Below are 72,089 nucleotides of genomic sequence, written 5' to 3'. Positions count from 1 at the left end.
ATAGAGCTATCATTAGATTCTCAGCTAGCCATGCTTAGGTGTTTGTGTGTGTATGGGGGGGTGTTCCTGTTTCTGTGCACAAGTATGAGGGTTCTGTGTCAGGTGATGGGGAACCTGTGGCCCTCCAGATGTTGTTGGACTCCAGCCCCCATCACCCCCAGCCAGTGGATAGGGCTCATAGGAGCTACAGTCAAACAACATCTGGAATTCACAGCTTTCCCATATCTGCTCTACCCAAATGGGCCATAACTGTCAGAGCACACACTTTGCATGCAGAAGGTCCCTGTTTCAAACCCTGGCGACTCCAGTTAAAAGGGTATTGGCAACAGAGGATGAGCAGTACTCTCTGCCTGAAACCCTGGACAGCCAGTGCTGCCAGTCAGAGTAGACAACACTGGGTTGGATGGACAAATAGTCTGACTTGGTGTGAGATAGCTTTCTGTTGCAGAAACAGAAGCAGTCATGTGTACATGAGTCTTCGCGCAAGCTCCCACTTTCTTCAAATGGTGCCTGTGCACAAGCGCTGCGCTGCTGTGATGCCTACAGTGGCCCCACATCATGTTCCTAAAGTGACCACCACTCCAGAGCTCCCATCTTTTCACCTCCCCCTTCTTTTTGTTACTGTACCACCACTTTGGGCTTCTGCTTTTCATGCAGAAGGTCCCAGGTTCAATCCCTGGCATCTCCAGCTAGGAAAACCCGGGAGAGCTGCTGCCAGTGATCAGTAGGAATGGAAAAATCTCTCTGTTTCAGTTCTCTCTGTTTCTCATTTGCCCAATGTTAAATTCAGTTCTCTACATTTCTACAGCAATCTGCATTTTTTTTTAATCCTCATGTGAAAATTCTCCACCATTTTAGTGCAAATTTCTCCAAATAAGCACATTTTTGTAGGCAGTTTTGACAAAGGTGCACATTTTTGCAAGCCATTCCTCATCATTTCATGCCTTTTTGCATGTTATTTTCACTCATGTATTCATTTTTATGCACACTTTCCCCTAATACGTGCATTTTTGTAAATGTCGTTTAGCTAGCAAACTGCATCCCAAAATTCTAATAAATGCGGATGACTGTGCTTCATTTCTCATATTGTTTCGGAAATTGCAAATCTGATAAATTCTGCTTGAAATGTGAACTGAATTGAAATTCTCACCCATGCCTTGTCATCAGTGTAGACAATACTAAGTTAGATGGACCAATGGTCTGATTCAGTACAAGGCAGCCTTCCTATATCTTTAAAACAAAAGCCAAAAACTACAGTAGAAAAACACTCACCCCAACAAAGTTGCCCAGGGTGACAGACAGTCCAATGGACAGAGAAGGAGAGCCCACATAGTCATTACGGCGTCTGTCAGTCGAGGCAAAAACACACATAACAAGCTGGAAGGTGAGGATAATCTCCACCACCACAGCCTGGCCTGCGGTTGTGTTGTTGCTGAGCTGTCAGGATGGAAGAGCAGAGACTTAGGTTACAATCCTGCAAATTCTTCTCTGGAAGGAACGCCTGCTGAAAACCAAGACAATTATTTCCACCTAAATAAACGCACATAACGATCGCTGTCAGTTAACAAACCACTTTTTGAAAAGGTGCAAAAGAGCTTCACAGTTGTTCTTCAATACCAGTCCTTTGCACCAATGATCTGCATTTCACACTGTACCTGGGCATTTCCTAGCCTGCTGGGGGTGTGGTCTGTTATATTAAATAAACAAATCAGTTCATGAAGCTGCAACAGAACAAAATTGGAATTGTGTATCCCTCCCCCCCCATGGGACAAGAAAGGAACTTTAAAAAGCAGCTACTGTACCGGGTTTGGGGGGGAACACGACACAATACAGTCCCTTACTTTTTAAAGGAGTCCATCTCTCTGTTCATCTTTGTATCCCTTTTCTTTCTCGCATTCACTGATTTCTCTTACTGCCTTGCTGACCTAGCCCTGAGATAATGTCTCTTGGCTAATGCTTTATCTCCTCCAAATTGCCTTTAAAGCAGTTAATGCCTGTTGAGGAACAATTCAAGGGGAAGCTAGGGGATTTGCAACAACTGAGGAGCAGGTGCCAGGATCCTCTGTAAGGCAGCCTTAAAAGGACGCTCCCTGACCATTAAATGAGTCTCTAGCTCAGCCTTTCCCAACCAGTGTGCCTCCAGATGTTGTTGGACCACAACTCCCATCAGCCTCAGCCAGTATTGCCAACAGCTGAAGCTGATGGGAGTTGTGGTCCAACAACATCTGGAGGCACACCGGTTGGGAAAGGCTGCTCTAGCTCATATTTAGTGCAAGAGGAGATTATATCGAACTGTAAGCATTTGGGATCTAGCTGTGCTGGGAGTCAATGAAATTAATAAAATAATTAGATTTTAAGCCCTCTGGGCAGGCACTTTGGATCTTTTCAGGCATGAGGCTTCTGGAGGTTCTTGCTTCAGTCAGCTTTGTAATTCAACTATCAAACCAACAGTGGGCCAGATGGCTCATCTGCATTACAAATGCTCCTCCTTCCAGCTTTCTCTTCTACAAGAATCCGATGTTGACATAAGTGCAAAAGCAGTTCAAAGGCAATTTTAGCCTCATTACAGAGTGGCCAAAAGATTTACGCTAAAAGTTTAACGAATAAGAAGGTGTTGGTGAAAATTTAGGAAATGAGGGGAAGTGAGCTATATCTTTAGCCATTGCATAGTACGGAAGTAATTTTTTTAAAAAATCTGATCCTTCACTGTAGAAAATTTGTGCCTTTACAGTTGATGCTTGCAACTTCCAGTTGCCCTTAACAGTGACCTGCCTTCCTAGAGATCTGAACCAGTTTTCCCCAGCCTAATGCCTTACAGATGATTTAGACCACAACTCTCACAAATAGCCATGTTGGCTGGAGTTAATAGGAGTTGTAGTCCAAAATGGCTGGAGAGCACCAGGTTGGCGAAGGCTAGAGCTTTCACTTGATCATGCTTCCATGATCATCCTCATACTGGCTGAAGCAGTGCCTGTACCTTTCCATGTCCAGGTCTAATGAGGCTTCTAAACCTTCCCAGATGGCTTATTTAATTCAGCCACAGTCCAGCACAGAGTTTCGTTTGCAGAAGCCTGTTGGATCAATGGGCTTGATGCTGGGTTATGACCTTTCACAAGGATCTAAACAGCAAATGGGAAGCTTGCTGCATTCAGAGAGGTTGTGCATTATTGTAGCTAATTTTCTCTTTCTTCCCATAGCATTGCATTGAATGTTGTCCCCTAAACTCCAGAAAGGGCTTTTGGGGTGGCACATAGGGAAATAGTGGGAAAGGAGCAACCTATTGATACGCAGCACACAGTCCTTTCAGTGCCTTTCCAGGAGAGTGCAAGGCAACACACAAATTGAGCCTTGATAGCTTGAATTGGTTCCAAATGATTTTTTTAAGAAACCACCCTAAAAGGAACCAATATTCACCCTATACCCCCTCTTCCTTCAAGTGGCAAAGCTGGAGTTAAAGCACATTTCTTGCTCTCTCCCTCTTTCTCTCTCTCTCTCTCTCTCTCTCTCTTTCTGGGTCTGACTGACTCATTCACTTAGGACATGAGATGCCTTTGGAAGAAATGCCGCATCATAAGTTACTTAGCACAGTTAACTTGTCATGCCAGCAAACTCCCATCAGAACAGGCTTTCATCTTACTCAACAGTGCGATGTGCTGTTAGGATCTCTTGTGTCACAAGCTATCCGGAGACAGAGTAGCTGCCCGTTAGCTTCAGAGTAGCTCCTGAGAAACCAGTTCCCCTTATGGGCGCATTTACTCGCTCAAGAATCCCTGGCACGAGTTGCCAAACCATCATCAGCAGGAATCACATCCCAACCAACAGTAAGTACTTACCGCATTGACTGCCAGGTTTCCACGGGCATTAATAGGAGTCACTCCATAAAGTATACCTGCGCCAGCGATGGCCCCCACCAGCTGAGCCGCAATGTAGAACAATGTCCGGAGGAAAGAGATCTGACTTCCTACAAAGAAGGCAATGGTCACTGCCGGGTTGATGTGGCTGCCACTGACATGACCAAATGTCTGTACCATAGTGCCAATGGCCAAGCCGAAAGCCAGGGAGATCTGGAGGACACTCGGCAAGGCTGAAGGCCACTTCAGAGCTGAGCCTAAGCCAAAGAAGACAAAAATCATAGTGGCTAAGAACTCGGCGAAGACAGCTCGGAGAAAAGAGATGGTGCAAACTTCTTTCTTCATGATGGGACTGGAGCAGGTGGAACGGCGGCGAAGATGAGACAGTTTCTTGTCTGCCTAAGATGCCAGGGCAGTGTATCCAAGTACTGGGCCATGCAGATAGATATATATATCTACAGGTGCAACAAAAAAGGATTATACCAAGATGTAGGTGGAGCCAAGAAGGGTGGCCAGTCCTCTTCTTCCTCCCTCCCCACCTGTTTCTGTGGAGTTTGGAAACTTTCCATCTTCAGACAAAAACTAAACCTTGTAGGCTCCAATATTGGTGCTGATTTTCTTTTCTTCTCCAGACAATGGGGACCCTATTGAATGGCCCTGCTGTCATTAGATAACCACAATATTGCGTAATGGCACAGAGATTAGCACCTTGTCTGTTTACTCTACCTTTTTTCCTTTTTCTTTCTTAAGTTCCTTTAGTTTGTAGTCAGGCATTTTGACCATAATTTTTTTTAAAAAAACAAAGATTTTATTGCACTCACATATTATATCTTTAATATACCACTATTCTGCCCATTAATCATTGTGGACAGCTCTGCAGAACTGGATTCTCCGGTACGCCTAGATTGATCTTGAATGTGTTGGGAGCTGTGTTTGGTTTGCTCCAGAGAACCTGAAACCAAACCTTTGCTTTGTACAACTATCATATTATTTCCTAATATATATGTATTTGGAGACAATGTGTGCAAATCTGTATGCAGCCGCTTTCTGCAGAGCTGTGAAATGCATCAATAGTGTAGAGTTTTAGCACCTCTCAGTTTTCAGCCTGCAAAGAGGCAATAGGAATGCAGAACCTGGGGCATTTCTTTATTTCATGATGTTTGGACGGCTGCCCAGTATCCCATGTTCTCTGGGTAGCTCACAAAAATCAAAGGAACAAAATACAATATTAAAAAAATACAATGCAACCCTCTACAAGTAGTATAAAAAGCAACATTTGTTATTTTCTGGTAGAGAATAGTAAAACTATTAACAGCATGTATGTACAATCAAACATGAATCATAAATTGTGATGCCCACCTTATAAAAGTGCAGGTTGTTTAAAAGCCTGGATTAATAAAAAGGTATTTCATTTACTCCTGAAAAGACCATAAGGATGGCACCAGGTGAGCCTCTCTGAGGAGACTGTTCCATAACTGCTACCACTAAGAAGGCCCTCCCCTTAGGAGGTACCCACCTAATTTCATTTGGCCAGGACACCCAGAGCTGGGTCTATGAAGAGGATCTTAAAGATCTTCGGATATATCCATATATCTATATCTGGGATGTTCATAGGTTACCATCAATGAGTGTCTTCAGTTACTCTGAAGGCAACAAATTGCTTCTCAGCCAATTGTTGAACAATAAAACATGGGGACTCTGGGTCAGGAAGTGAAAAGGGCATCAAGTTTACTAGGCCTAGAATACAGGCCCTTGCAAAGTAATTCAGCCAGTTAATGCTTCTACTGTCGCAGTACCATTGTGACTTGAGAACTCTCAAAGGCCAAAAAAATCCAAAAAGTTGTGATGGGTTGTATGCCGGATTGATTGGAACTAACCAGATGTTTGCTTGGCTTCTTGTCAAACTGTATAGCCACTTCACAGTCTTATCTGTTCCACTAACATCCCCATGGGGCAGGTTGTTGAAGCGCCCATTTTACAGAGAAAGAGCTGAGGTTGAGAGACAGCAACTTAGCTAAGGCCGTTCTGTAAGTCTAATGGCTGAGCAAGGCTTGTTATATGAGTTCAAGACGGACAGAACAAATCCAGCATGCCACAATGGCTCATAAGGAGATGTAAGACCAAACACAACAGAATGGAGATTCCACAGGCAGATGAGGACTGAAATAGTTGAGGATTTGCCATACATTTTTTAAAAGCACAGTTCCAATGCTAGTCAGTGATCATCCTTAAATTTGTGTTTTGAATGTATTATTAGGCACAGGTGATCAATTTCCATGCAACTCAGTACAGAACTGGCAGCAATATTGGGGTTTCTTATGGGTCAATTGAACTGTTGCTAGCATCCAGAGTGATAATAACAAAAGCATGTGGCAGGTGAGGGGAAGCTGGCAGCCTGCCAGGAAACATACACATACTTACACACAAACACATGTGCGTGCATGCTTGGTCCTCGATTCTTAAGCTTTCCTGAACCATAATGCTGAGCACACAAAGGTCAAACAAACAGTACTCTTTTTCCACACACTGGGTGCATGTGTCTATCTGTCTGCCTGCCTATGTGCACACAGGGTAGGGTGTGTACCTATGGCAGGGCACAGTAAGGATGGACTCAGCAGAATGCACGTGTTGCTGCTTTATGACTGATCTCTCTTTCTCTTTTTGGGGACCTGCTGCCTTCTGCTCCTGAACTGGCTCAGACAATACAAATGAACAGCCCTATGATTGTAAGCATGTGATGCCAGGACAAATGTGGTGTAGTGGTTGTAAGGTGTACTAAGAACTGGACCCTGGTTCCAATCCCCACAAAGCCATGAAGTTCACTGGGTAACCTTCAGCCAGGTGGTGTATCTCAGCCTAGCCAACCCACAGGGTTATTGTTAGAATGACAATCTAGATGTCCCCTTGCTGGATCGTCACCTTGCAGTGGTGAGTGGGCTTGCGTGTTCCAATGAACCCTGTGAGCGATGCCGTCGGGAGTCATGTACTCCCAGCAGGGTCACCCATGGTGGTAAGGTCAAGGGAGAGGAACCAGACAAAGAACAATCCAAGAAAGTCCTCAATGGCAGAACAGGCGGAGGATAACAATGTGTACGTTACAATGGCTGTGAAGGCGGATGAAGGCTGCAGCAGATAAAAGACTTTCAGTCATCGTGGTATCCATGCCATTGGATCAAAGCCTTTTTCTGTCAAGATTGTGTGTTGATCGTCGTGCACCGATCTCCCCACATAAAACAAATTCACGCACAAGCATCTTCCAACCAAACCAAACCTGGAAGACAATCTTACTTGGCCACGAGTGATCGCCAACGTATGAATGAATGTTAGAATGAAATGGACAAGGGGTGAAGAGAACCAGGTGCTTGAGCTCCTTGAGGCAGCCTTTCCCAACATGGTGCCCTCTAGCTCTCAACTTTATTCCCATAGGAGGCATTGATGGGTAGTTGGAAGGCTGTAAAAGAGGATTAGACAAATACATGGGTACTAGCCATGATAGCTATGCTGTACTTCTGCAGTTGAAGGCAGTGTGCTTCTGAATACCAGTTGCTGGGAACCGCAGGAGGGGAGAGTGCTCTTGCGCTCAGGTTCTGCTTGTGGATTTCTCAGAGGCATCTGGTTGGACATTGTGAGATCAGGATGTTGGACTAGATGTGCCCTTGGCCTGATCCAGCTGGGCTCGTCTTACATTAATGTGTTCCCATCAGCCCATCTAGCATGGACAATGCTCAGGGATGATGGGAGGTATAGTTCAGCAACATATCCACTAGGATATGTGTTCTGTATTGTTTGTCCAATTTTATGAAACTCCCTTTTTGCTGAGACCAGACAAATCTCCTCCTTCTCGAACTTCTGGTGCCTATTAAAGACTTTTTTTATTCTAGCAGGCATTTTAACTGAATTGTTTTTATAGTTTTAACTGATTTTCACATTTATTGTCCAGCATGTAGAGATATAAGCAGTATATACATTGTCGAAATAAACGAAATAATGTAAAACGTCAATATAGCAGCACCAAGTTGTGCAAGGTTACCTTAGGGGAAAGGAGGAATAAAATAAAATCAATATTTAGAAGGCTGTTCTAAAAAAAATAAACATTTTTATACTGTTTTGTCCATGAAACCTTACTGTTTGCAATCAAAACAATGCATGATAAACAAGAAGATAACAGCTATGGAAACCAATGCCTTTTTCTGGACAGGCCTGCCCTTAGCATGTGCGGGGCCCGGGGCAAATGCATAGTTGCCCCCCCCACATTCTTTCTCTCTCTATATATATATATTTAGAGAGAGAGAGATGTGACCCCTCCCCAGCTAGCAACAGTGTTGGACATTCAAGGGGTGGAGGGGAGGAAAACATACATAATACCTCCTATTCCCCCCTTTTTTTGCTAAATTTGTAGTCAGCTGCAGGGAACTCTTCCATTTCTCAAAACACCAAAGGCCTTAAACAAAAATCTGCTTCCACATCCCATCCCAGAGAAACAACACAACACAAACTGGGAAGAAGGGGGGAGGTCAGGGTTCTCCCCCCAAAGAAGACCCTTAAGTTAAAAAAAACCTTTATGCAACCACAATCTTTTTCATTTTTTTTTTAAAAAGATTTTTAAAAAAGGAAGAGAAAACAAAAGGGGGGGCTTATAGATTTGGGGAGAGGGGAGAAGACCTGGAAAGGGCCCCCCACCCTCTAGTATAGGATTTCTGAGAAACAGCATCAAAAAGGAGGGAAGGTAAAGATTATTACTCTAATTTTCCAAGAGAAGAAAATGAACGCCAGTGTTGTTTCTGCAGCAATGAATCAGATCCATGGGGAAGTGGGGGGGGCACTGTGAATTTACACTGCTCCCCCAAATCTCCTTATAAACATTAGTCGGGGCGGGGAATGCACAGCTCACGTAACACACCCAGCCTCAACGTAAGTTTAGCTATTAAAAGCAGCCTGCCCAGAGCTTCACAGCCACGATCCCACACACCTTCACTTGGAAGTAACCGCCCTTTAACACAGCAGGGCTTCCTTCCTAGTAGGCTGCAAAATCCTAAGCGTCTGGGGATCCCACTTACCTCCAAGTAAACGCGCAGAGGGCTGGGCTGGTAACGGGATGAGCCGATGCAGAAAGTTCACCTTGGGACGTGAGGTAGGACCTTCTTTACTTCCGAGTAAAGGTGATTCCCGCCGGGCTTTGCTGGGAGTGAAGAAGCCCCTGCACCACGGGGCTTACTTTAGAGTAATGATGCAGTGGATCCAGGCAGCGCAAAACTCTTTCGAGCATAAATTTTCTGGGGAAAATAATGCCTAAGCGCTTCATGCAGTCAAAAGCAGGACTGGACCCAACCTTGGCCAGAGCAGGCCCGCTGAAATCAACAGGCACGGCTGGGCTCCATTAGTTTCAGTGGGTCTCCTCTGGAGTAGAACTTTCCTGGAGGCCAGCCCACGGCCAATCACACATTTCCCAACTCTAATTCAAGGGAGACCGCACCACCCCAACCGTGCCTACTCAGAAGTAAGCCCTCTTGACTTCCACAGGGCTTACTCCCAGGTAAGCAAGGTCATGAGCGCCACCCCAGTCAGGCTCAGAAGGGACAAACATACACACACACCATTTGAGACCAGACTCACTCTATATACGCAGATGGCCAAGCGCAGGGCCCCCCAAACCACGGGGACTGGGGCAACTGCCCCGCTTCCCGGTGCCTAGGGGTGGTACTTTCCCCCGGATATATATATTTAGGATGCTAAAATGCAGGTTTGATTTACATAGCAAATTGATGCTACTGGGTTTTATTATTCTTCCCCTTCCTACTTTCTGACTTGGCTTCTTCCCCTTTGCTCTTGAATATAGGGAAAAGGAAGTGAGGCATAAAGGAAATAAAACACCCTGGCACCCTAATTTATCAATTGGCTATGGAAGTAAAAGTAAGGAATCTGGGTGTGACTGTGAGCTGGAGAAACAGGGATTCTTTCTTTTTGGGGGGAGTGTCAGACAAATGAGACAGCTGGTAAGTGGCTTTCCAGCCCTGGTGCTGGTAGCGGATGTTGGAATGAGAAGTTTAAAATGGGTGTAATGAGGGTGTGGCACATGGGATGCCTCACTTCGAGTGTAAACAGAAACCTGGAAATGTGTCCATAGAGTTGGGAGAAACAAAATGTTCATCAAGCACAACATCCTGCTGTGAGGGAAAAGCCATGGCCATCCCCGGCCCAGCCTCTTTACACCTGTCAAGAGTCATTGCAGCACCTCTGTAAATTCTGCCCACAATGGACAATCCACAATGCAGGTGCACTGCATAAAACAGCCTGCAGAACCAGTAGCTAGAGGATGACTCACACAAGAAAGCCAGCTCACATACTGCAGGGTGAAAGGGGAAATAAAATCACCGTGATCAATGGCTAATGTGGCCTGAGCGTAAATTCCTTTTTGACCCCTAGATGGCAATCTGGAAAATCAGTCTGCTGTGTCCCTATCGCTACGCCACATAACATCCTGCCACTCACAAGAATTAGCAATTCCTCATTCCTTAGAGAAAGGGGGAGGACACCCAAGATAATATTCAGAGGGCAGGGGAGAATGAACCTTTCCCAACCCCAGGTTGCCACAACTGAGGCATCAGAGGGCGGGAGAATGGTATCATGTCTTTCATACGTATTTGCCTTGAACCCAGTCAGGTTGTTTCCTCTGTCAACTGTGCCAGGTATTTGCTGTTCTCAAAACAAAGGGGCAAATCTGATGCCTCCATTTTGCTCTTTCCTAGGTTGTTTCCCTGTGTCTATTTTTAGATTAGAAGCCTGTTGGAGTAGGGGCTAGCCTGCTTGTAAAATGCCAAGTGCCTGCACGGCACTGTGTAAACCACGAGTGGGGAACCTCAGCCCCGGGGGCCCTAAATGCATGCCTCCAGGCCTCTTTTTCTGGCTCAGAGGACTCTCCCTCAGCCAGACTGCCCTGCTATTTTATGAAACGGTGGTACATAAATACTTTGTGTAAATAAATAACAAAACACTCCTTCCCCAGGCCACACCCCCCCATCACAGGCCACACCTCTCACTGGCCTTGCTGCAACCCTCTTTGATGTAAATGTTTTTGCCTGACTGGAATCTGATAATGACTCTTGCTTTCCTGGATGGAGGGTAGAGAGGTGTATGAGTGTGTGTAGAAACTAGGCTACTGTAAAAAGGTAAAATTCATTGTTCCACATACTTTTGCCAATGCCCCCTGGAAGGTTGCCCAGAAAGAAATAATGTGGCCTTCGGGCAAAAAAGGGTTCCCCACCTCCGGTGTAAACAAACAAACAGGTCTGCAGATAGGAAGGAAGAAGAGAGGTCAGTGAAGACTCAAAGCTCCATGGAAGCATATGTGGCAAGGCATATGTCTGGAAAGGAGTTGAGCCCCCCCCAAAAAAATTCTGTTGGGAGCTCCTAGGAGCTCCTAATGGCCTGCTGCCTCCCCCTGCCCCCGTTGCCCCTGACTTCAGTTTTGTGGTAGGGGTTTATAATTCCCAGTAAAACTACAGAGTGATCTCTAACTCCTTCTGGTAAGTTAGGTATAGGGTAGGAGTGTGCTTTGGATTTCGATGAATCCTGAGGTGACACAGGGTGTCTTGGAGGAAAGTTTTTGACTTGTCAGAGGGGAAGCAGGATCTCTGTGAAGTAGCACAAGTCAAAGCAGGGAACTCTGAAGTGTGTTGAGGTGCCTCGGTAATCTAAGGTACAAGCATTACAAGCAATATTATAAAATAATATCAAAAAATTAATATGTATATATAAACAAACATTATAAAACCCTTATAGGTGTTCTCATATAATAGTACAAAGATGGCCAAAACACTTTTTGTAAACAACTCAGTGCCCATACATAATAAAGAATGAAATATATAGTATGGTCAAAACAATGTCAATAGGAACGTAAAGGGCAACTTTTAAAACAATGGCCAATATACATAACTCAATGCCCATGAAATGCAAAATGTGTAACAAAGCCAAATGCGTTTCGACAAGTAGTCTTCTTCAGTGGCCTTGGAGATGGATATACCCTACAAGGGGCAAAAATGTAATAGAGAACATTAGCTGCTAATGGTGAATGCCTCCGAGTAAGAAATGTTGTGCAACTGATACAGCAGATGCCATAAAACCACTTACTTTTGAATTTTATGTTCTGAGATATGGACTAATACGTGGGCTGTATGTTAATTCAATGGTTCTGCATAAAAATAATTTTAAGTTAAATTACAAACTCATCCATAAATTTTGTTAACTTAAGTAAAATAATTTTGCATATAGAATATAAAACATAATACATATCATTTCCTTCTATCACTCAATTCTAAAACATATTGGAAATTTTACCAACATAACAAATCCTGAAGGTATTGCTGTATTTTAAGTACCTAATCAGTTAAGTCATTGTGAGAGGGCAAATCTGCAGAAGTAACACAGCTGTGGAGACTTCAGCCACTCAATACATACCATATCTCGGCTGAATTTCTACATAACTGTAAATTATAAATAACTCTCTGTTAAGCATCTTTGTGAGTCGCATTTTGGAATTCTTGTATGTTAATTTATAATGTATAGTTATGTAGATATTTTCTTGGCATACAGGTGGTCTACAGTTTTTGTATGGTGCAGTGTCTCCAGTAACCCATTAAGGGTTAATGTAAAATAGTTAAGCAAATTCAGCTGAGATATGGCATGCCTTCAAGTTCATACTGACATTGTTTTGACCATACTATATATTTCGTTCTTTATTATGTATGGGCACTGAGTTGTTTACAAAAAAAATTTTTGGCCATCTTTGTACTATTATATGAGAACACCTGTAAGGATTTTATATTGTTTGTTTATATATACATATTAAATTTTTGATATTATTTTAAAATATTGCTTTTTATGCTTGCACCTTAAATTTTTTTGAGCACTGAATTTACGTTAAGGTAGATTTTAACTTCACAGTTTTTGCCTCGGTAATCTACACATGGGGAAAAAAATGCTGCCGATAAGCATTTGATGAAACCAAAAGCAATCATTCTTTTAGTGTAGCAGCACCTGCACTTTGGAACTTCCTGCCTGTTGACATTAGGTAGGTGTTATTCCTGTTCTGGTTTAGAAGACTGCTAATAACTTTCCTGTTCAGTGGGCTTATTTGGTTGCATCTGTTTTGGATGTTTTATTGCGTTTTTAGATATTTTAAAGTTTCAAAATGTTTTAAATATGTTTTTGTTTTATTTGTAATTGTATTTTTTAAACTACAGATTGCTGCTCTGGAGGAAGGGCAGGATATTAATAAAATATGGATATAATAAATGTACAAATAAATAATAAATAGCAACGTCTCAAATTTACCATAATGCCATAATGACAGGATGGGAGAGCAAATACCAGAGTGCGGAGAGGGGAGAGGGAGAGTTCTATTGTGACTGACAGGTCAGGCTTGTAATCAGAGGGAATGATTTTACCCAGAAAGCAAATCCTTTTTAGTATGTAACATTTTCATTCACATTTCTTCTATACACATTTTTGTATGCAATTTTGTCTGATATATACATGTTTGCAAACTATTTCCTCCTAATAGAGTGCAATTTTGTATGTTATTTTCACTAATATGCACATGCTTGCATGCATACTTTGGTTGGAGAACTGCTTCAGCTGATGCTCCCTCATAATATAACAAAACTCAAAATGTGAGACATTCTATGTTTACTATTTTTGTGAAAAATCATAGAACCAAGTATGTCGGTGCAACATTACATGCCTGATGTTTTGTTACATCTCTTAATGGAAGGCAGCATAGTCCAAAGGTAGCCGATGTGGTGCCCTCCAGATGTTGTGAAGTACCACTCCCATCATCCTTAGTCATTAGCCATGCTGGCTGAGGCTGATGAGAACTGTACTCCACATCTGGATTCCCCTGCCATAGCTCAATGGACTTACACTACTTGCTTTACAGAGGATGACTAAGTCACCACTACAAATCATCTTAGCATTACTGTAGAATCAAAACATAGAGCTATAGTTTCTGGATGTTCCATGTTCAGGGAGTACTCTTGCTAAGAACATTTGCCAATGTTAAGTATCTGCCAGAGAACTCCTGCCCATTGTGGACAATACTGTGGTACATTCTAGGGGAAGGCTCATAGTTCATGTGGGATGCTGCTCCAAGAAGTGAATATGCACCCACACTACTGCTGGAAGTGTGACAGTGCAATTCAGCTTGAAGCTTGGGAAGGGATTGCATGCTACACGGGAAGTAGAGAGGTAGAGAGAAGACCTCCTAAATTCCTAGACTGTTCTGTCCACTCTCACCTAAGCTCATATTTACTTCCAGGTGTAACCTGATATCATCAGAGGACACAAATCTCCCTTCCAGCTTCTTCTCTTATATCAATCTTCCTTTGTTCTTCTTGCCAGCATGGCTCCCTGAGGAGGAGCATAGATGCAGCAAACATCTCTTCTGCAGCATCTCCTGTCTAGTTAGTCAGATGTAGGTCTTTTCTATCTAAAAGTATTTCCTGCAATAAACTTAGTTTGTTATTTTCTTATACCAGACTCTCAGTGCAATTTGTACCAAGCTAAAGTACAGCTACTGCTTAGAGTTCACTGCACATGCTTAATTCTGCAAAATACCATTATAATTCATAGATCCTAACACCTACAACACTCCCAGCATAACTTGCAGATACACATTGCAGGGGTGTGACCAATACAGGCAAGTAAACAATCCTCCAGGAGCTCTTGTCCATCATTCATTACTAATCTCCTTGAGGAGCCCAGAAATGCTTCCAAGGAACTCCAGAACTTCCTTGAATGTAGTTTGTAAACCAGTGGTTTACAGCAGAAATCTGGAATCTATATTGGTTTGCATTTGCATGCCAATTCCCCGAGTGGCGAGAATTCTAGGCATGTAGCATGTGTACTCAGGTCTGGTTCCCTTTGAATGATGTTACTAGAGGCTTTCTGGCATTTTTTGACATAAGCTTTATTTACACACATATATACAGGTTGAATATAGGTGAAGATGCACATTAACGCCAACTGATGCCCCAAATGGACTGCTCCTCATAACATTTCTAGGGGAACCGCCAGCACCATCTGGTCCTGACAGAGAGCAACTCAGACAGTCCTCTGTGTCCTTTTCTCAACTTAGTCAAACTAAAAAATGCAGTCCCTGCTTTGTTTCCTGTTCATACAGATACCTGCATTAGCTCATCCTAACTGGGGGCAGGGGGAGGATCTAAATCCTAATTCCCAAATGGCTCTCTCCTTTAGAAGACCCCTTTCATAGGATAGGAAGCTGCCTTATACTGAATCAGACCATTGCTCCATGTAGCTCAGTATTATCTACAATGGTTTGCCAGGGTTTCAGGCAGGGGTCTCTCTCAGCCCTACCAACAAAGAACAGACCTTTTCTTAACAAAGGCAGAATACTCGGTCACCCTGCCAAAACCATCAAGATAATATCTTGCAGTCCTGCTGGTTCCATTAACCCTCTCCTCACCAAACTCCCGTCTTACAACCAAGAATCACAGGAGTCATTTTGTGCAACCATCTGAACGTATAACAATAAAACCTCACAGATTTCTAGAGATGCATGAGCTTGTAAAAGCATCGCTTTTTCCCTTCCCCATTAAGCTTCTTTGGGGCATATTATGGCTGCTTGGCTGGATTAAAACTGGCTTGGTCTAGATATTTTTGTGTGAACTGGTCATATTTGTTTTTCTTTAGCCCAGCCTCCGTACTAGATGGAGTACAATTTCAAGTATGCATACCAGGAGCAGGAATCACCATGCAGTATGGTTGTGCAGCTGGCTGCAGAGGTCTAACACTCCAGCAGTCGGCTAGTGACCTGGCCACACCCCTAGGTCCCAATTTAAGCAGTCCTTCAGTCCAATGAGCCTCAGGTGGCAGATCGTGGAGCTGCCACTGAATTTTCCCATAATGCTGTAATGTAGCATCACTCTGGGCTGGGGCAGGGGAAGCAGAAGCCAAAGTACTGCATCCTCCAACGTTGCTGGACTACCACTCCCATCAGCTTCAGCCGCCATGACCAATAGTTAGGGATGATGGGAGTTGTAGACCAACAACAATAACAACATCTGGAAGGCACCATGTTGGCTGCCTCAGCTCTGGGGCACTGTGGGAAATTTCAGTAGTGGTTCCAGGGGAAAAAGGGGTCTGGGACAAGATCTCAGAAGTCTCCAAAAGAAAGAGACCAATAAATATAACATCACATGTTTCCTGTGGTTTGACAAAGGCCTTTGTTGAGTGTCTATTTTAATCCCTTGGCTCATAGTTCTGAGAAGAGCTGGCCTCTGTGTGTCATATGCACTATGTGAAAAGGATTGGGAGGGGGAAGGGAACAGAATTGTAGCTCCACTGAAGATACAAGCCATTTACTCCTTTTATCCAAAGGCTCCTGTTCATTTTGTACTCCTCCCTGAAATTCTCCCTGAACATTGTTATCATATTTAGATGTGCTGAGTGCCATGTTGATTGTGTGTGTTGTGGTCAGTTAACACCTAACATGCTCAGCTCAGTTGGCAGAGAGGGGATTGTGTTACAAGCTGGTTCTTCAAGTTGCCTGGATAAAGTCCAAAATCTGTTTGTGGTTTCTACCCACCCTTAAAAAACTCTTTTCAGCCTCACTCAGCCATCACTGCAATACTTCTTCTCCCTTCGCAGAATCATAGAAGGGGACCAAAAGAGCCCCAGGCTCAAACCCTCATCCCAAAGGAATTGACTATACGTGGTGGCTAAGTTTTATCTACAGCTAAATGTTTAGGCAAATTTGGAGATTGCTGCTCAAGTGAGATGGCTGAGCATTTTGAAGAGAAGCAAAACAAAGGCGGGAGGGGGCAGTTTCTAGCAAAAATTGTTTTGGAGTATGAATTATTCCCAGTAGATCAACTACAGGACAGGGATGGGGAAACTAAGGTCCTCCTGATATTGCTGGACTACAGCTCCCGCTATCCAGCATTGGCCATGTTGGCTGGGGATGATGGGAGTTGGAATCTAACAATATCTGGAAGGCCACAGGTTCCCCACCTCTACAATAGGATCTATATAGCAGGGGTTCCCAAAATGTGGTCCACTAGTCGTCCATGGCAACTCTGTAAAAATATAATTAAAAATCATACAGCAGCTAGCATGGTGCATTACATTTGCTAGGCACAAAAATTATTAAGTGATCCACCAAGACCCTCAGCAATTTTCAAGTGGCCAATGGCAGAAGAGCAAATGCCCCCCACCCCCAAATTAAGGCACATGATATTCAAGGCCAGTCAAGTTATTTTGATAGCCTCAATCAGAAAATCCCCAAACGTCTCTCCCCAGGAGTAAAAATGCAATAATAATAAAAACAATAAATAGCAATTCGCTGCCCTTTCTTGACACCCCACATGAGCTGCCAAAGGTGCTGTGTCTCATTCTGCCTAATAGTAGGCCAGCCCTATTGACATGCACATTTTTGTTATGTAAATGGCAGCCACCAGGAAACCTGGCACACATGACTGGCACACAGGAGAGCTTCCCTTAAAATTGCAAATATGGAAATATGAAATGCAAATGTGTCAAAATGAAATGCAAATAGGCCTACCGAAGTTTTGGAAGGAAATTTTTGTCAGGATGGTTTCAGGGAAAGAAAGAGTAAACTCCTCCCCCATGGCTGCTATTTACATAATCTACATGTTAATATCAGCCCCACAATGAACATCACATCTCATTTGGCCCTTCTTCCTCTGAATATCCCACCCTTCACCTCCAGGCCTTTTCCATTGTGAATGAATCCTATGGTAATGAAAACTCCTGATTCTGACTTGCTGTTGTTGCTCACTTCTCTTTAAACTGCTACCTTCTGACACTCCTGCTAGGTACTGCCACAACTTACCCACCACAGGATGCCACTTGCATTTCTGACCAGCCCCAACATGCCAAGAAATTGTCTACCAAACAAAAACGTTTTAAAAAGAGATAGAGAGACAGTGTGGGGCTGTTGCATGTGTTCTGTTCTCAATAGTTTGGGATAGTGCTACTGGGGACCTCAGTGATGCCTGTTTCAACCAGGAGCGAGGAACCTTTGGCTCTCCAGATGTTGCTGAACTACAGCTCCCATCAGCCCCAGCAAGCACAGGCAGGAATGATGGGAGTTGTAGTTCAGCAACATCTGGAGGGCCAAAGGTTTAAACAGGCATCATAATGAAAGTGGGCACCTCTGATGGTGATAAACAGCAGAACAGCTATGCCAAGCTGCTTTTTACCATTTACTCAGGGAACTAGACAGTGGACATCTTTTCGCAAAGACAGAATCTGAACTGTATAGTTGATCAAACATTCAGTCTTGTTCTCTCTGAAACCTCTCTTAATACAGAGTGCAGCTGACTCAGCTGTATCTTCTCACTTGTCAGTTTCAATTATCTCTGGGGGGGGGTTAAATGTAAAAAATAACATTTCGGGGATCATAAAGTTCATTCACCTCTGCCATGAAGGAGAGCAGCTGTCCCCATATGCCTTTCTTTCTCATGACAGCCAGCATCTTTGGACCCTGATAATCACTAATTACCAGGCACACCCTTTCCATTGTCATCTGTTAGGTGGCTTGTGATTCTTTGAGTCAGGTTTCCAAAGAGGAGTTGGCATAAATGTACATTCCAATGGTGTTTAGTTACCACTTTATCCCCAGGTATATCCAGTACCATAGGGCACAATTTGTGAGAAATCACGTGTCTTAGTTATGCTCAGCAAAGATATCATGGCTTAAAAGCAAGAGAGGTGCTGAGGATTCTTTTGAATGTCAGCCCACTGGAGATCCCAAGTGCGTTCTTCGTGTTTGAAATGTTTCCTTCCACCTCTCTGCTCACTGTGTAAACCAAGAGGTCCTGTTCCATCTACAAGCATATTTAGTTACCCTGGATCAGAGTCATTTATGTCAGGAACCTGTGGCCCTCCAGATGGTGTTGGACTCCAACTCTCAGCAGCTCCAGCCAACATTGTCAATGTTCAGGGATGATGGGAGTTGGAGTCCAACAGCATTCTGGAGGGCCACAGGATTCCCCAGCCCTGATTTATGTACTTGTTATTTTTAAAAATCTCACCCTTCTCTCAAAGAGGTTGGGGTGTTATGGTGGGATTTCCCCTAGTTTGCCCTCACAACATCCCCGTGAGATGGTTAAGCTGATGGTTAAGCCTGGTCCAAGATCACTCTGTAATTTTCATGGCTGAGCAGAGATTTGAACACAGTAGTTTCTTTGTCGAAGTCTAACACTAGACCACACTGGCACTTCTCCCACATGGCCACAGCACCATGGATTTTAAGCGTCAACCAGCAATTCAGGAGTGGTGGAATTAAATCTAGATCTCTGGTCATCCAGCACACAGCAGACCAATGCTGCCATCAACAGCAGTCTATGGGTCAGGGTAGCACTATTTTCCTGATGTCCTGTACTGCTGTGGCTCACCAGGAGGGAGAGGGGTGAGGACTGAGGTGGCAGCAAGGTTGGCATGGTGCACCGTGCCAGCCTCACTGCTGTATCACCCCTCTCTCTCTCCTGGTAAGTCACAGTGGTGGCAGTGATGGGAAGTCAGGCAAGGAGCATCACTCCACCTCATGCACCACTACCGGCTACCACATTTTCTGCATCAACCTACATACATGCAACTGTGCCTATGGCAGCTGGGCTTGGATCACACCAGAGGTCCATTTAGTCTAGCATAGTACTGGGCTGGTGTCCCCTGAAGGACCTAAGCCCCAGCCTTCATTTGTCCCCAAGAACCTGGCATAGCAGTGGGAATGGCAAAGATCTCAGCCACTGCCAGGGGGGCAGACATGTAGCACCAAAAGGAAAAAATACCACATAGTAAACCAATCACTTTTCCCAAGTTGGTGAATGTGAGGTGGATTGTTCTATTCCTGTTGGTCTTAAAGGCGGGGGGAGATTGCACCCCCTACTGCATTGAATAGACAGACAGACAGACAGACAGACAGACAGACAGACAGACAGACAGACAGACAGATAGTCGGTGTGTATGACTATACACATAGTCATGACTATATATGTGTGTGTGACTATATATATAGTCTGTGTGTATGTATATGTATATGTGTGTTTATATATATGTGGGTGTATGTGCATGCACACACACACACATCCATCTTTGGGAAGGAACTGAAGTAGGGTGAGCTTTGGTGGAGAGATGCCTGCCAGTCATTTTGAAGAAGGATATATATCAAAAATACTTTTCAGCCTTTTCTGAATTGCTGAACAGAGGCTCGGCTGGGCAACAGCATAAGCGAGGCTCCATTCCAACATAACTTTACTTGGGAGTAAGCATCATTTAACAGGGTGGGGGCAGGGCCAAAAATGCAAATGTTAATACCACAGCCTTTTCTACAGAGAGATTTGCTTTTATATCTTTTATTTGTTCAGGGGAGGGAGTGTTTGATGGATTCAAACCCCTTCATCCTCCATGATAACAGGCAGAGAATTCTATTGCATCCACCACTTAAGACACATATTTTTATTTATTTATTTATTTATTATTTGATTTATATCTCGCCCTTCCTCCCAGCAGGAGCCCAGGGCAGCAAACAAAAACACTAAAAACACTTTAAAACATCATAAAAACAGACCTTAAAATACATTAAAACAAAACAACTTTAAAAACATGTTTTTTTAAAAAAGCTTTAAAGACATCTTTTTAAAAAAAGGGTTAAAAACATATTGTTTAAAAAAAGGGTTAAAAATATTAAAAAGCAATTCCAACACAGACACAGCCTGAGACCCTGAGAAACAGAGGGATGTTGAAGAAGTGAACATGTGCGGTTTTATAAACTGCCTAGATTCTGCATATGTAGCAGGTAGGCAGGCTAAAATTATTGATTTTCCCAGGACAGCTATGGTGTCCCTCATTGGCTAAGAACAATGGAAGGAAAAGTAGGCTGATTTCTCACAAAATGATTGGGCAGAACACTGCCTCCACATTTTGCCTTGTATCTCTGGATCCACATAGTAGATGTAATGTGAGTAGGAACTCAAGTGAATTAGAAGTAATTGTATGGGGGAATCAGTTGGGGCTGGGATCAATATAGGAAAACTAAAGTAGAGTTTTTGGTTATGCAGCAACACACTGTTAAGTAAAGTTTGTTCCTTCTAACCAGCATTTGTGGTTCATTTCAACTCTTGCAAATATTACATGGTGTCAGAAGACTACCTAAAAACAGAAGGCAGTGAAAAATGGACCAGCTAAAGCCTCCAGGAACGTTGGTGTTTGAAGGAAATGCAGCAGAGAACTGGAGAAGATGGAAGCAAGGGTTTGAATTGTACTGCATTGCAAGTGGAGCAGATAAGAAAGATGAGAGACTCCAGTCAGCATTATTTCTGCATGTGGCAGGTGAAGAAGCAAGAGAGGTATTTAATACTTTCCAGTTTGATGATGATGCAGATAAAAATAAAATTCAAGTTTTGATGAATAAATTTGAAGCATATTGTGTGCCCAGAATAAATGTTACTTATGAAAGGCACAGGTTCTTCACTAGAATACAGAGTGAAGGAGAAAGGATAGACCAATATGTGACTGATTTGAAACTTTTGGCTCAGACCTGTGAATTTGGGGAGCTGTGTGATTCTCTCATTAAGGATCGCATAGTGTGTGGCATTCAGAAAGACAGATTGAGAGCCAAGTTACTGAGAGAGTGTGATTTAACCCTTGAGTGTGCAGTGAATATATGCAGGGCAGAAGAACTGACTGCAAAACAGATGAAAGATTTTGGGGCAACAGAAAAACAAATGGATGCCTTACAGGGCAAAAGCACCTTTGAAAAGCCAAAAGTAAGCCAGCCTCAGAGCAAATGGAGCCCTGGCACTACTACCAGCCCCCAAGAAAAGGAAATACCACAGAGGCCTGTAGTAGCAGCAAAGGCCTGCTACAAGTGTGGTATCAGTCATCATGACATAAATGCTTGTCCTGCATATGGGAAGGAATGCAGAAGATGTGGCAAACTTAATCATTTTGCTAAAATGTGTAAAACTAGAGATAGAAAACTTCAACGCAGAGAAATGTTCTCAGTAGCAGTTACAGCTAAAAATGCTCATGATTTCTTCATTGGCACATTGAATTCTACAGCTCTGGAAGATGAATGGTGTGTGGATCTTCTCATAAATGATCACAAGTATGTGACCTTTAAGATTGACACAGGAGCACAGGCTAATGCAATGTCTTTAAAAACATAGAAAGCCTTGCAAGCTGAACTACTTCAGCATTCAAATACCAGATTAATAACCTACTCTGGAGAAAGACTACATGTGTCTGGTAAATGTAACCTGGATTGCAAATATAAAGATCAAAGAGCTGAGTTGGAATTTCACATCGTAGACTTTGATGCACAAGCTGTACTATGTCTCCAGGCTGTGACTAATTTAAATTTGGTGCAAAGAGTTATTTTAATGAAAAGAGCTCCAGTAGATCAATGGGATGTTACAGTTGAATACAAAGATGTATTTGAAGGCTTAGGTTGCTTACCAGAGAAATACGCCATCAAAATCAACCCACAGGTTCCACCTGTAATTCCTGCACCTCGGAAGGTTCCAGTGGCACTAAGGGATAAAGTCCAAAAGGAACTGACTCGTATGGAGCAATTAAAAGTCATAGTTAAGGTAAAAGAACCTACAGAGTGGGTGAATTCAATTGTGGTTGTAGACAAGCCTGGCCGGGACCAGATAAGAATATGTTTAGATCCAAGAGATATGAACAGAGCAATTTTAAGAGAACATTTTCAATTGCCCACTGTAGAAGAAATTACCAGTAAGCTAGCAGAAGCAGAATTGTTTACTGTTCTTGATGCCAGTAGTGGATTCTGGCAAATTCAGCTAGATGACAACAGTTCCAGGCTAGGCACATTTAATACACCTTTTGGCAGGCACCGATTTACAAGAATACCATTTGGTATCTCTTCAGCTCCTGAGGTCTATCAGAGGATGATCCAACAGACATTTGAGGGTACTGATGGGGTCACATGTTACATAGATGATATCCTGGTTTGGGGGAAGACCAAACAGGAACATGATGAGAGACTGAAGAGAGTTCTGGACAAGTGCTGAGAGAGGAATCTGAAACTGAACAAAGTGAAATGCAAATTTGCCATGACTGAAATAAAATATCTAGGACACATCTTAACCAAAGAAGGACTAAAACCTGATTCGTCTAAAATAGAGGCCATCACTGATATGCCCAGTCCAAGTAACAAAGCTGATCTTCAAAGATTTCTAGGAATGGTGACTTACCTAGCAAAGTTTATCCCAAATTTGTCAACAGGAACAACCCCTTTAAGACAGCTGTTGGCCCAAGATGTTGAATTTTGCTGGATGTCAGTTCATGAAACAGCATTCACACAGTTGAAAGAACTATTAACAAAAGCTCCTGTTTTGAAATATTATAATGTGAAAGAACCTGTAACTCTGTCAGTGGACGCTAGTTCTACAGGCTTAGGTGCTGTACTGTTGCAAAGAGGTGCACCTGTTGCATATGCTTCTAAAGCAATGACTGCGGCCCAACAGAACTATGCTCAAATAGAAAAGGAAATGTTGGCAATAGTGTTTGGATGCACAAGATTCCATCAATTTCTCTATGGCAAAAAAGTGACTGTGGAAATGGACCACAAACCATTGTAGGCAATTTGAGAAAACCTTTGCATAATGCACCTCCAAGAATCTAAAGATGGCAGTTAACACTGCAGAAATATTGATCACAAGTGCACTATAGACCAGGCAAAGAATTAATCATTGCTGATACCCTGTCCAGGGCATATCTTGAACAGGTTGAAGGAATAAGTTCTGAAGAAGCTGAGGTTGCTGTTAACCTCATGCTATCTTATTTACCAATCTCCGAATCAAAACTGAAAGAATTTTAGGTGGCTACTGAAAATGATAGCATTTTGCAAATCCTGAAAAATGCCATTTTGTAGGGGTGGCCAGATAGAAGAGTAGACGTTCCAGAGTGTATACGTGTTGATTGGAATTACAGGGAGGAATTAAGTGTTCATGATGGACTCATTTTTAAAAGTGACAGAATTGTAGTACCACAAGATTTGAGGAAAGAAATATTGAATATTATACATGAGAGTCATCTGGGTGTTGAATTATGTAAAAAGCAGGCATGAGAAGCTGTATATTGGCCAGGTATGTGTGCCCAAATTGAAGAATTGGTACTGTCATGTACCACATGTCTCACCTTCAGAAATAAAAACCAAAAAGAACCAATGTTACCTCATGAAGTTCCAAGAAGACCTTGGCAGAAGCTAGGAATCGACTTGTTTGAATTTGAAAGAAAGGACTATCTACTTTTGGTTGATTATTATTCAAAATATGTGGAAATATGTTTGCTTGAAGACACTACAAGTAGATCAGTAATTTTACACTGCAAATCTATATTTGCAAGACATGGTATACCTGAAGAGGTTGTCAGTGATAATGGCCCTCAGTTTTGCTCTAGAGACTTTAAAATGTTTGCCAAAGATTGGGACTTTGTTCACACAACATCCAGTCCACTATTTCCTCAATCAAATGGAATGGCAGAAAGAGTGATCCAAACAGTAAAGAGGATTCTTAAGAAATCTAGTCTGAATAACACAGATCCTTATCTTAGTTTATTGGATTACAGAAATATGCCTACAGTAGATACAGCCTCACCTGCACAACTTTTAATGGGAGACGTTTAAGAACCAGGTTGCCTACCTCAGCACCGTTGTTATTACCTCAGCAGGTAAAGGGTGACATACAGACACATCTGAAGAGAAGACAAGAAAAACAGAAGCTTTACTTTGACAAAGGTTCAAAGCCTTTACCACCTTTGCAGGTTGGTGATTCTGTTAATGTTCGGCAAGATGGAGTGTGGAAACCAGCGAGAGTGACTGGACAAAACATGACTCCAAGATCATATTTGGTTCAGACTGATGATTTAGCTGTCTACAGATGGAACAGAAGAGATCTTCAAAGCACTCCAAGTTGTGAACCAAAACTGGATGAGACTACTGAGACTGCAACTGCACCTCCATCAGAGGTAGACCTATCAGAGTCTCAAGACAACAAAAGTGGAACAGCTGTAGCACAAAGTGCCAGTGATATACTAGAAAAGATTTTGGACTCTTGAGTTACCTGTTACTACATCAAGAGGCAGAGTGATCAGAAAACGAATTTGATATAGACAGTAGTTTCTATCTTTTTCTTTTTTTAAAAAAAGGGAGATGTAATGTGAGTAGGAACTCAACTGAATTAGAAGTAATTGTATGGGGGAATCAGTTGGGGGTGGGACCAATATAGGAAAACAAAAGTAGAGTTTTTGGTCATGCAGCAACACACTGTGAAGTAACGTTTGTTCCTTCTAACCAACATTTGTGGTTCATTTAAAATCTTGCAAATATTACAGTAGAGACTTGCTTTTTTAAAAAAAATGAAAGCTGGAAATCCAGACTATCTAGTGGGCACTGATTAGTATGACTAAAATCTGGGTAAAACCTGGCTAACTGGACTATATGGCAACCCTATTCTGTAGCCCATATGGCAAGTTGGCTTCTGATGGCCAAATCATCTGAACTGTGCGCAGTAGTTGCCAGCTTTTTAACACCCCTGCAAAGAGCAAGCCAAAGCCTTATATTAATGCTGCTATCTGTAGCTCTTAACAGGAATGATATTGCAATGAACTATGTTTGGGGGAAAGGCCAACCCACCTGTTAGGCAAAAGGAGGCAATTGCCTCAGGCAGTGGGAGCCAGCATCAGAACACTCTCTTTCCTCCAAGTAATGTCTAGCGTAGCCACTCTAAAAAAATAGCTGTGGTTCAGGCACGCTCCCAGGACACCTCTCCAAGAATGACTTCCTCTAAGGAAGGGCCCTATTTCCTTCCTCAGCCTGGATGTAGAATGGAAGTGGAGGCAAAATAAGGGAAGCAGGAAGATGAGAGGCAACTGCAGTGGCTCAGCAAACCTCAGGTTTTAAAGTGACCCTGTTTGAGGGTTGTGTTTGGAGGGGATAGAGGAAGAGATCACTTGGGTTAAGGAATATTTATTTATAGAATGTATGTACTGCTTAATATTGTTAGGAATATTTTATTTCCAGGCCCCAAGAGTTGTTCAGAGATGCTAAATTGAAGCCAGAGCTAGCACCGCAATGAATCATGGAATTTAGAGTGGGTGGGAAACAGAAGGCTCTAAGTTTCGTTTCTTCTCTCATGAGAGAAGAACACCCAGAGGCGCCTGTAAGGCTGTAACATCTTGGAAAAAGAGATAAAGTGTATCCTCTCTGATTTGTTGCTATTTCTCTCTGTCTTGCTTCACTATACACATCCTGCACATTGTAGCTAATTCAGCACAAAGCGAGAAGTTTTCTCAAAATACCTTATTAGAATTGTATCTATAAGATTTACGTCACACTGATGAGTGGGTAACTTTCACAGGCATACTAGCAACATCTTTATCTCTTTTGGTGTCAATCCAATTCTTTTCCTCGCCTTTTCTTAGTTCTTATCTCAAAATAAGTTTTCTTAGATTGACAAGTGTATGAATTCTTTATCAATCTCTCGCCTTTTAGAATTATAAGAAATGTAACAAGGATAAACAGATGCGCTTGCTTATCTCTGTAATACTGTATTCCCTTTGTTATGATTTTAATAATATTGTACTTTGTTTTGCTTATGAATCTTATATAATGAGGCTTCACTTAATAAACTATGCTCTCTACCCTGTCAGACTGCTGTCTGTGCAGTTTAGAGACCCCTTCTTGATCAAGCAGTTTTGTGTGTTGCTTTATGTTTGGTATCTGGCTGGACCACTAACAGGTAAATTAAATTGCTAAAGCTTGCACTACTATTCAGGGCTGAGGGGTGCGTTAGCTCACCCTTTCTGGGGAGGGGAGGGCGCTTAGATTTGGACCCTACAATATCACAATTTCCCCCCTTATATTAACCTAAATGGGAGTTGATAGAAGCATGAAAAGTCAGCTGAGAACAGTAGCGTAGTGGCAAATTCAGGAGTGCAGGGTCCCTTCATGATAGTCCTAGCCACAGTCCCAGCCACAGCCCCCCTCCCCCCTTTTTTTGCTGAGACCCTTGTTAAGGCCTTCTCCCACAATGACAGATATTCCTAGGAGCCAATAAGCATGAAAGGGGAGAGAATCTTCTCAGTGGCTAACTCACCTCCTTTCACTCTGATTGGCTCCAATCAGCAGTAAAGGACAAGGAAGCATATTAGAAGACTGTTTACTGTGGCTGTCCTATTTTCCATTCATGCTGATTGGCTCATAGGATGATAGAAATGTGGGGACTCTGCTGGGACCTTGCTCCCAAAATAGTAAGGGGTCTAAGAGCCCTTGAGACCCTGGACGACTACACACCTGGGAGGGAATATGGCGAGTTGACAGCTGGGAAAGGGAAAAGAGTAGAGAGTAGAGAGGATTAGCTGGGTGGGTTTAGGAGATTACTGGTTCTCACATTCATCTCAGTCTTCCCTTTAATTATTGTGAATTTGTTTTCATTCTTCCTCAAATAAACACTCTGTCTGTTGTTTGCTAATTGCATAATTGTCAGTAGAACCCATGCTTAAAAGTGTTTGAACACCTACCCCTATGCTTATATTGTGTAGTTAGCACAGCAAAGCTGTGACAACATCAAAACTCTTTTGTTTTCAGTGAGGCATAGCCATTCCTCAATTACAGTTGTGGCTGGAATTAACAGCTTGTCAGATGAGTGAAAACAGTTTTGCATGTTCGTATCTGAAACAGTTAGCAGCAAACTGGCATGGGTAAAATACCCACTGAGGATATTTACATGAAATATTCCCCCATTGTGATATTTCTTTTACCCTGTAGATCAAAACAAGCAAATCTTCAGCACAAACCTGTTGTTGTTCACTTGTTATACGAAAAGGTCTCCAAGTGACTTCTTACAAGTTGTTGATAATTTCTTTCCAAGATTTTTTTTAAAAAAATAATAATAATCACAAACTGATGTAGCTATGTGGAGAATTGAATTTAAGATTGGAAAAATGAGAAACCCAAACTGCTAGGTTCATCCATCCCTAGGCTAGGCAGACCATTGGCAGCGTCAGCTTTAACTGACGTATTATAAAGGGTTAACAGTGAGTATTTCTTCAAGAATGGAAGAGTAAAAATTCCCTATGGGCTTTTGGTTTTGAGAGAAACCACCTCTTTTCCCAATGGTTGCTGCACCAATGGAAGCTTTCCTATCCTTGCGAAGAGATGATGTGGGGGGATTCCCATAAGGGCTCCTAGGGTAGGGTAAAGAGTTAAGGCACCCCTCCCTCATGACATGTACCTGCTCCTGCTCCCCCTGCCCAGCTACTTGTTTAACAAAAAATCAGCTATGCAGTGGCAAACTACGTGATGAACATCATGTCTAGTTTGGCCCTTACTACTGAAAATGGTTTTCGTGTTGTTGCAGCTGCATCATGTCGTTTTATCACCCCCAGACCTGCTTCCTTCTTTGCCATGCTGGTTCCTTTTTCTGTACAATTCTGCACCACACAAGACTTTGCTTCATGCCCTCGGTCCATCAGAAAAGATATAGTGGCTCAGCTGTTGTATCTCAGCTGTTGGGATATGATTTTGTTTGTCACACAAACTACAGATAAACAATGCCTCTGCTTATTACTTTCCAGATACTAGACCAAGAGGTCTTCTGTATCTTTAAAAGTTGTGCAGGGGGAAGGGAGAATTCCACCTTGTGGCTTTTCTCATGACAGGGTTGCAAGAACACCTGCACTTGGCTGACTTTCTCTTCTCCTAAAGATACAGGATCAGTCTCAGGGATTGAACCTGGCAACCCTACTCTAGGGTCACTCTACTGCCATCACATTAGATACTGTTACAACTCTTTCTTCTGTGCCAGTGTAAGTGTCCTCAGATAGCTGGCCAATAAACAGGTGTGTGTTTAATACCACACAGGTTTATTAAACCAAAACCATAAATGTAAACAAGGCCATCTTAAGCCTGTGGTTAGAGTTGTATGTTCTTTAGTTCGTAAAAGTTACACTTCACTGATTTTTGTCAACTAATATAATTAATTAAGCTCTGCCTCTCTACCCACTACTAAACCCCCTTACAAACCTCACTACCTAAGACCTAGTTCCTAAGACCTATACACTCAGCCCTATCTAACTCTCTCAAGATCCAAATCCTATCCCTTCCAGAACTATTTCCTATCCTCTCAAGTCTGCCCCATCTGTCCACTGTCATTTGCTCAAATATAAACCCCCATCCCCATTCTCTCAACAAATCACATGCAACATTCACTCGCATTCCATCTCACTCCCTCACTCCTTCACTAACTCCTTACCATATACAACCTAATACCAACCTCTACTGTAAATAATATAATATACGTACATTGAAGCATCACCAATGCCATTACAATGTCACACTATCATTGCTTCCCCTTCCCGATTCTGCAGTGTGTGGGTATAATGGCACCAAAGGATCTGGCTGTCAGTGGTTTATCCAAGGTCACAGAGCAAAGCGAGGAACAGAGGTATGTTATCGTGCCATTGTATCACGGTGCCAAGGCCACAAAGAGCTTCTGTTCATGCTGGAGCTAAGGTTTCATTTATGCCTGTACAACTGTTTACACTTTATCCAGAAGCAGTCACTCTGGCTGCATTTGCCCATTAAGGGAAATCACTGCATTGTCTTCTTAAATCCAAAGGGTCTGGGCTGGATATTCAATGAGACGCTTGTTCTGCTTGGAGGAACTGGTGGCGTTTTTCTTTCACTGCTCTGCTGAGTGACTCGTTATACAGATGCATTTCCCTGCACTTGGGGGTTGTATATGTTCTATTTGGCTTGCATCAAAGGAAAAAGAAATTTAAGTTAAAAGAAGAATGAAATCTCTGTCGCTTTCAGCTGCTTTTGGGATTGCCCTGGAGTACATTGATCAGAGTGCAATTAATTGATCAGGCTGTACTCTTATACTTTCTTTATCACGGCATAGCTCCTTTCTACAAATTCTGTCTTTATCCAAAGCAGCATCTGTAACCTGACTTTCCAATAAAAGAAAAATGACTATGCTGGCTGGCATGCAGACAGACAGAAGGAGCAAACAGCTCACCAGGTGGGCTGCTGTTGCTTAATGGGAGAGGGGCAGGGGCAAGGTGGCAGGGAGATCACTGCAAGTGCACCAGCAGGAGCACCAGATCAGCTCTGCTGGTGTGCTTGCACCACACCAATGGCCTCGCTCCTCTCCCTCCCGGTAAGCAGCAGCGACCCATCTGTGGCAAAGCTAGCATAGCAGCTCCACCCACCCAGCAAGCTGCTTCCAAGTGTATGTATTAAAATGCTGAATAGCAGCTGTGTGTGATGATCAGGAGTGGGACTGTGGCCTACAGAAGAGGTTAAGAGGCCAACAGTACCAATAAAGGAGGGGCAGGCAGGTGGGTAATGAAGGGAGGCAGTATTTCACACTATCACCGGTTGTGTCAGAACAGGGCTCCTTTGGGAGGAGTGGTGGGATATAAATTTAATAAATAAAATGATAATCATAAAAACCACACCTCCAAAGCAGGGGAGAGACAATAGTGCTGTATCAGCTCTTAACCAAAAGCTTCCACTGCAGGTCCACAGGAAGCTGTAAACATCACCACACACCTGCACATTGGGGGCGGGTGGGAATGAAATATGGAGGAAAATACAGGCATGTAGTAGTTTGGAAGGGGCAGCATCTGTAGTAGTGGCTGGTTGGTGGGGCAGACCCAGCTTTCCTGGTTGGGGCTGGGGTAAGGTGGAGAGGTGGGGAGGTTGGGGCTGTGTGTGTGGATGCACTAGTGGTAACGTTAGATTGGCTTTGCTGATGTGCCTGGGCAGCCCCCTCCCCCCCTTCAGGTAAGCTGCAGCAATGCCAGTGCCAGGAGTGGCTCCATGTCTCCACCACACCACACTGGCTACAGATCATCTGAATTCTCAGGAATAAACGAGTGAACAAAAAGTACCAGGAAAGAAAGCTAGTGCATGAACACCTTCAGTTAATCTTTCCAGTGTGATGCTTTACAACTTCAGTTTAATTTGACAAGTACAGATTCACCCAACATCTTTACCCCGTAAGGTGAACTTTACATGAGTTAGTCAAGTAGGGTTATGTGCAAAGCATGTAACCCAGCATGATCTAGGGCATGCTATGCTGTGCACAAGAAGTTGTAGTTAAAGTACAAAAATCAGACAATAATATGAAAAGATAACCCAAAATGATGAAACTGTAGATAATGTTTGCTTAAAAGATTCTGTATGAAAGCACAAGGAAGTAACATTTATCAATACATTTTAAAGGCAACCACACAAACACTATTCAGGCTAAACACACACACCTCCCCATTCAGAAAAGTGTCCACAGCAATATGATTACTAGAGTTGCCAGGTTCAATCCCTGATCCTGATCCTGTATCTTTAGGAGAAGAGAAAGTCAGCCAAGTGCAGGTGTTCTTGCAACCCTGTAATGGGAAAAACCACAAGGTGGAATTCTCCCTTCCCCCCTGCACAACTTTTAAAGATACAGAAGACCTCTTGGAGGCTGGGCCTGGCAACCGAGAGGTCTTCTGTATCTTTACAAGTTGTGCAGAGGGAAGAGAGAATTCCACCTTGTGGTTTTTCCCTTTACAGTGTTGCAAGAACACCTGCATTTGGCTGACTTTCTCTTCTCCTAAAGATACAGGATCAGGATCAGGGATTGAACCTGGCAACCTACCTATTTGGCTCTGCAAAAACAACAGTCATTAGTGATGATGAAGAACATGTACAGGAATATAAAAGTTAATATGCATGCAGTTAATATGTATGCACAGATGGCTTTTAGAAAAATGCAAAGATGCTGTTATGTAATCTAGCTAGAGCAAGTTCTTCTCTTTGGTATTTGCAAAAATGTTCCATTCCATTCCCCAATTTGAGTGCCTCGGTGAAGGTGGAGTTAAGTAAGAGGGTTAAGAAAGCAAAGAGGAAAAGGTTTACTCTGTGTGCATCCACAACACACATGTAAGGCACATTTAACTCACATTTAAAGCACATGGCTTCCCCTAAAGAATTTTGGGAACTGTAGCTTGTTAAAGGTGCTGGGAGCTGTAGGTCTGTGAGGGATAAACTACAGTCCCCAGGAGTTTTTTAGAGGAAGCCACATGCTTTAAGTGTGCTTTAAGTGTATGGTGTGGATGTGACCTCTGTGATGCCAGGGAAAACTCAGGGTTGGCTGCAAACACTTCTTGAAAACACTGAGTATGGCTTTGATTGGTAGCTATGAGCTTATCGTAATCATTATTTGGCCTGCTTGTGCCCAGCGGCCTATAGTTTAATACACTCACATACATTTTAATAAATGGTAAAAAAAAAACACCAAAAAGGACCTGCTGTGTGCAAACAAAGTAAGAACTTTGCAGAGAAGCTAAATGATTTGGCTGAAGTCTGCAAGACAGACAGTGCAACTTTAAGCACATTTATTCAGAAGGAATCCCACTTTGTTTCATGGGACTTACTCGTTAGTAAGTGTGATTAGGATAGCAGCCTAAGGCTGAATAGCTCAGAAACAAGTCTTATTGAATAAAGTGTGACTTGCTTCTGGATCATCATACTTAGAATCTAGCTGCAAAATTTGTGCTTCCTTCATTTATCAGTCCATCATTCTGGATGCCAGTATTAGACCTCTGAAAGTTGTAACTGTTATGCCCTCAAGGGAAATGCACAGAGTTTTTTTTATATAGATGGACTGTTATAGTCAGTGACCCTTTGACCAGAATTCTAGAGACCCAGAGGAAATTTAGATTACTAGACACAAGGAAGAAGAAGAAAAATGCTCTGTGGATTAATTCATCAGGTTGCACAAAATGGTGCCATGTGATGGTTTCCATTGATCTATAAGTAGAGCTTAAATCTCCTTGGAGGAACCTTTCAGAGCAAAAGGCACATCGCTTACAACTTGAGCTAAAGAGTTGTGCTCCATGGATGCCCCATCATTGATAAACATACTGTTCCCAGGGGAGAAGCTTGATATGCATTGTGCATTTACGGCAAGTATGAATGCACATGTGACTCAGAAGAAAATGCTGGAGGATGTGGCTAGCTCCTTGTACTTGTTGTTGGGGCTGGCCTACACTTTCTCCATCACCCCTCGAGGCAGAGTCTGTGGGGAGTGGAGCTCCATCGATTGCCTCCTGCGAACTTCACGGTCCTCCCAGTCTTCCTCTGGTTCGTAGCCTTTGAAGATTGCGAGCATCTCTGAGAGGGTCTTTGCATGGGGGAAGAGAGCATAGTGGTAGAGCAAGGAAGCCACCACTGCTCCAGCTATTGGACCCAGCCAGAAGACCTGAGGGAAGCAGAGTGAGTGTGTGTGTGGAGAGAGAGAGAGAGAGAGAGAGAGAGAGATGAGGTTAGTGGAACATGAGGATGAACCTTCTTGGATAAAATCTGGTACCAAACCATATATAGAAGGTAGATTTCCTCCTCCTCAAGTTATACTTCACAATTCTAGCTTAAAGTTCCCCCCATCGGTGTGTGTGTGTGTGTGATTTTTCATGGGTGTGGTGGTGCAGAATTCAAAGTTACCAGATGGCCTCTGGCCAAAGATTTAGTTGGTCATTGCCGTTTCATGTGCAGTTCCTCACAACTGCAGCTCCTGATCATGTGCAGCTTTCCTCTCCACCCATTTGTACTCTCAGTTTTCCTTCTCCTTTCCAACTCCTCCCTCTTGCTGTCTCCTTGCTGTTCTGGACCACTTCCTCTTCCAAACCCCACCTGCATATACTGTCCCTCCCCAACTTCTGTTGAGCTAATATGTCTCCTCTTCTGCCTGGGGACTGAACCTGCAAAAGATGTGCTTTACTATTGATTCTTCCCCTAAGAAATTACAGAAGTGCTACCAATAACAGGCCAGAGGCAATGCTCCTATATTCTTGCCCATTCAACTTTTTGCCATTTTGAGCCTGCTTAGCAAATGAGACCCTACAGGGCTGCCACCACTGAGCTATATAATGAATACCTTCATTAAAAAAAGATGCCAGAGTTGCCCATGGAGCAGCCATCTATTCCATTTCAATGCCCCTGATAACAAATGATGCCATGGCATCACATAGCCATAGCAGCATTCCCAGGAGCATTAACACCCTTATTTTCCCACGTCTGCAGCTGCCAGGAGTTCTGAACAACTTGGGACCAGGTTACCTCTGGGAACGCCTTACCTGGTATATCCCTGGCCGGTCACTTCGATCCTCAGGAGACACACTCTTCATAGTGCTGTGTCTTATGTCCACAAAAGCCAGGGCCAATGCACATCAGGCAGGCACCTATAATATTGGCATTTAGGCACCTGCTTAAAACTCATCTGCTCAACCAGGCTTTCCCTGAAGCTATGCAGATGTTTTAAGTGATTTTGTGATGTTATTTTGTACTTGTTTTATGAATGTAATTTTTTGGTTGATTTTATGCTGTTCCCTGCCATGTTTTTCCCCCTTAATGTTGGTTATAGAGACATGTTTTGAAAACACAAATAAATAAATAAATAAATAAATAAATAAATAAATAAATAAATAAATAAACAGAGGTTCTCTAGCAGACAAGTCAATACGGAAGAAAGTTCCATATTGAAAGAAGGAAGTTTGAAAAGAGCTGCCTTATTTGCATTTCAAGACAGATTTTCAAAAAGCCACTCAAACGGAAGCCTGTAATTCCGGAAGGTGGGGGAACACATGAGAGAGCAGCATTGTAAGGATATCTACCGGACAGTGAAAGAGAATGAAAAGAGATGCAGTGAGACTTGACTGCTGGTTTGAAGATAGGTGTTCCCTATCATGGTTACACAACATCAACATGCATCCAATATGTTTTTGAAAAGCAACATGTCATCCCTGATCCCAATTTCCATCTTACTGTTATTGCAGATCTCACAAGATAAAGAAACATATGAGACGTCTCCAGTTTCAACACAGGATGTTGCCTTATACCAAGTCATACCATTGGCCAATCTTGCGGAGTATTCTCAACACTGACTGGCAGCCGCTCTCCAGCAGTTTCAGCCAAGGGTCTCTCCTAGCCCTACCTGGAGATGCCAGGGATTGAACCTGGGGCCTTCAGCTTGCAAGGCAGATGCTCTACCTCTGAGCCAAGGCCCTTCCCCTTGACCCACAAGGGGTGAAGTTAAAGAATTCATGGATGCATGGATGCATGCCAAACTTGCAAATAGATTTGCTTCCTCCATTCTTTCACCTCATTGAACACAAATGTTAAATTGTCTCAATATCAAAATAATAATAAGAAGAAGAAAAGCTGGCTGAAAGCTGGCCGAAACCAGAATCTGAAGAATTCACACAGCTGTTGACTGAAACTAGAGTTGGTTTTTAATCCACTGCCAAGTCACGAAGAGCAAACTACTTAAACTTTTCCGGCTTCAACCCAGCCCACTGAAGTAAGCAACAATGGTTTACCACTTCTCTTGCTGCCAATCACGACATTTTTCTTCCAATTGGCAGCTCTCATCTCTATGACATATTATTCCTCTATTGTCATTGACATGCCAACAGGCCTCCTGATTCTAGAAATGTGGGCAAGTCCACATGGATCTAAGCAGCTCATCTAGCCCAAGCTTTGGGCTGGTCTTGCATATGCTTCCATGATCCTATTTTGCCAGGGGTAGTTCCAGTTACTGGTACGCATCCCTGAGAAAACACTAATCCTTTTTTGTTGCTGTTTTACACTTTGGGAATGCCTCTGTTTAAAATGGTCAATTTGAGTTGCTAGACTTGCTGTTTTCCAGGTTTCTTTCAACCTGTTCCTCTGTCTCTCCCAAAAGCTGTATCATGGGGACGGATGCATGTTGTCTGTAGTGCACATGCTCAAAGGCAAGGCCAGCTCCAGGTTTGAGAGTCCTGTCATCCCTGCCTCCCTCAGCCTTCTACTTCCACTCCTATTTATTTCTGCCAGCCATATGTATGCTATGGGCAGCAACGGCATGTGGCGTGGGGCAGAGCCACAGAGCTGCGCTCCCAACATCTGCAGCGCTACTGCTTATCTTGATGGGGATGGGGTAAGGCAGGTTGGTAGAGAGGTTAGGTCTGTGTGGGTACACTAGCAGGTCCACCACAGCCAACCTGGAACTCCCACCAGTGCACCTTGTGTGATCCTGGGTTTGTCACCTCCCTGCCCCATCCCAGCCGCATACAGGTAAACAGCAGTGATGCTGGTGTTGGGAAGGCATTTCTGCAGCTCTGCTCCCTCTCTCTCTCTCTCTCTCTCTCGCACGCACGCATGCACGCACGCACACGATTACTGGGTAAAACCTATTTGGAGTCTTACCCAGTGGTTGTCAAATTCACCCACAATTACAGCAGGACCAAAAGATCTAGCAGGGTTCATGGAGCAGCCAGTGTAGTAGATCTAGGAAAAAAGGAAATGCATTTATTGTTATGGATTTTAGTCTTGCCATCAAAATGTTACATTTAAATGGGTAGCAACTTGCTGAAGTAAAGAGGGGAAAGAAAGAACCAATGCCCAAAATATTGGGATTGTTTTTGCAAAAATGTCATGGCTCACTACATATGATCAATTTCCTGAAAGAACTTTAACCCCATGTCAGAAGGCTATATCTTGAAATGTATGTAGGGTGGTGAGCGCTTATTGCCTTAGGCAAATAGATCAGGTACTTGCTGTTTTTATCCAAACTTCATGTGCTGGTGGCATAACACACATTTTCATCATACCACATATATTCTCAATTGTGTGAGTAGGTAGGCAAGATTCCATGGATCTTTCCCACAAAATCAGTGCATTCCTTTAGTGTGTAACTTTTAAAGGTCACCTGAGAGGTGACATGCCCTAAGAGAACTTCAACAATAAAAATGACATTTGGATGAAAGCTTGAATTTTCTGTTATAATCTGTTCTGAAAGCACCCTTTGAAAGGCCAAGCTACACATAATGCAAGAGATGGTGGTGTAGTGGTTAGAGTGTCAGGCTAGGAATGGGGAGATGCAGGTTCAAATCCCCACTCAGCCATGAAGCTCACTGGGTGACCTTGGATAGTCGCTTTCTCTCAGCCTAACAAACCTCACAGGGTAATTGTGAGGATAAAAGTGGGTGGAGAGAGAACTACGCATGCTACCATGACTCTTTGGAGGAAGAACAGGATGAAAGTATGATAAATAAATAAATATCTGTGATCAGATCTTCTGACTTTTTCCTTTTCAAGCATAGGGACGGAGAATCTATCATTATGATTACTGGCACATTAGGCTGGTTTTGAGGTCTTTCTCTCCTTCCAAGTGTGCTGTCAATAATATGCCCTAAGTAGGAGAAAGGCACCCACAAAGCCTCGTGTTGCTCTGTTTTTTTCAGACTTTATTTACCTTATAGTTCTGTTTTCCTATCTATCTATCTATCTATCTATCTATCTATCTATCTATCTATCTATCTATCTATCTATCTATCTATCTATCTATCTATCTATCTATCTATCTATCTATCTATCTATCTATCTATCTATCTATCTATCTATCTATCTATCTATCTATCTATCTATCTATCTATCTTTCTCTGGGTTCACAGGCTCTGCAAGAAGAGAGGCTGTCCAAAATGTTGTCTGTGGAGTTTTGAAGAGTTCTGGATTGCTTTATGTTAAAGCACAGCAACAGAGGATTTTTTATTTATTTATTTATTATTTATTTAATTTGTATCCCACCCTTCCTCCCAGCAGGAGCCCAGGGCGGCAAACAAAGCACTAAAACACTTTAAAACATCATAAAACAGATCCTAAAATACATTAAAACAAAACAGCATTAAAGACATTTTAAAAAACAACCTTAAAAGGGGGTTAAAACATTATTAAAAAACATATTAAACAATTCTGACAGATGCAGACTGGGATAGGTCTCAACTTAAAAGGCTTGTTGAAAGAGGAAAGTCTTCAAAAGGTGCCAAAAAAGATAGTAGAGATGGTGCCTGCCTAATATTCAAAGGGAGGGAATTCCACAGGGTAGGTGCTGCCACACTAAAGGTCCGTTTCCTATATAGTGCAGAACGAACCTCCTGATAAGATGGTATCTGCAGGAGGCCCTCACCTGCAGAGCGCAGTGATCGACTGCGCATATAAGGGGTAAGATGGTCTTTCAGGTATCCTAGTCCCAAGCTGTATAGGGCTTTGTACGCCAAAACTAGAACCTTGAACTTTGTTGAAAAGTTTAAAGCTTCATTTAAGGTTGTTTTTTAATCCTATGTTACACAACCCAGACGTCTTCAGAACTCTACAGGCAGCATTCTAGACAGCCTCACAGTGTAAGATCTAAAGTACATCTTGGGACCTTGCACATTCCCAGTATTCCCCCCCGCCAAGAGAAAAGGGGGAGATTTACAGCACAATCCTAACAATGTCTATTCAGAAGTAGACTCTGGGCTCCTTTGGAGTGAAGGGCAGGATATCAATTCAGTAAACAACAACAATAAGTTCTATTGAATTCAGTAAGGCTTACTCCCGAGGAGTGGAGTTAGGACTACAGCCTTAGATGAAGGGTTTTTTGTTTGTTTTTTTACAAATTGGGTAATCCAATCACGGCTCCCCCATGTCATGTGGAGTTTGGCCCCAGGGTTTTAAAGAATGCAGGTGGGTACAAGCATGGTTGTAGCTGTCATAAGAGATTGTTGCTGCCACTCCTCTCATGGATGGGTTCCTCGTTGCTCATCTGCTGTGCCCATTGACCTGTGTGTGCTGTTGTTTAATGCCAGATCAGTACACAATAAGACCACTGTCATCCATGATTTGATTGTGGATGAAGGTGCCGATTTGGTGTGCATTACCAAGACCTGGGTGGGTGAGCTTGGAGAAGTTGATCTGACCCAACTTTGCCCACCTGGATACTCGGTGCAACACCAGCACAGGCTGCAGGGATGGGGGGAGGAGTTGCTGTGGTCTACAGAACTTCCATCTCTGTCACCAGGAAACCACTCTGCCTTGGAGCTGGCTGTGAGGGCCTGCACCTGGTGTTGGGCCGAGGAGACAGTAAACTAGGGTTGCTGCTGGTGTATTGTCCACCCTTCTGCCCTGCAGCTTCTCTGACCGAGCTGGCAGAGGTCATCTCAGTTGTGGTGTTGGAGGAGTCCAGAACGATAGTGCTGGGTGATTTCAATGTCCATGCTGAGGCTGCCTCTAGTGTTCCGGCTTGGGACTTCATGGCCTCCATGAAGACCATGGGGCTGTCTCAAGTTGTTACTGGCCCAACACATAGGGCAGGGCACACCCTCGACTTGGTTTTTGCTCCAGATGGAGGAAGGGGTGGTCTGGAGATGGGGGGTGGATGTCACCCCATTGTCATGGTCAGATCACCTCCTGGTGAAGTTTAAACTTATGGCTCTGATCCTTCCCTGCAGGGGTGGTGGACAGATTAAGATGGTCTGCCCCCAGAGCCTAATGGAATCCACAGGTTTCCTGAATGCTCTGGGGAGTTCCCAGTAAATAGAGCAGGTAACCCTGTTGAAGCCCTTGTCACGCTGTGGAACAGCGAGGCACGTCAGGCTCTTAACATGGTTACCCCCGAGCGTCCTCTCCAGCATTGTGGAGCCCGGCTTGCACCTTGGTACACCAGTGAGCTAAGAGCAATGAAACAGGCTGGAAGACGGCTAGAGTGCAAGTGGTGAAAGACGTGTTGTGAGGCTGATCTGGCACAAGTAAGACATCATAACCATGCCTACTGTGTGGCAGTGAGGATGGCGAAGAAGGCCCACTTCTCTGCCTCCATCGCATCCTCAAGTAGCTCTCCGGTGGAGCTTTTCCATATTGTCAGGGGTCTGTTGACATCAGCTCCAGGAAATGGAGTCTTAGACCCTTCGGAGGCCCACTGTGAATTGTTTGCAAGGCACTTTGAGGGTAAAGTTGCGCACCTCTGTAGCAGTCTTAATGCCCCCTCCACATCTACTGTAGTCACCAATGCGGTGTCCAGTGCAATGTCTGCTGCAACTTCTTGGGAACGGTTTCAGTTGATGCGGCCTGATGACGTGGACAAGGTGCTTGTGATGATGTGGCCAACAAAGTGTCCTCTCAACCCTTGCCATTCTTGGCTTATTAAAGCTTGCCGAGGGGGTCTGACTGAGTGGATCCAGGGTCCGGTCAACGCATCCTTGTGGGAGGGAGTGGTTCCAGCCACCTTGAAAGAGATGGTGATCCGAACACTCCTGAAAAAGCCCACCCTGGACCCATTGGTTTCTAACAACTATCAACCGGTTGCAAATACCCCCTTTTTAGGGAAGGTGAGTGACAGGGTGTGGTGCAGCAATTATTATTTATTTATTATTATTTATTAAATTTATATACCGCCCGACTAGCAATAGCTCTCTGGGCGGTGAACATAAAATAGCATAAAAATACAATGAATAACAAAATAATACAATCCAATACAATAAACATTTTTAAAAGTAAATAAGTGTAACTTAAAATGCTTCAGAGAATAGGAAGGTTTTGACCTGGCGCCGGAAGGAGAGCAGAGTTGGCGCCAGGCGTACTTCCTCGGGGAGACTGTTCCATAGTTCGGGGGCCACCACTGAGAAGGCCCTAGATCTTGTCATCACCCTCCGGGCCTCCCTGTGAGTTGGAACCCGGAGGAGGGCCTTCGTAGCAGAACGTAGTGCACGGGCCGGTTCATATCGGAAGAGGCGTTCCGCAAGGTATCGTGGTCCCGCACCGTATAAGGCTTTATAGGTTAATACCAACACTTTGAATCTAGCCCGGAAACATATTGGCAACCAGTGCAAGCTGGCCAGAACAGGTGTTATATGCTCGGACCGCTTGGTCCTTGTCAGCAATCTGGCCGCCGCATTTTGCACTAGTTGTAGCTTCCAAACTGTCTTCAAAGGTAGCCCTACGTAAAGCGCATTACAGTAATCCAAACGTGAGGTTACCAGAGCATGTACCACTGATGTAAGGTCCTCTTTACTCAAATAGGGACATAGCTGGGCTACCAACCGAAGTTGGTAAAACGCATTCCTAACCACCGAGGCTACTTGAGCCTCAAGTGAGAGTGAAGAGTCTAAAAAGACTCCCAGACTACGAACCCGGTCCTTTAGGGGGAGTGTAAACCCGTCCAGGACAGGGTATATATCCACCATCCGATCAGAGAACCCGTCCACCAACAGCATCTCAGTCTTGTCTGGATTGAGCTTCAGTTTGTTAACTCTCATCCAGTCCATTGTCGCGGCCAGGCAATGGTTCAGCAAATCGACAGCCTCACCTGAAGAAGATGAAAAGGAGAAGTAGAGCTGCGTGTCATCAGCATACTGATGACAACGCACTCCAAAACTCCTGATGACCTCTCCCAACGGCTTCATATAGATATTAAAAAGCAGGGGGGACAAAACTGACCCCTGCGGGACCCCATATTGGAGAGCCCGCGGTGTCGAGCAATGTTCCCCAAGCACTACCTTCTGGAGACAACCCGCCAAGTAGGAGCGGAACCACGGCCAAGCAGTACCTCCAACTCCCAACTCCGCGAGCCTCTCCAGAAGGATACCATGGTCGATGGTATCAAAAGCCGCTGAGAGATCAAGGAGAATCAACAGAGTTACACTCCCTCTGTCTCTTTCCCGACATAGGTCATCGTACAGGGCGACCAAGGCTGTCTCGGTGCCAAAACCGGGCCTAAAACCCGATTGAAATGGATCTAGATAATCAGTTTCATCCAATAGCGCCTGGACCTGGCCAGCAACCACCCGTTCCAAGACCTTGCCCAGGAATGGAACATTCGCCACTGGCCTGTAGCTGTTAAAATTGTCTGGGTCCAAGGAAGGCTTTTTCAGGAGTGGTCTCACCACTGCCTCTTTCAGACAGCCCGGGACCACTCCCTCTCATAAAGAGGCATTTATCACTTCCTTGGCCCAGCTACCTGTTCCATTCCTGCTAGTTTTTATCAGCCAGGAGGGGCAAGGATCCAGTACCGAAGTGGTTGCACGTACCTGTCGAAGCACCTTGTCCACGTCCTCGAGTTGAACCAACTGAAGCTCATCCAACAAAACAGGACAAGACTGTGCTCCGGACATCTCACTAGGATCTACTGCTATAACTTGAGAGTCTAGGTCCTGGCGGATACATGAGATCTTATTCTGGAAGTGATCGGCAAACTGATTACAGCGGGCCTCCGATGATTCCACCGTGTCCGGAGGGTTTGAATGGAGAAGCCCCGGGACAACTCGAAAGAGCTCCGCTGGGCGGCAAAGAGATGATTTAATAGTGGCAGCAAATGATGTTTTTTAGCTGCCTTCACTGCTCCTACATACAGCTTAGTCGAAGCACTAACCAGCGCATAATTGTATCCGTTGGGAGTTCGTCTCCATTTCCGCTCAAGCCGCCTCCTATTGCAAGTACTCTTGGATGAAACAGATTATCTTGACCCATCTCAGTCTGGGTTCAGGCTTGGTTATGGGACTGAATTGGCCTTGGTCGCCCTGATGGATGGCCTTTATCAGGAGAAGGACATGGGGAGTGTGACCCTGTTATTCTTATTTGACCTCTCAGCGGCTTTTGATACCATTGACCATGGTATCCTTCTGGGCTGACTTGGTGAGCTGAGTATCGGAGGCACTATTTTACAGTGGTTCCAATCCTATCTCCAGGGTCGCTCTCAGAGAATAGCATTGGGTCCCCTGGCAGTTGTGCTGTGTGGTGCTGCAGGGTACCATCTTGTCCCCCATGCTGTTTAACATCTATATGAAGTCCTTGGGAGCAGTCATCAGGAGATTTGGGGCGAGGTGTCAGCAGTATGCTGATGATACCCAGCTCTATTTCTCCGTAACATCTGAATCAGGAGAGACCATGCAAGCCCTGGACTGCTGTCTGGACTCAGTGATGGGCTGGATGAGGACCAATAAACTGAGTCTGAATCCTAGCAAGACGGAGGTGCTGTGGGTTGGTGGTTCCTGAGTTCAGATAATTGGTCAGTTGCCTGCTTTGGATGGGGTTGTACTCCCTCTGAAAGAGCAGGTCCGTATCAAGAGGTTCGTTCTACACAGTATAGGAAAAGGACCTTTAGTGTGGCGGCACCTACCCTGTGGAATTCCCTCCCCATCTCTGCTATCTTTTCGGTGCCTTTTGAAGACTTTCCTCTTTCAACAAGCCTTTTAAGTTGAGACCTATCCCAGTCTGCGTCTGTGTTGGAATTGCTTTTTAATATATTTTTTTTAAGTAATATGTTTTTAACCCTTTTTTAAAAGATGTTTTTAAAGCTTTTTAAAAAAATGTTTTTAGCGTTGTTTTGTTTTAATGTATTTTAAGGTCTATTTTTATGATGTTTTAAAGTGTTTTTAGCGCTTCTGTTTGCCGTCCTGGGCTCACGCTGGGAGGAAAGGCGGGATATAAATCAAATAATAGATAAATAGAAATGAATAAATATACTACTGTGGATTAGGGAGCTCAGCCATGGCTTTCAGAGGAATTTTAGAACGATCTCCAGCTCTTAGGTGTAAATTAAACAGCCAAAATTTAGGTGTCATCTGTAGTGCTTTGAATGTTGTTTGATAGCCTTGATGCATAACAACAGGGGTGGCTGATAGCAGCCCATGGATTGTATCTGGTCCACCCCAAGGCTTAGGAGCTGGATATAGCACTTTACATTTAAAGCATTATGATGCTTTAAACAGTCATAGCATCTCCCAAAGAATTCTGGGAAGTGTAGTTTGTTAAGGATGCTAAGAATTGTTAGGAGACCCCTACTCTCCTCACAGAGCTACAATCCTCAGATTTCCCTGGGAAGAGGAATTGATTGTTAAACCACTCTGGGAATTGTATCTCTGTGAAACAGTGCGGATGTGGCCTTAGACTTCAATCCTGTGCATGTTTACAGGAGTACCACAGGGCTCGGTCCTGGACCCAGTGCTCTTCAACATTTTTATTAACGACTTGGATAAGGAGGTACAAAGCATGCTTATCAAATTTGCAGATGATACAAAATTGGGGGGCATAGCTAATACCGTGGAAGACAGAAACAAAATTCAAAGGGACCTTGATAGGCTGGAGCATTGGGCTGAAAACAACAAAATGAAATTCAACAGGGATAAATGCAAAGTTCTACACTTAGGAAAAAGAAACCAAATGCACAGTTATAAGATGGGGGATACTTGGCTCAGTAATATGACATGTGAGAAGGATCTTGGAATTGTCGTTGATCACAAGCTGAATATGAGCCAACAGTGTGATGTGGCTGCAAAAAAGGCAAATGCTATATTAGGCTGCATTAACAGAAGTATAGTTTCCAAATTGTGTGAAGTATTAGTTCCCCTCTATTCAGCACTGGTTAGGCCTCATCTTGAGTACTGTATCCAGTTCTGGTCTCCGCACTTCAAGAAGGATGCCGACAAACTGAACAGATTCAGAGGAGGGCAACAAGGATGATCAGGGGACTGGAAACAAAGCCCTATGAGGAGAGACTGAAAGAACTGGGCATGTTTAGCCTGGAGAAGACTGAGGGGAGATATGATAGCACTGTTCAAGTACATGAAAGGTTGTCATATAGAGGAAGGCTGGGATCTCTTCTCAATCATCGCAGAGTGCAAGACACGGAATAACGGGCTCAAGTTGCAGGAAGCCAGATTTCGACTGGACATCAGGAAAAACTTCCTAACTGTTAGAGCCATACGACAATGCAACCAATTACCTAGAGAGGTAGTGGGCTCTCCGACACTGGAGGCATTCAAGAGGCAGCTGGACAGCCATCTGTCGGGCATGCTTTGATTTGGATTCCTGCATTGCACAGGGGGTTGGACTTGATGGCCTTATAGGCCCCTTCCAACTGTACTATTCTATGATTCTTTGGTTGGGATGTGCAATGTGAGTAATCCAAGAAGGTGGAAGCAGGAGCAAAGGGCATGGGGAATGGCACTAAAGCTGCAGTAGCCAGAGGAGATAATAGATCTGTTTTTTTAAACAGATGTATATTTGAAAAAAATGAAGTGGTCTTTAGGAAAAATATCCACCCCACTAAAATAATTAAATGTGACTGAAACAAATTGAAACGGGTGTATATTTGGTGTAGCCTTAACATTAACCTTTCTTCTTGATATCCCAGCCATGGGAAGCTAAGGCTGGCGTATGGCGCTCTCTCAAACCCAGGACACGCATGCCCTATTGTCAGTATTATCTTCCATACATGGTCAGCTGTTGTCAGGAAATGCTTTTGAGATACGTACCCCAAGCAGATGGCCCAGGGCAACAGAGAAACCAATGGACAAGGCTGGGGATCCCAGGTTATCGCTCCTGCGGTCATCAGTCGAGGCAAAAATGCACAGGACCAACTGAAAGGTAAGGAACAGCTCCATAGTGACTGCCTGACCTGACGTTGTGTTGTTGTGTACCTGAAAGACAGTGGAAGAAAATGAAGCACTTGCCTGAAGATTCTTACCGTAGGGTATTTTTGCTTGGGCTGAAACAAAATCTTGCAGAATTTCCAAAATTTACAATTTTCATTACAGAACATTTCAAATTTTAAGACGTTGACTTTGAAGAAAATGTATTTTCAGTCACTGTTTCAATCTTAAACCGTGCTGATGAATTTCATGGCAAAAGTTTTAAGGATCATCACATTGCTGCAGGGGCATTGTCGCATTAGTGATTTCTGCACGACTGTTCTATACAAGTGTGGTACAAGGACCCACCTGAAGAAGAATGGGTAAAAAGTAAAGCGAAATCATGAGCTTGCTTTTTGCCTCTGCCCTTTTTCATGGTGCGTCATGTCTTTTAGATTGTTAGCCTGAGAGAGGGGGAACGACTGTAACTTGGCAGCAGAGTACCTGCTTTGCATGCAAAAGATTCCAGACTCAGTCCCTGGCATCTCCAGGCAGTGGAGGTCAACTGCCAGTCAGTGTAGACAATACTGAACTAGATTGACCAATGGTCTAACACTGTACAAGGCAGCATCCTGGGTTCCTGTGCCTGACCTACTACTTGCTACCCAATCATATATCACACACTGAAGGGGAAGACAGCATAGCACCACACCACCAGTAAGATTTGGCTATATGAAAGTGTCACAGACCCTCTGAGGGGAATTACGAGTAAGGGCAATGGAAATTATTATGCGAATCTTTTTGCCAGGAGCGATGCGTGTGTGTTCTTGGGTGAACCTTTGCTTCCACTGTGGCATGAGCTCTCTGCCACAGTTATTCAATAGTTATATGGTGAGAACCTTGAATGAACACAAAGATAGTATCTCTATTATTTGCCTCTTTTGCAACCTCAATGGCATTTTGATTTGCCTTAATTTTATGTAACTTGTGGCCAGATGGATATATGCCATTGGGTAAGACAATGATCTGCAATGCCATAGGCATTCTCACAGTACCAAAGATTGTAATCTGTGACGCACTTGCCCTACTGAATAGAATAAAAAAATATATGCTTGAATACTGAAATTGTGAATACATGATTGCTCAGATTCTTGATATGCTCATGCCAGGCTTGCAAAGCAAACATGGTTGTAATTCAGGTCTGTATAACTATGTTGTATTGACAGGGTACTGTGGCTTGTCAGGTACTCTCTGTCCTTGAGCAGTCCCAAGTAACTGGCAAAACCAGGTGGTTTACTGAGCCTCTGGTGAGCTAACAACCATGCACGACTGGTTGACTGTGTTCATCTTGGTAGATCGTGTGTGTGTCTAGCTAAGTGTGGTATAGATCCTCTCCACATTGTCGTCACTGGAGTGGCAGAAGCACTCCTATAAGCAAACATTCCGTATCCAGCACACCCAAAGTCTGTGCCATGGACAGGTGAATTCTGTTACCTGAATATAGTATGAAAATTGGTGGCATAATTAATTAATCTGCGAGTTATGGAAAGGAAGAGGCAAAGAGGTACATATCCCAAACTTATGAGATTCTCCCAGGCATTGCCAAGCTTTTCTTTGTACCCTAGAGCCTTGCTTTACTTAAAAATAATGAAATCTGAGAAAGTCAAGGTGTAGAATCTGATTCTCAGCAGCAACATCTGCATTCTGCAGCACACTTATGGAAGCATGGAAAATACACAGCAGCCCTGCATAAGATATATGCAAATCGATGCTCTCAATGATTTTTCCCTCTCTTCATCCAGCTGTATTCCCTGCTGTGGCTGAGTCAGTAGCTCATTAGGTAAGGAAATAGAGTGATAAGAATCATAGCTGAGTCCACAGTGAGAGAGGAAAGCATCCCAGAGCATAGCAGTGGACTCTGTTTCTTGTACGGTAATCAGTTTTGTGAATACTCCGCCACACATGTCTTGATGACAACCGGTCAACTTCTGGAAGAATTTCCAAAGTTTCTTCCCTTGCAAACCTAGCTATTTAATTAATATGGCTCTCAGGAAAATGATAGTGTGGACTAGATTTATTCTACTAACATTGAAGCTATTTGTCTGAAGCAGACACCCCTATTCTCACATCAAGGGTCACTGCCTCAGCTGCTCTCTCCCCTCATTGGAAAATTTATGTTACCTTCTTCACTGGGGTAGCCACCATGGTGCCTTCCAGATGCTAATAGGCTTCAGCTCCCATCATCCTTAATCATTGGCGATGCTGGCTGGAACTGATGGGAGTTATCCAAAATATCTGGAGAGCACCACATTGGCTATTTCTCTTCTACATCATCTCCTTAGGGGAAGGGCCACAGCTCAGTGTTAGAGCATCTGCTTTGCATGTAGAAGGTTCAGGTTCAATCTGTGGCATCTCCGGGGTAGGGTTGGGAGAGACTCCCTGTCTGAAACCTTGGAGAGCCACTGCCAGCCAGTGTAGACAATACTGGGCTACATGGACCAGTGGCCTGACTCAGTATAAGGCAGCCTTTTGTGTTCTCCTATGTTGATCTTCTCCCTTCTCTCTTTGTTCTTTGTGCTAAAACTCCACAAAGGACAGTTTGACCCCAAAGGGAACTTTAGACAAAAGCATGTTATTTGTTCTAGCAGAACAAATAGGCACGTTATATAAGCATTATGTACTCTTCTTTTAATGAGTTACCCACTATGGAAGCATCATGACCTGTACCCCTACTAATGCCAAAAAATTATAACACGCTTATCATTATCATACCCATTCCCTAAGAATGCTCATCATTACACCTGAATGCATGTATATACAGCACCCTTTAGAACCTAATTGAATATAATTATAATTTTGTGAATGTGCTGTCACTATTTTCTGATTGGGTGGTGAAAAATCAGTATGTTAATAATTATTAGGGCTGTGAACAGATATTTTTTGTATGTAAGAACATGCCTCCTTGGATAAGACAGGGGGTTATCTCTGCTTGGAGGCTCAGATAAGCATCATGCCATAAATTGTTTTGCCTCATTGCCCTAACCCCAATGCATATATTTTTAAAAACATTTTTTGGCAGTAGCATTGCATTTGCAGGCATAGGGGATGAAGCCCACCAAATTTCAGACAAATAGGTGCAGGATTTTGTGCTAGGTGACTTCAAAGTTTGGGGTTTTTTTTTTTAAAAAAAATGTTCAGCATTGTTTTGTGGACAATTTGCATGGATGTGACATGCAGCACTGAGATGCCCTGAAGTAAGTTCCTTGCTAAATTTCACAAGGATGAGTGCAGGGGTTAGTGATTGATGATTTTTAAAAAATTCTTCAGAAACATTTGAAGATGCTCATACTCATTTAAAGCAGTGTCATACTACTTCAAACAGCCATGGCTTTCCCCAAAGAATCTTGGGGACTGTAGTTTGTTAAGAATGCTGTGGGTTATTAGGAGACCCCTGTTCCCCTCACAGAACTACAGTTCTCAGAGTGGTTTAACAATCAAACCCTCTTTTCAGGGAACTCTGAGAATTGTGGCTCCGTGTGGGGAACAGGGGTCTCCTAACAACTCTCAGCATTCTTAACAAACTACAGTTCCCAAAATTCTTTGGGGGAAGCCATGGCTGTTTAATGCAGTATGATACAGCTTTAAATGTACAGGGCAGATGGGGCCTAGTTCCGGTTTAAGGGATCTGTTTCCCTCCAAAATTGGGGAACATCTCAGCTTAATCCAAGCCAAGACAACTGATTCCAAAACCCATCATATGCCTAGCCAGGAATGCAAGAGGGTCCAGCCCCTACCTTATCCTCTGAGCCTCCAACCTCCTCCTCTGCCTTCCCAGCCCACCCATCTTTGAGCTTCCAATCCCACTCTTCCTTCCTGCCTTCCTTAGACTCTTCCCACCTGCTTATTTGGCTGCTGCTTTGGTGGGCAGGAGAAGAAGAGTGACATAAGTGTCTCTCTTCTCCCCTTCCTCCTCCAGCATCTGGCATGTTGCTGCACGGTACCCCAGCTGCAAGTGGTCTTGAGGAATATAATTTCCCCAAGGACTACTGAGGACACCAGCGGCTTCAGGTAAAGCTATATTCTCTGGGTTACTGGCAGTTCCATGTCAGTGGGGCACTGGAGTCCACTCTAGGTTTTAGTCACCTTGGACAGCTCCTTGGAAGTTTAGACTAGAACCCAGAGTGGATCACATTCTCCCACTGACATGGAGCTGCCAGCCACCATTGCTCTGGGTTTACTTCTTCAGCATATCAGTCATCGGGGGGCAGGGGTGGTCTCCCTTCTTCCCTTTCTCCTACTGCCAAAAGGAGCATGCCTAGAGCTATCCAGAAATAGGCTGCTCTGATTGTAATCCACAACTGAGAATAATTACGGGGTCCTGTTTCCCTGGTATCTGAGGTGAGCAGCATGTGTGTGCCCTCAAGGTTTGCCTTTCTGAGCTGGGAAATGCAAGTCTTGGCAACACATCAGTTTTCTCATGCTGCTTAAGGTAATTAAAAAGGGTCCAACGTTTATTCAATGGTATTATATGAGTGGGGCCTTGTTCGACCGAGATTGGGCTGGGCCAGACTTCTTCACAGCTTGATTGTTTTCATGCCTATAAATCAAAGTATGGATGCACCCTGCTGTTAGCCCTCCATCCCTCCCACTTCAACAGGTAGTAGAATCCTTACCCTGTTGATAGCCAAGCTCCCCCGGATGTGAGGCGGTGTGACTTGATGCAGAAGGGCCGCCCCTGTCACAGCTCCCAGGATCTGTGCCACCACATAGAAGACAGCCCTCAGGAAGGAGACTTGGGAGCCCACCAGGCACGCTACGGTCACCGCAGGGTTAATATGGGCCCCGCTGACATGGCCCACAGCCTGAACCAAAGTAGCTATGGCCAAGCCAAAAGCTAGTGAGATCTGGAGGACGTTTGGTGGGGAAGCAGGCCAGTTGAGCGCCGAGCCCAGACCAAAGAAGATGAAGATCAGTGTGGCTAGAAATTCGGCAAGGACAGCCCGAGTGAAAGCCACAGAGCGGAGTTCCCACATCATGGATGACCACTGTTCAGGACAGAAGAGGCTGAGACTAGAAGCTTCAACTCTCTGGCTTGGTGATGGCTGCTGTGTAATCTGGAAGGATGTGGGGGTACAATCTGAAGGTCTATGTGTATCTCTCTCTCTCTGCACGCAGAGCAGCTAGAGATTTCCAAGTGGAGGTGGAGTTTGGATACCTAATGCTTTTCCATTCTTGTTCCAGCTGAGGAGGTTTCAGATCCTGCCTTCTTCTCTGATAACTGGGGAAATTAACATTTGCCAGCCTATTTTTTTTTTGTTGCCTTTTGAATCTGACCCCAGGCTGAGTTACAACATTTCCTTCTATACAGCAGCAGTTTTCTTCACCTCTGCCCTTTCCTTCTTTCTTTTAAGTGTTTGGTCTGTTTGTTTCGTTCTTGATCTTCTTTTGCTGTCTAAGCATCTTCCTGAAATGCACTGGCTCTCCTTTTATACCTTGTGGTCTGAAAGTGGAGCTATGGGGAAGGCAAGCGTGGATGGAATGCTCTGCCTCAAGGCCAACATCAGCACCAAGCATCCTCTGGCAGCTACTGGCACTGGTGCACTTTGGCAAGGCCCAGGCATTGCATTGTGGGAAATTTTTTAATCGGGGTGGTGAACATTTTTCAACCTGAGGGTCACATTCATTTCTGGGGCAACTTTCTGGGGGCCACATGCTAGGTATGGGCAGGGCCAGAATAAAAAATGGGCAAAGCAATGAATGCAAATATTTGCATTTGTACAGGAGGCTAGTTTCAGCACACATTCATACACCCTTCCCTATTCCCCATTCTGGCAAGCAAGAGTCATTAGCAGAATCCATTTCAGCCAGGCAAAGAACACTGAAGGAGAACGAACAGCAAGGCCAGTTGAGGGCCGTAGCCTGGAGAAATAGAGCGCATGGCCTGGGAAGAGGCCTGATAGAGAGGCCTGTTTTAAATGGTGGTGTCACAGAAAACGCTGTCCCACACTGGATATACAGTACCTGCTGAACAGTGTTCTAATTAACAGTGGTGTGATGTACTGCATTTCTATTTCAATTGTAGTAATATTTTTTCCATGTGCATCTATACATAAAAGGTAGCATATGCCAATTTGAGGCAAATAGTGCTCTCTTCCCCCCCCCTTTTTTTCTGGTGATGCATAAACCGCTACACTGGCAGCAAGTTCCGAGGCATGCGGCCAGCATGAGTGTATCGTCAGCCACATTTTCCAAAGGTGTGGACAAAATGATCAACCAGACACTGCACACAGCCTCTTCTGATTGCTGTTTGCTCTTGCTCCACTTTCCAAAGAGACAGATAATTGCTTGTCATGTAATTGCTGAGATTATTTAAAACAGCCGAAACAAAAAGCAACCAATAAGATGCAACATCAAATCAATAACCCAGTTAGTTATCAGGAGTTAGAGTCAACTAAGTTGTACTCAAAGTAGATCAATACCAAATACCACCCCAGACCAGCATGGCCTCAGTTTGCAGAAGGATCTGTTGTGATTGGGTGCTCCTTCTCTTGTTCCAGGTTTATTATACTAGTGACTGAAGTGATAAACCACAAATACACTCTTTAATAAGATTACCATTACCATGAAGTTTCCGCATTTCCCACGTTCTGATGAGGGAAAGATATTGATATGATATTTGTAAGTCATATGCTACAATCTACTTCTCTCCATTTTATGTGCACTACATATAATTGCTACAGCTGCATTCCTGCATAGATGGGCTTCAAACCCACTGAAGTCAAAGCAAACTGCTTACAGGTCTTTTGTTGTAGTAAACGGTATATAAATTTTGTTAAATGAATGAATGAAAGAACTGTGCACAAGTGCAGGCATAACATCCAGGCACTGTGGGGTAAAGATGATATTGCTACTTTATCCATAAACATCCACGTTAAGGTCTCATTCACACCCGAGGATTGCTGTTGAAGAAAGGATCCACCATCTAGTAGGTTGCAGATGTGTAAACAGGTGTTCTTTTTATTTATTTACCATCTTTTTATTTATTTATTAGATTTATATCCCACCCTTTCTCCCAGTAGGAGCCCAAGGCGGCACCTGCACAGCCAGTGTCAGCTGTCAGCATCATCAAGCACCTACTGAGGCCCACACCCCAGTAGGGTGCCCATTGTGAAGTCTTGGAGCCTTCAGGCCCTGCTCCTCCTTCTTGCCTTCAGTTCACCTGCCCACTCTGAGCAAGTGAGCATATGCCTTCTTTCTCTCTTTGGGAGGTGGTGCCAAATGGGATCAAAGGGGATACATGGCAAAGCAGGATGGGCTGTAGCTCAGTGATAAAGCATCAGCTTTCCATGCACTAGGTCCCAAGTTCAGTTCCTGCCATCTCCAGGTAAAGGTGGGAATGTCCCCAGACTGAAACCCTGAATGTATAGAGACTGAATCTGCTGCCAGTCAATGTAGATAATACTGAACCAGATGGACCAGTGGTATGTCAGTTCCTATGTAAGGAAGAAGAGATGAACCTGCTCAAGGAGGAGCCTTACTGAGACTATGTTGTTCAAGGGCCCCAGAAAATCTGGAAGTGGCATTGGGCACATGGACATATAATCTTTTGATATTGAAGGGTGGATAAGCCTCATGAAAGGAAAAAGTAGAAAGTTACATTCCAAAATATCCTAGCTTTACTTACCATTCTGCCTCTGCAGCCTTGGCAGATTCCTGACCAAGCATTCATTCATTGGGTGCATGTTTTTGATGGGTGCCTTCAGGTCCAATTCTTTAAAAACAACTATAATAGTTTAAGATTGCACACGCATACAAACACAAAGAAAGGAAATAAAGCATGAGATGTCTTGGAAATTGAGGCATCAAGATATTTTTGAGATGAATTGATATAAACAAGACTAGCTAAATTTTCATGCTGACACTTGAGTTCTACAGACTTCCAGTGCGGTTTACAACTAAGGGCTGCTTGTTCTGCCTGCATTGGCCCATCTCATCTAAAAAGTCCCAGATTCTAACACCGATGTCAATTATCCAGGATCAATTTTTGCAGTGGATTCAGGAGCCCACTGGCTAAAATTCCCTGCAACTGCTACTCATGATCTGTGCGATTTATTATTTTATTTCTTATCTCCTTAACTTGGCTTGTTCTCCACTGGACTTTTATTCACTGCCTTCTCAGTCCATCCATGTCATGCATCTGAGAAAAGTAGGCTTTTGCCTACAGAAACTCACATCACAAAAAAATACATGCTAAGGCAGGGGTGGGGAACCTGAAGGACTCCAGCTCCCATCAGCCCCACCCAGCATGTCCAATGGTCAGGGGAAAAGGGATTGTCAGTCCAACAGCTGGATCACAACACTTTTTTTTTTGTCTTTCAAGTAAGATGGAGCATTCCCCCACTGGCAATTTCTAAAAGACCAGTTAGCATTCTGGTTAATATTCATGTAAACTAGCAATTAATATAATAAGTATTTACAGTGAATTGTCCACACCGGAATAGCTACACCCTGATATGGGTGGGTCATGTGGGTAGCAAACTTGCTTTTGACTCTGTCTCTCTCTCTGGAATGTGGCTATTTATCTAGCATGTGTGTGTGTCACATTTGTATCCTGCCCTTCCTCTAAGGCAGTGTTTCCCAAAGTGTGGTACGCATACCCCTGGTGGTACAAAAAAGGGTTTCAAGGGCTACGCGGCCGAATGGTTTTTTTGTACTTTATCATTGGGTTTTAGCGGCAAAAAACATGTGCGTGTGTTCTTTTAAGAGAAAATACAGTTCTTGTGATTTCTCCAGTTTCTCACACAATCATGTGAGGGAAGATCAATATAACAGTGGTTTTCCCCGATGTTATTCAACGCGTAGTCTCTTTTGCTCTCAATGCATTCCTTGTCTTTTCGTGCACCCCTCCAGTTTCTCATAAGACTTGGACTCCCTCGCAATGACTTTGGCCACCAAAAAACGCTTCTACAAACAGACAGATGGCACCACAAAGATATTTATGCGTATGCTCGACTACAAAAATCTTCATACCGGGAAGTGGGGAAGTGGGTTTTTTTCTCTACCTTCAGCCCTGCAGCGGCCATCTTGCCAGCCACTTCCCTCTTGGAGAATCTCCCGCTCTTCGGCTGCAGAGCGGTTTCCCCCCCCATCCTGCCTGGCCTGCCCGCTCATCAGCTGTGAATTTTAGGCGGGAGGTTTAAATCCCCTGCCTGCTCTTGGGCTGCGTGTCTGAGTGGCTTCCCAGGCAGGATGGGGGAAAAACCGCTTTGCAGCCAAACAGCGGGAGATTCAAACCTCCAGCCCAGGCAAGTGCTGCCTCTGTAAACCTGCTGCATGCTGCATGATTTTCGGTGGGAGTTTCCAGTTTTGGGGGGTCCCCTCCGGGTCTCCAGCTAACTTACCTTAATCTCCGGACTCTCAATTTAAAAAAAACACCTAAGTTTACACTCTTTATTTCCATAATGGTTTTTTTTTGTTTGAATAATAGTTATTTTAATTATTAGTATATGAATTATTTCTATATTTTTGAATATATGTTTTTGTTATATAAATATTATTTCTATTATTAAAATGTTTATTACTTTCTTTGTATTTATTTTTTTATAAACATTTCATATAAAATTATAGGAATTACGAATGTGTTATAATACCTTACCCCTCTCCCAATTATTTTTGTGAAAGTTGGGTACGCCGGTAAAATCAATGTCTCAAAAGGGGTACGCGCATGTTGAAAGTTTGGGAAACACTGCTCTAAGGAGCTGAAAGCAGAGTGTACGGGAGCATCCTATTTTGACTGAGAAGTGAATGGGTAACCATTCTCAAGTACATCTCAGTATTCTCATCTGTCAGGAAGTTGAGCCAGGAAATTATCACCATTTCCCCTGAGGCAACTGGAGAATCTAGACATTGGTTTGAAAAAGAGGAGGAACCACTGAGCCAACCCAACCCAACCATCACCTTGGTAGGACAAGGCAATCCTGGCACTGTGCAAGCCATATAGTCCAGAGCTATAGTTTCTAGTCCCACATGTTCACACTATGACTAGGAAAGGTGATCGTTTTATTTATTTATTTATTTATTACTTCCCAGGAAGCATCTCAGAGCAATTTCACAATACAATAAAAACCATGTGCAAGACAAGTGCAGATATTAAAACAGTTAAAACAATTACACATCTACCTATATTGTAGTTTTGTAAGCATTCACAGGTAGTGTGATGCTTATAGGTGAGGCAGACAAGGGCGGTATAGGGGCAGCAGGCCCACACAGCAAGGCCTGTAGGGGCGGCAGGCCCACACAGGGAGGCTGGGAGCATGGCGTGGCCCAGAGCGGCAGCAGGCCTGCAAGTTGAGGCATGGAGTGGCAGCTAGGCCCAGAGGGGAAGTGGGTCTGAGTGGTGAGGCATGGAGTGGCAAGCAGACTTGCACAACCTCGCCAGGTGGGTGGGAGGCTGGCCAGCAGAGGAGAGGCCTGGTGATCCCTGGGGTGGGGGAGGGAGAAGGGGGAGGGGAGTTCTGGTGCCTCTGGGTGTTGGGGGGAAGGGAGTTCTGGCAATCACTGGGGTGGTGGTGGGAGAAGGGGAAGCTCAGGGGACACCTGAGGTGGGGGAGAGGCAAAGGGGAGGGGAGTTCTGACAATCCCTGGGGTGGGGGGAGCAGAAGGGGGAAGGGAGTTCTGACAACCCTTGGGCTGGGTTAGCAGAATGGGGAGGGAAATTCTGGCAATCCCTGGGGTGGTGGTGGGGAGAAGGGGGAGCTCTGGAACCTGCAGGGAACTGGGGGACAACTATGGTGAGCCATGGGGGGGAGGCAGGCTTTGGTGACCCAGGGGGAAGGGGTGTTGGTGACAGTAGGTGGGGTTGGCGAGTGAAGTGAGCAGGGGTGGAGCCCCTAGTATAAATAATAAAAGCAATTACATGTAGAAAACAATTGGACATATAAAACAACTTGAAATAAATTCAGATTCCAACTGGGATAAAAATCTCCAAATAGAAGGCTTCTTGAAAAAAAAGGAAGGCTTCAACAGACACTGAAAAGACAATAAAGACAGTGCCTGTCTGATTTGTAACTATAGGGAGTTTTAAAAGGGTAGGTGCCACCAAATAAAGGCCCAGTTCCTGATAAGATGGTATCTGCAAGATGACCTCTCCTGCAGAATGCAGTGATTAGCTGGGTGTATAAGGGATGAAGCAATCTTTTAGATATCCTGGTCCCAAGCTGTATAGGGCTTGTATGCTAGTACCAGCACTTTGTATACAAGTACCAGCACGGTAGCTAATTGGCAGCCAGTGCAATTCTTTCAGCGATGTTGTAAGACGATGGCGATATTGTGCCCCACTGAGCAGTTGAGCGATTGCATTTTGCACTAGCTGCAGCTTTCTGGTCAACCTCAAAGACAGTCCCATGTAGAATGCATTGCAGTAATCAAGTTAACCCTTCAGGTGCATCAGCTAGAATGAGATAACTGCAACTTTAATGTAACCAGGTGGTTCAGAATTAGAGATGAGTGGATATCCCCCTTCCATTTTGCTGTTGTTTCATGGTTTGGCTGTGCACCATATTTGATTCTGCCTGATTTCTGGTTTAACTTGGAGAATTTCAAAAAATAATTTCATCTCCTTTCCCTACAGTTCATCAATGTGAACAAGTACTTATGCACACTGATTAAAACATTAAAAAAGGAATCTTGATATGATCACACCAAGATTGCTTCCCCCCCTTTTAAATGTACTTATGTGCATTAGTAACCTGCAAGGAAAAAATAGTATGAACCAAAAACAATGGCAAACTACACATGTGCAATGCTCTGAAGTCCAGAAATATTTTTTAAAAATGGAAGAATGGATGATTGCTGCCACATAGGTGCTGCTCTGTACACAGTTCCACATAAGTCAGAGCCCCACAGTCTGGAGAGAAAGTTGGATGGAGATAATTTCTTAAGCATCCCCTAGCCAGAATTTAAAGACAATAGCAGATGTGTGGATGCTTCTGGTTTAACTTGGGCCAAAAAATCTAGCCAGAAAAACATCTGCCTCAAGCAATGCCATCTCTTCCCTCTCTGCTCAGTGATATCTGGCAACATAACACAGGAAGTGACATCATCACATGTGCTTCCAAGCGTCTGTAAGTGGCTGGTGTTGTTTTCACATCATGCTGCTTTGCATTTACTAGATTGTTGTACAGAGAAAGGAGATGCAGAGTTGCTGGTTTTGGTGGCAACCATACATCCTTCAAAACGTCTGGTTCTAGTCTTGGAAAGGTAGCCTACTGTGTGACATAACAATATAAGAAGAGCCTGCTGGATCAGGCCAGTGGCCCATCTAGGCCAGCATCCTGTTCTCACAGTGGCCAACCAGGTACCTGGGGGAAGCTCGCAAGCAGGACCTGAGTGCAAGAACACTCTCCCCTCCTGAGGCTTCCGGCAACTGATCTTCAGAAGCATGCTGCCTCTCTGACTAGGGTGGCAGAGCACAGCCATCATCTTGCAAAATGGTGGAGAGAATGTTACCATTCCTCTCCTTCCCAGATTTCTGATTGGGGGCCAAAGGGTGATAAAACGCTCCATCACTGTTTCAAGTAGGGTGGACTCCATCCCACCTTTTTGCAGGAGGGCCTATAATCATCCTGCTTCTTTTCAGACAGATAACTGAGTCTGGCCTAGCCACCCAATTCCTTTTTCTCCCTCACTTTGGACACTGACTCCAATCCACTGTTCTTGGCACAGAATGGCAGGGCACTGCAGATGACCCGCTTGCCATGCACAGCCATGGTATATTACAAACCTGGTAAATGGTTGCCTGTAGATACTCTCTTTCATCTACCCGCTACCAGAGCTTGGAAGTAACTAGTGACAAATAACGAATTACTTGTAATTCATTACTTTTTTGAGTAATGAGTGGGTAATTCCTTTACATTTTGATTGCAATAGAACCAGGAGTAATTTTACTACTTTTGTAGAGTAATTGTAACGTTTCCAGAATTACTTTTTGGCATTACTTGGGGGGGGGAGCAGGGGAAGTCTTCTGATCCTCTGATTTGTGGATGAAAATCATGTGCCTCAAACTGGGCTTCTGTGCAGTGTCCCTCTTTCCTCATGCTCTGTGGATGGGTAGGAGGTCACGAGGGAGGAGGTGGAGAGTGAGACGGGGTGGAGTGGAGACAACAATTATTTAAAAAAACAGATAGTGGTGGTGAACAATGGAGTGGAGGGAAAAAGGATCCGGAGGTCAAGAACATGGATAAAGGAGAAGAAGGCAGCAGCAGAATGGAGATAAAGAACTGTGGAGGTGAAAGATGACAACGTGTGTGTGTGTGTGTTTGCACATGGCACACAAAGTGGCCTCCACCACCCTCTCTGGCTACTGTGCTGCATTTGCAGTATTTTAACTTTTTTGCATCTCAGGGGAAAATGTTTGCTTGAGTGAATGTCCCTTCGTTGGTGGCAGGGCAGGGTCTGGGTGGTGGTTAAGAGACAGAGATTATGCTGGCTGGCTGAGTGGGGGGGTTTGCACTTGGTTTGACATGCAAAGATCTGAGCAGTGGCCTCAGCCTCCCTCCCCACCACCCTTACCAGTGGAGAGACCACCATTGCTATCTTATGAATACAAATAATTATTCTACTACCGCTGTATGTGTTTCTTTATTTTTAATGTTGTTTTAGGCTACTTAGATGTGCAGCAGCCAAGGCCAGCACCTTGTAGGCATTTTTTAAAGTAACTGAAATGTAATTGTAGTGATTACTCTCGAGGAAAAGTAAAGTAAGCAGTTACTTTCAGAGCAATTGTAATTGTAACGGTAATTACTACTTTTTTGGGCCACGTAACTGTAATTTATTACTTTTTAAAAGTAATCTTCCAAGCTCTGCCCGCTACCCCCTCTCCTTATATGAGTTATTCTTATGTTCATGAATTAACAAATAATTTTTATTTTGTAATGTTTGTTAAAATCACATGACGAATTGAGCAATTGTCAGAACTCACATAGTACTCAGGCAGAGGAACGGGCAGTGGAGCAAAACAAGTGACACAAGCCCATTCGTGAAAAACAAAACCCCACAGAGAAATATGTGGAAAATGGATTTTGTGTCCTCTGGAGCGGAAATGTGCCAGGCGTGCAAAGGACCAGTTTTGCCATGTTGAATCCTCTCAAAGCACCTTAATGGACTAAGGATTTAACTCGGTGGTTCCCAAGCTTTTTTCATCCTATGGACCACTTGACAATTTCTTAGGATCTTGGCGGACCATTTAATGATTTTTTCCTGCCTGTTGTAGCCATTGTTATGCGCCATGTGATTTTTTAATAGTGTTTTTATAGATACATGGCAGGCCACCTGAATGAAATAGTCTGTGGATCACAGTTTGGGAACCCCTGACTTAACTCAAATATCCACTTCCACATAATTATCCCCCCCACCCCACAGTACTGTGTTTGGTTGAAAGCGTACAAGGAATAATTCTCACACATATTTATATCACTTGATTACTCACCATTTAGTCCCAGCTTTGGACACCCAGTTTGAGCATAAAGGTTGTGAGTGCTAGGTGAGCAGCTTGCATCTGTGCCACACGCTGGCTGGGTCTGTTCCAACTCTGAGCCCAACAGATAATCACAGGTAAACATAATATTTGCATAGGGCCCAGCTGACTTCAAGGTGTGTAGACCTGAGCCACTTTCTTGTTAGCCAACATAAAATCTGGAATAAAGGCATATCATTTGAACCTATGCACATAGGAGCTATGTTAGAGAGGAATATAACATGCTGGGTTGTAGGCATCACATATAATCCTTTGTAAATCTGTATATGGATGGGACAACCTGTCTCCATTCCTTAAGGCAAGTAGCTTAGAGATTTCATTGTTGATCATTGTTTCCCCCCAACATGAAAAGTGAATTGGTTAGGAGAAGCCTAGACTTGAGTCGCTGTATGTCTTACACCAGGGAACAATTCCCCATTTATTTATTTATTTCTGAAATGTATACTCGCCTTCAGCAGCTAATCGACATCCCCTGGGAGGCTTACAAAAGAGTGTTTTGAAAAAAATTATTTGCAAAACATCTTAAACATTAATAATGGGAAAAAGGAATGAGGCCATCATCACCAAAAAAAGGTTCTCTCCATTGTTGTCACCTGCCTTACAACTTAATCTGGCGGACCCTTGCTTCAATCTGGAGTTTGCAGAGGCCATGCTCCTTGGAAGCCATCTTCTGCCAAGAGATCAGAGAGAGAGACTTCTGATTTCAATTTCAAATACGCTGTCTTTTGCTTGGGATCTTCTGTAGCTACCGAACCTTGTTGCCCTCTGTATCTAGCCCTCACAACTCTCCCCAGGCCACACCTCTCACCATCTCTACTTTATACCTTAGGTGAGCATTTTTGCCCGGCTGGAATTCTGGTAATGCCTCTTGGTTGGTTGGATGAAGGACAGAGTGGGGTGAGTGACTGTGCGTAGAAATTGGAATTAGTTGCTCTGCCCACTTTTGCCTCTGGCCCCACCCACCACTGGCATGTGATCCCTAGCTGCCCAGATGGGAAGGCAGCCCTTGGTCTGAAAAAGGGTGGCAATCCCTAAATAATAATTATCAGCTAGAGTGAGTAGATGAAGCTGGAGCCAAACTAGCATCTCACAGTTCTCCACAAGACTTGTAGGTGGCAAAAGTAAAGGGGGAGGCAGATTTTGCTGAATATTCTCCAGGAGAGGACTGAAATTCTCCAACAGTTCAGGAGGAGCTTCAGAAAGAAATTTTTCAATGTTGGGTAGTGGTTTGAAGTGGGAAGTTAGCAGAGTTTCACTCGGTCCCTCGACTATCTTTCCTCCTCTATACAGAAGAGTCCTGCTGTTGTTTATTTCAGTAGATGGTAGCCATTATTGGGTTTGGATGTGCTGAAGGGTGAATTTTGTCCCAGTGGGAAAACTGGAATGCCCAAACGCTCATCTAATTTGGATTATCAAGTGACACCTGGGGGTACCAGAGTACGATGGGTGGCATTGACTTTTCAAACAACCATAAGGACCTCACAGCTAGGGATGTGCGGATCTGTCAATTTTCCTGTCTATAATGAAATTCTCCAGATTTCCACATCAATTTGCAATGTTTTTTATAAAGTCCTCTTGGAAATTCATTGGCATTTTAGTGCAAATTTCACCTACTATACACATTTTTGCAACGCATTTCTTAATAATGCCTTCACTTATTATACAGCCACAAGAGTGGCTGTATACTATAGCCAGCATGGATTTTTCACATTCCACAAAGTTAAATTGAAAATACCCCCATGCCATTCTGATCCTTCCATAAGCTCATTTCAAAACAAAATCTTACAAAACATATAGTCCTGAACTCAGAAACGCTTGCTTAACAACCCTCTAAATCTTAATGGCGATACACAAAACAGTCAGAAAGAACAGAGAGTTCAAAGTGTAAAAAGAGAGAAAAACCAGACCCCCTTTGGACTTTTTTCTGTCAGAGTTCTCAAATTCTGTTGAAATTAATTAAACATCAGCCATGTTCACAGAGTACCTGCCCTTGCCCCATACTCTGACCTTGATCTTTTGCAGTTTAAAAGTTAAAAAAAATGCCTGGCTGATTTCTAATTAATTTAAGAAATTTTGGCTTGAATTCAGTGATAATGTTGGTCATGCTCAGTAAGAACCAACTATCAGTATTCTAAAAGCCAGACTCACAGCTGCTTTGCTTGGCTAATTAGGGGGCCACACCCACGCCAGACCTTTATTTCACAAGACAGTCATGGCTTACTCCAAAGAATCCTGGGAAGTGTAGTTTGTGAAGGGTGTTGAGAGGATACTCCTATTCCCCTGACAGAGCTCCAGTGGCCAGAGTGGTTTCACAGTCAGCCACTCTGATTGAAGCTCTGTGAATGGAACCGGGCATCTCCTAGCAACACTCAGCACCCTTCACTAACTACACTTCCCAGGATTCTTTGGGAGAAGCTATGACTGCCTAAAGTGAAATAACAGTCTGGAGTGGATGTGGCCAGGAACAGATTTGATTTAAATTTGGGTGGGAGGCTACATGTGCCTGCTGTAGAATAAAAAGGTGGGGGAAACCCTGAAAAAGAATGACACTTCACAATGACACTGTTCACAAAGTCTTCCTTCCCCTCTGCCCAGTGCCCACCCACCCAATCTCCTCCCCTCCTCCTCCCATCCCTGCCACGCCCTCCTCATCCCAGCACCCCTCCCCTAGGTCAGTTTCACATATCCTAAGTATGATTGTACAGGAGTAAATCCCACTGAACTCAAAAAGCATGCAAATGATCAAACCTGCCCTCCTCCCTCCTCTCCCCCTTTCTTGCCTCTTCCCTGTCCCTTCCTTCACCCCTCCTTCCCCTCCCCATCCCCTTCCAATCCCCTTCTTCCTCCTCCTCCTAAAACAAGATCAGCACAGCTTGTTTCTGTTATTTGGGCTGATTGCAGGTGTTGCCACCACTCACCATATGCTCAGAGGCACGTTACCAAATTCTTCCAAGCTACACAGGAAGTGGATTGGACTGTGAAAAACCAACCCAGATTGTGTTTACATTTTGACAAATTTGACAACCAAGAGGTCTTCTGTATCTTTAAAAGTTGTGCAAGAGGAAGGGAGAATTCCACCTTGTGGTTTTTCCCATTACAGTGTTGCAAGAACACCTGCACTTGGCTGACTTTCTCTCTCCTAAAGATACAGGATCAGTCTCAGGCCAAGAACCTGGCAACCCTAAGTGTGATACCATTTATCAGCACTTCACGGCATTCAAACATTAATGGCTGTTCACAAAGCTTCCATTGCTCTCTTTATGTTTGAGAGGAGACACCAGATATTTTTGGTTTCCTCTGACTACAGGAAATAAAGGAAGTGAGCCACTAATGTGCTCTTGATAGCTGTTTTGCAATACCAACTGTGGCTTAGATCATGGAGATATCCATGCTTCTCAGGCTCCGAAAAAAACATAAATAAATACACTAGCTGCGTCCCACCTAAGGAAGGTATGCTGAGCCTCATTAGCATTGCAAAGGGAGGGAGATTTGCTTTCTGTTTTTTCCCCTGTTTGCACCTGGTGACCCAATTATGGGGAGGTGTGCATGCTCCCTGTCTAGCAAACACCCAAGTGCTGCTACTGAGAGTGCTGTTTGTTTTTTTATCAACAAGACAGGGTGTCCAGTCTAACCTCAAAGGGGGGAGGGAGAGTTAGGGAAAAGAAGGTTAGTTCCCAAAAGTGTGAGAATGGTACTTCCTGTTATCAATAATTAATTTACACCAGACTTGCCTAGTCCAGGACCATCCAGATGTTGTTGGACTACAATTCAGATCAGAAGTGGGCTTTAGTATTGTAGCACCTACCTTGTGGAATTGTCTCCCTCTACATATTTGACAGGAAACATCTCTGTTGTCTTTTCTACACCTACTGAAGACCTTACTCTTTTAACAAGCCCTTTAAGTAGAGACCTTTATCCCAGTTTGCTTTAGGGTTGCCAGGTCTCTGGTGTTTGCTCAGAGACTCCGGTTTTGGGGGATCCTCTCTGGGTGAGTCACCTTAATCTCTGGACTCTTAGCTTTCATTTTTTTAAAAAAAACAAACTATGTTTCTAGGTGGTCTGGTACAAAATATATAAACCAAAAGGTTACCCCCCCCAACGTCTGTTAATACCAGCTGCTCTAATCCCAGCCCTTTCAGGTTTGTAGCCAATAAGTGAAGTTAGGGTTGTGATTAACAAGATTTGTTGACCCCTAAACCCCACTTCCTTTTCTTGCTTGTCTCACATCAGGAATTCAGTAAATTTAAAACTTTCAGCAGCATAAAGAGTACTTCTCTGTACACGATTGGGACTTGCTTCTGAGTAAACATGCATATGATTGCACTACAACAGAAGATCACAGCAGCATCTTGGTGGGCATACACAGTAAATAATCTTAATTATAATAAAAGTGTGCATGCAGGGATTTTTTAATTACTTGCAAAAATGGCATATTACACATTTTATCTTTCAGATAATTTTAGAACAGAAGTTTTTAAAAGTGTACATGCTGTTATGTTATACTTTTCTAATTAAAGAGTCAAACAAGTTTAAATTGCCACCACACCAAAGAAGACTCGTGACACATGAATGGAATAATGTTATATTTATTAAATATAACATACTAAATCGAATGCAATTCAGCCAATTATGCAAATCTAACTTACTTCGGGCAGGTGAGGTTAAACCTCACTATGAGGGGATACTCCCTCCGCTTAGGAAGGCAAATAATTCTCCTCATACTGTAACTCCATAGTCCAGGGTGTGGGTGAAATTCCCCCTCCTTGCTACTGGAGTCAGTTGTGTGGTTCCAACCTCCACACCATGGCCCCACCGTACAGGCGTTCACCATGATATGCAAGCCATCCCCACAAGGACACTCCCCATGTCCCCACCAGACATGAAGTCTGGATGGTTCCATAGGGAGTGCCCTTTTCCAAAATGCCTTAGCCGCCTTAATTTAACCCCAATATACCTCACCTGCCCGAATTCCATGCCACAGGAGGGGATCAGCTGAAGCTTGGTCCCCTCAACCCACCGGAGAGAACAAACCCCCAAGTCCCCTCCTAAGATCTTCCAAAAACCAATCACAGCCCTGCTCAGAAAGATGGACCCCATCGTCTCGAAACAGGAGTGGGGCATGAAACCTAATCCTCTCATGAGGAATAAAAGCCCCACCTAGAGACAAAACCAAAGCCCTAACTTTCCTGTTAACCCATTTATGCGACCGGTCTATCCTATTGGGGTGGAGCGCACCCCTCCAAACCCGTCTCACCATGTCAGACCACACGAGTATGAGATCAGGGTAAGACTTGGTAAGCCACGTGAGATCCCGAGTGATCCGGAGCAGCAGATCCATACCAGGCCGCTGCACCAAATCATTCTCCCCTAAATGAATCAACAAAATGTGAGGCCGACCAGCCGAAGACAAAAGTCGGCATGCTAAAGGCAATAACGCCTCCCACAACATGCCACACTGTGCCTCCCAACGAACTGTAGCCCAACCAGAAAGCTGCAGCTGTGTCCCAGGAACACTGGAAGAAGCCCTTCGGTGAGCCCAAAATAAGATTGAATGGCCACACAAGGCGATCCTCGCTGGGATAGGGAGGCACTGCACACCTGAAGAAAACAAAGAAAATAATTATGTTAATACCTAACATAAGACTTGAATGCAGAGGAACGCCACCTGCCAATCACCTGTATATCGCGAACACCCATGCCCATGAGGGCAGCGGCCGTGGCCTCACCAATCCGAAAAGAATGTAGCCCATACACTCCAGGATTCCGCCCACTGGCCAACAAGGCCCGCCGAACAACGGCCCAAAATTGAAACTGAGTCAGGGCTGAACCATCAGCATGTATGAACAGGTAACTCAGGCCTATTGGCCGGATAGACAGAAAGTGTCGCATAGTACTCACAGGGCATAATTCAGGTACCTGGCAGCAGTGTAAAGACACCATAGCGCCATGGTCCATCTGATCAGTCTTAGAGACTCAAAGGGAAAACCTTACCATATCAGCACCTAACGTGCAATCGCCAAAGCATAAGGCCCGAAAGGACACATCGCGCTGAAAGGGGACTAAAACTTCACTAGGGCGAAAAGCACCATAGAACATCGTCAGAGTTACTGCGGCGAAAAGATGCGACTCGTACTGAGATGAGCACATAGAACGAAATAACGCCAGGATCTGGAGGAGGACATCTGGTGTGATTGGCCTCCTCCGGTCAGCGGGCCTGGGAGCGGAACGCGACTAACCCACAAGGACCTTTCTGACCCTAAAATCTACAGAATGATCCGGCAGTCCCCATGCCTTGGAAATAAAGGCCAGCGCAGAGAGGTATCCGGCGATAGTAGAAATGGAAATAAGCTTCCCTTTTAAATATAGCATGAACTGCAACAGATGTGACACAGGAATAGGCCACGCAGGAGGCAGAGCCACAAGCTGGCGATAAGCCTCAAACTTCGCAAAACAATGCTGATAGGCCTTTTGGGTACTGGGGGCAAGGGCCAATGAAATAGCAGCCCTGACTTCTAATTGCCAAGGCTCCACAGGAAAGGTGGGATCGGAATCAGATCCAGAGCCGCTCCAGGCGCCAGCTCCCGAAATCGCACCATCTGTAAGCGGGAAAGAGCATCAGCAATGCAGTTCTGCAAACCTGGGACATGCCTAGCCATGAAAAGAATGTTATAACGCAAGCATTGCAAAACGAAGGCACGCACCAAGCGCATAACGTGGGGGAATTTAGAAGTCTGAGCATTGACCACGCATACTGTAGACAAATTATCACACCAAAAGCGAACAGTGCGATTCCGGAACGCCAACGGCCATATGTAAACCGCTACAACAATTGGAAAAAATTCTAAAAATGTCAAATCAGAAGTAATGCCAGAAGCCTGCCAATGGGAAGGCCATCTCTCAGCACACCATTGGGATCTAAATATCACCCCGAAGCCTAAGCCCCCAGCTGCATCAGAATGTACTTGTAATTCAGCTTCTAAAAGCAATTCATCGCGCCAAAAGGAAAGGCCGTTAAAACCCTCCAAAAATTCTAGCCACATGTGCAAATCTGCTCTCATCCCGGCAGTGACCCTAATTAAATGAAAACGAGATTGAACTCCCTTCATGGCATCACAAAGACGCCTGAGAAAAGCACGACCAGGGGAAATAACTTTAGAAGCAAAAACTAAATGACCTACGACTTTCTGCGACTGTGCCAATGTGATTTTCCTCAATACTGAAGTGGAACACAAAAGTTGCTGCAGGGTGAGTAACTTATCCTAAGGCAAACTGGAAGACTGGGCCATCGTATCTAAATGGATCCTTGAAAAGGTAAGTGAAGTAGAAGGACCCTTGGACTTTTCTGGAGCTAAAGGAACACCTAATTCGGTAGTTAAAACAGCAAAAGACTGCATCAAATGGAGACAATGGGAAGACCCTGACGGTCCCACAAACAAAAAATCATCCAGATAATGAGCTGAAAAAGACGAAGAAGCTTTACTACGTAGTGCCCATTCGAGAAAAGTACTAAAGGCCTTGAAAGCTGCACAATATACGGAACAGCCCATAGGCATTGCCCTATCCACATAAAACTGGCCTTGAAATTTGAAACCGAGCAAATCAACGTTGGCAGGGTGTACTGGTAGAAGACGAAACACAGATTTTATATCGCATTTTGCCATTAAAGCACCCCTACCAGCCCTACGAACAACTCTCACTGCCTCATCGAACGAAGTATATCGAACTGATGCATGCAATGGAGAAATGCCATCATTGACAGATGCACCTTTGGGGAAGGACAAATTATGGATAAGGCGAAATTCCCCAGGCTGCTTCTTAGGAACAATGCTTAAAGGAGAAATTCGCAAATTTGGTAAAGGAGGAAAAGGAAATGGGCCAGAGATACGATCAGCAAGTATCTCCTTATTGAGTTTAGCTAACACCACTGAGGCCATCCTGCTAAGGGAAGGCTGGTTAGCAGAAGAAGTAGCAAACCTGGGACCCACGAAAGGAATGCGAAAACCTTCCGTGAAACCCTGAAGCAGAAAACAAGCGGCTTGCCTATTAGGGTAATTCTCCAGTAACGCAGCTAAAGGCAGCAGTTTGATAGGGCTACTGGCCTTGCGACGTATTGCCACTATTGCCAGTTCCCCATTTGTTTTGTTGGTGTTCGCCTGAACCTTGACGAGCCTGCCGGGCATGCTGGCAAGAGGAACTGGGGTGGGTGCCACCGCACAGTCCACATACATGTCGGAAGCGACATGGATGCCTGAGGCAGCGGCCTGAACTATTAAATGTCCAGCAGACTTGCTGGGATTGAACCCACTGCCCACCTTGGCCGTAACCAGAGGCGGAAGGCAGAACACGCGCTAAAAGATGCCCACTATCAGCCCTATCGCCAGGAGTGGGCCTGGCTGGAGTCATAGAGTGCAACCACAAGCCGGCATGCTCAAAATCCCAACGAAGGGTAGGATCCAGAGCCACCCTCTGCCTGAAATTCTCATCGTACCGCAACCAAGTGGTACCAGAGAACTCCCGAAAAGCCCGGTGAATAATATCCTGATATTTTATCATGGACAGGGCCCTAGACGGATACGCCTGAGTCATAACCCCCATATAGATTGTGTAAGCATTCAACCAATTCGGCCAAACCCGGTCAACCTTCTTTTTAGTGACCGCCTCACGCTCCTTTAACTCATGTCCATCTTTAAGTTTTGTCTCATTTTCACGAAAAAGGAGAGTAAACAAATCAATGTACTCCCCGTGCCAAATTTTTTCCCTTGTTGACGCCATTAAATGATCACCCAATGGGAGGGAAGTATCACCATATGGGTAGATGCCTTGAGGGAGAGGCAAAAGAGCAGAGGATGAACTAGAGGAAGCCACAGATAGCTGCCAAGGAGACACAGCCGCAGCAGGCCATGGGAGCTGCGGCTGCTGTGGCACTAAAACACCTCCCATGTAAACAAATGGTTGAGCTACATTGCCCTGCAACTGAGAACCAGCAATGGATGGGGCTTGTGTAGTTGCACCTTGAGTCTGTGACTGTGTAACGTGTGCATGTGATGCAATTTGCTCACCAGTATAAGCAGCAGGAGAGGCAACCACTGGCGGCGCCACACAACCAATGGTATCAGGAAGGAGACGCGGGATTCCAGGCCCGGTGAACGGAATCTGTCCCTGCAATGGAACAGCAGCAGGTGGGACCAGGAGCGTAGAATCAGAAATAGATGCCATTGTGGACGATGCGGCTGAATGCGGCAATGCCATTGTCACCTCAGCAGGTGCTGCTGCTTCCAAAACACCGATCCTGGAGACCAAATCATCAAGAATACTAGATTTAGAACGCTTGGCCGCTAAACGAGCTGATTTCTTACCTGTGGAAGCGGAACTTGGGCCAGCCTCTACGTCCAGAGGCTGCCTGCGTTCCTTTTCAAGAGCATCCACCCTAGCCACCAACGCTCTAATGGTTCCCATGTCTTCCTCTTCATCAGATGACTGGTGCTGCTGGGATGGAGGACGCTTAGACGCCTGTTTGACAACATGCACCCCTTTTTTCTGCTGTACTTTCCTAGGCGGCATGATAACCCTTTGCGAGACCAAATAACAACAACAAGAACAGCAACTATTAAGAACAATGATAATTAAATAACTACCTTACAAAATTAATAATTAAGTCTCCTTTGTATTTATGTAATTTTTAAATGCTATAAAACCCTTTTTTTAAAAAAAAATGGGGGTGGGTGGGCGGGGTTAGGGGCGGGGTCCAGAGGGAGTGGGAGGGACGGTAGTGAAGCTTAAATATATTGAATGACCAAACCGCTAGAACAGGATTACGCAACAAATAGCAATAAACTGCAAATAATGTGTAAATGTATAAACGATAAATTTAAGGAAACCAGGAACTAAATAATTAACTTATAATAAGGCAAGGAAATTGCAGAAGCCAATAACGAGAACAGGGAACGCAAACGAATTCAGAGGGGGGGGTTGTAGATGGAAACCAAGTGACTCAAGGACACAGAAAAAAAAATTGAAATTTAAAACCCAAAGAACGATATAATAAATACAACTTCGATAAAATAACCCCTAAAGGAACTGGCAGAGCAAAACACAAAGCAAAGCTACCAAAAAATAAAAACGCAAGCCGCAGCCTTCAAACAAACTTAAAAGAAAAACCACCGGAGCCGGCGAAAAGCCGCTGGGCGGGAGGGCGAACGCCCGACGCCCAGCTGATCAGTGGGAACACAAACAGCGGGAAAATATAAATGAATAAGTGATGCTCAGGAGGTAAAGGAGGAAGACGACCACAAGCGAAACACCAACGGAGCCTCTGCCGGCGACGACCAAAGGAGCGTGCTGCAAGGCAAAAAGGCAAACGCTGAGGGGAAGGAGCGCCTTAAATATGCCGCTCAATCCCCGATCTTATTGGCAGAAAGAATCCCACGTGACTTAGCCTCAGCTTCGCGAACGTTCCCGAGCCTTCTCCAAATCAGGGTGATGGCAAACCCGCCCCTCAAGAGGAACGCCATTTTCCTGGACTGTTGAAGAGGGCAGTTTATTTCTTATTCATAACCTGTTTTGAAAACCTTTCCAATATGAAGCTTTTCTTGGAGTAAAGCTACAATGCTAATTCCACATACCTGGGAGTTAACCCCATTGAATTCAGTAGGACTTACTTTTGAGTAGACATGGATAGGATTGTGCTGAAAATCAGTGGGACTTTTGAGTGAACATAGAAAAGATTTGTATTGTAAATCTTTCTCTCCCCCTCTGATCCTTTTATTTTTTTAAGCAGTTAGGCAGGGCTTACCTAGGTGTCACTGCTTTTATTTGGCAGGAAACTAATACTTTTTTTAAAAGTTCTACAATGGCCAATTAGTTTTGACAATAAACGCTTATATGAGGTATACTTATTTTTATATCTCCGCTGTGTGTATATATGGAATATTTCCAACAACCCGGTGAGGTTGGAAACCAAGGCAGCTCACAACAAGAAATAAAGCTATTTAAAATCTAATAACCATAAAAACAAGTATAAAATGTTGCAAAAAAACTTAAAAGTGGCATGATTCTAAATTTTGAATTGGGTGAGTGAAGTTCCTTATCACTGAATTGCAGTCCTGTGCACGCTTCCTTGTTTGAGCAAGCCCCATTGAATACATTGGGACTTGCTTCTCAGTAAACATGCATAGGATTGCACTATAAATATCTTTACAGGTTGTGTAAATAATAAACATCTTTGACATTCATACTTATATAAATATTTCTTCATACTATGTCTTGATATGTATCTGATGTCACACTAGGGTTGCCAGGTTCCTGGCCAAAGACTGATCCTGTATCTTTAGGAGAAGAGAAAGTCAGCCAAGTGCAGGTGTACAGAGGTCTTCTGTATCTTTAAAACTTGTGCAAGGGGAAGGGAGAATTCCACCTTTTGGTTGCCGGGCCCAGCCTCCAACAAGTCTTCTGTATTTTAAAAGTTGTGTGGGTGGGGGAGAATTCCACCTTGTGGTTTTTCTCATTACAGGGTTGCAAGAACACCTGCACTTGGCTGACTTTCTCTTCTCCTAAAGATACAGGATCAGTCTCAGGGATTGAACCTGGCAACCCTACTCTAGGGTCACTCTACTGTAGTTTTGTAGAGGCCAGACCGACTCACAGTAATGGGAAAAACCACAAGGTGGAATTCTCCCTTCCCCCCTGCACAACTTTTAAAGATACAGAAGACCTCTTGGAGGCTGGGCCTGGCAACCGAGAGGTCTTCTGTATCTTTACAAGTTGTGCAGGGGGAAGGGAGAATTCCACCTTGTGGTTTTTCCCATTACAGGGTTGCAAGAACACCTGCACTTGGCTGACTTTCTCTCTCCTAAAGATACAGGATCAGTCTCAGGCCAAGAACCTGGCAACCCTAAGTGTGATACCATTTATCAGCACTTCACGGCATTCAAACATTAATGGCTGTTCACAAAGCTTCCATTGCTCTCTTTATGTTTGAGAGGAGACACCAGATATTTTTGGTTTCCTCTGACTACAGGAAATAAAGGAAGTGAGCCACTAATGTGCTCTTGATAGCTGTTTTGCAATACCAACTGTGGCTTAGATCATGGAGATATCCATGCTTCTCAGGCTCCGAAAAAAACATAAATAAATACACTAGCTGCGTCCCACCTAAGGAAGGTATGCTGAGCCTCATTAGTATTGCAAAGGGAGGGAGATTTGCTTTCTGTTTTTTCCCCTGTTTGCACCTGGTGACCCAATTATGGGGAGGTTTGCATGCTCCCTGTCTAGCAAACACCCAAGTGCTGCTACTGAGAGTGCTGTTTGTTTTTTTATCAACAAGACAGGGTGTCCAGTCTAACCTCAAAGGGGTTTGGGGTTTGCCTGAACCTGGCAACCCTAACCTATCTATCTGTCTGTCTGTCTATCTATCTATCTATCTATCTTCATGATTTCCACTTCCTGCCAAA

At 44.0% G+C, this 72,089-nt stretch overlaps 2 protein-coding genes and 1 long non-coding RNA gene across 8 annotated transcripts in view; all 3 read right to left on the bottom strand.

Moving 5' to 3' along the window:
• LOC133379512 (aquaporin-5-like) overlaps positions 1–9,409 on the bottom strand; it is a 13,245-nt gene extending 3,836 nt beyond the window's left edge. The window contains exons 1-3 of one of the 5 annotated variants that reach the window (XM_061614931.1): positions 8,909–9,409; positions 3,834–4,306; positions 1,273–1,437 (exon numbers count right to left, since the gene is read on the bottom strand). In XM_061614931.1, coding sequence (XP_061470915.1) covers positions 1,273–1,437; positions 3,834–4,196 — 528 coding nt within the window. In that variant the 5' untranslated portion in view covers positions 4,197–4,306; positions 8,909–9,409. The other 4 variants (XM_061614927.1, XM_061614929.1, XM_061614928.1 and 1 more) reach the window with 4 other exon arrangements.
• A 2,317-nt stretch (positions 9,410–11,726) lies between these two features.
• On the bottom strand, positions 11,727–12,388 carry LOC133379513 (uncharacterized). 2 transcript variants are annotated; one of them, XR_009761188.1, is made up of 3 exons: positions 12,306–12,388; positions 11,979–12,039; positions 11,727–11,872 (listed from the first exon to the last, which is right to left on the bottom strand). It is a non-coding gene; the product is annotated as an uncharacterized LOC133379513 (long non-coding RNA). The 2 variants fall into 2 exon arrangements; XR_009761189.1 differs by lacking the exon at positions 12,306–12,388 and adding an exon at positions 12,227–12,296.
• Positions 12,389–31,517: 19,129 nt separating this feature from the next.
• On the bottom strand, positions 31,518–50,251 carry LOC133379511 (aquaporin-2-like). Its single transcript, XM_061614926.1, has 4 exons — positions 49,781–50,251; positions 45,012–45,176; positions 36,151–36,231; positions 31,518–33,169 (listed from the first exon to the last, which is right to left on the bottom strand). The coding sequence occupies exons 1-4, from the start codon at positions 50,141–50,143 to the stop codon at positions 32,954–32,956; spliced, it is 825 nt and encodes a 274-aa protein (XP_061470910.1). The 5' UTR covers positions 50,144–50,251; the 3' UTR covers positions 31,518–32,953.
• Positions 50,252–72,089: the final 21,838 nt, after the last annotated feature.

The sequence above is a fragment of the Rhineura floridana genome, chromosome 3 (assembly GCF_030035675.1).
Source record: "Rhineura floridana isolate rRhiFlo1 chromosome 3, rRhiFlo1.hap2, whole genome shotgun sequence".
NCBI lineage: Eukaryota > Metazoa > Chordata > Lepidosauria > Squamata > Rhineuridae > Rhineura > Rhineura floridana.
Note: the sequence above shows the minus strand (reverse complement) of the source record. Positions and strands in the feature narration are given on the sequence as shown.

What these genes read in the sequence shown, in the direction of transcription:
- LOC133379511 (XM_061614926.1), bottom strand. Translation starts at nt 50,143, where the DNA reads ATGATGTGGGAACTCCGCTCTGTGGCTTTCACTCGGGCTGTCCTTGCC. An exon ending in GGAGCTTGGCTATCAACAGG is followed by an intron (nt 45,177 to 49,780) that starts GTAAGGATTCTA and finishes ACTGTCTTTCAG; the next exon opens with GTACACAACAACACAACGTC. An exon ending in GTGAATTTGACAACCACTGG is followed by an intron (nt 33,170 to 36,150) that starts GTAAGACTCCAA and finishes TGCTTCCCTCAG; the next exon opens with GTCTTCTGGCTGGGTCCAAT.